Source organism: Ahaetulla prasina, chromosome 4 (genome assembly GCF_028640845.1).
Source record: "Ahaetulla prasina isolate Xishuangbanna chromosome 4, ASM2864084v1, whole genome shotgun sequence".
Classification (NCBI taxonomy): Eukaryota; Metazoa; Chordata; class Lepidosauria; order Squamata; family Colubridae; genus Ahaetulla; species Ahaetulla prasina.
In genome coordinates, this window is record NC_080542.1 from 71,852,668 (window position 1) to 71,924,756 (window position 72,089).

General features: G+C 39.9%; 1 protein-coding gene across 2 annotated transcripts; it reads left to right on the plus strand.

Moving 5' to 3' along the window:
• Positions 1-22,155: 22,155 nt before the first annotated feature.
• Positions 22,156-48,059, plus strand: HERPUD2 (HERPUD family member 2). Of its 2 annotated transcripts, XM_058180739.1 has the most exons (8): positions 22,159-22,658; positions 25,704-25,781; positions 27,548-27,661; positions 30,074-30,225; positions 43,422-43,541; positions 44,599-44,922; positions 46,898-47,012; positions 47,383-48,059. In XM_058180739.1, the coding sequence occupies exons 1-8, from the start codon at positions 22,512-22,514 to the stop codon at positions 47,539-47,541; spliced, it is 1,209 nt and encodes a 402-aa protein (XP_058036722.1). In that variant the 5' UTR covers positions 22,159-22,511; the 3' UTR covers positions 47,542-48,059. The 2 variants fall into 2 exon arrangements, with proteins under 2 accessions (XP_058036723.1, XP_058036722.1); XM_058180740.1 differs by lacking the exon at positions 43,422-43,541 and having other exon boundaries at positions 22,156-22,658.
• Positions 48,060-72,089: the final 24,030 nt, after the last annotated feature.

Here is a 72,089-nt window from a genome sequence, read left to right on the forward strand (position 1 = left end):
CCTGAGTCCCCCGGGAGATAGGGCGGTATAAAAATGCGATTAAATAAATAAATAAATAAATAAATAAATTGAATAATGTAACCTAATATAGATGTGTATTATTATGAGAACTTCATAAGTTGGTTGAATGCAGTAGTAGTAGTAGTAGTAGTAGTAGTAGTAGTAGTAGTAATAATAATAATAATTAATCTGATCAGTTTTGTTTTTACTAGAATGTATGATGTAGGGGATGCGATGACTCAGAGGCTAAGACATTGAGCTTGTTGATTGAAAGGTCAGCAGTTCAGCAGTTTGAATCCCTAGTGCCGCGTAATGGAGTGAGCTCCTGTTACTTGTCCCAGCTTCTGCCAACCTAGCAGTTCGAAAACACGTAAAAATGCAAGTAGAAAAATAGGAAGGTATTTGGTGGGAAGGTAACAGTGTTCTGTGCGCCTTTGGCATTTAGTCATGCCGGCCACATGACCATGGAGACATCTTCGGACAGCGCTGGCTCTTTGGCTTTGAAACGGAGATGAGCACCACCCCCTAGAGTCAGGAACGACTAGCACATATGTGCGAGGGGAACCTTTACCTTTACCTATGATGCCCAGGTGCCACACTGTTCATGCATTGATTTGACATTTTTATAAAAATAAAAAAATAAATAAAAAACTTTAGAAATAAAAAATAAAACAAACAATCTAAATGAGGCATTTTGGGTCAATGCTCTGAAATATATTTGGGTCAAACTGTAGTGTCAATTCTCTGCTTTTAGTAAAATGTGAATCAGATTCAGATTCCATTTAGATGAAAGCAAATTATCATTAAGTAAGTTAAAAACATTTACAAATGTAAGCAATATATTTCAAAATCATTTATTTTATATATGTTTAATTAAGCATTTTAAACCTCAAAAATTTCCAGAAAGAAAATTGTATTTGGAGCAGAAAAGAAAATATATCTGCATAGCTTTTATATGCAGATGAGAGAGACCAAAACAGTGAAAAGCAAGGCTGCACAAGCAGGTCACCCATTTGCCCCACTTTTCTCAGACAGACTTGTCAGAGAGAGGGTGGGGGAGAGAAAAAAAAGGGTTAAAATGAGCAGAAAAACCGCACTCCATCCTTTCCTCCCTCCCTCCCTCCCTCCCTCCCTCACTCACTCACTCACTTACTCTTCCAAGGCAAAAAATCGTTGAGTAAGAGAAAGAAAAGTGAACAACCAACGAGAACAGGAAATTTTTTTAAAAGACTTTAAAAGAAATCTCATCCCTTTTCTCCGCTCAGCATCCTCTCAATACATTCTCCAGGGGATCTTTCTAATTTCTTTTCCTTGCAAACACTTGCTATTGCCTTTCCCCTTACTTCACAACAACAAAAACCTTGCAACTTACTGTTTCTTTGTACAAAAGGGAATCAAAGTAAACTCACTCCAACTTTTACCATCAACATACTCAAATTTGCACTGGAATCAGACCTGCTTACGTAAACCAATTTCACATGCAAAAATTTCATGTTTTTTCCATGCAAAACAATCATTACAATTCTTTTTGACAGCTTTTTCACAAGCCAATGAGCTCCATTTTCTATTATTAGAGGATCTCATCCTCCCTCCAGGTTTGGAAAGGATTACACATATTTGCAGATCCCTCGCATCCTGGACATAAACTGTTTCAACTCCTACCCTCAAAACGACGCTATAGAGCACTGCACATCAGAACAACTAGACACAAGAACAGTTTTTTCCCGAAGGCCATCACTCTGCTAAACAAATAATTCCCTCAACACTGTCAGACTATTTACTGAATCTGCACTACTATTAATCGTTTCATAGTTCCCATCACCAATCTCTTTCCACTTATGACTGTATGACTATAACTTGTTGCTGGCAATCCTTATGATTTATATTGATATATTGATCATCAATTGTGTTGTAAATGTTGTACCTTGATGAACGTATCTTTTCTTTTATGTACACTGAGAGCATATGCACCAAGACAAATTCCTTGTGTGTCCAATCACACTTGGCCAATAAAATTCTATTCTATTCTATTCTATTCTAGACACAGACAAATACAGACACACACACAGCATTAAACAAAATTTCCAGACCTGGGGATGTTTTGTCCCTTTAAATATCCACTTTTTCTTTCCTTGGGCAACCTGTAGCTCATTCTGCAAGCAGTGAGAAAACTCAGAGAGTAGTTTCAATCATAAATGTGATTGTGGGTCCTAACCACTTCCCATTTCCCGTAACTTCAAGCCCAAACTGAGAAGCTTACTTAATTTGCTGGCTGGCCAAACATATCACAATCAATTCAATCCCGTTCAATTCTATTATAGATGCGTATTCAAGAATTTTAAACAGAAATCACATCAAATTGGTCAGGTCAAATTATCTGAGTCTTCCCATTTAGACAGGGTTTACTCTTTTATTACCTACTAAACCCCAGGTGGGAAGAACAATAAACCTTTTCTTCTTTACTCTTAGTTCTTTCAGAACTAGTTCTTTCAGAATTCCTAATAAATGATTTCTAGCAGTATATCATATCAGAAGCAAACAGCAAATATTGGTTTGATTACTATGCTCCTTCAGCTTTAATTCAAAAGCTGGCTATTATTTTACTGGTCTATATCTAATTGTTAATATGTTCTACAGTGATCAGTGTAATGGATAACTCCACTTTCATTTTGATACTTGCATTAAAAGTAATATTCTCTGAGAATGTTTTAAAGACTTTGGCAGACCCATTTTGGATGGTGAGATGGCTAAATAATCAGAATTCTCCCTGGGCTTTAGAACTCAAAAGGATGATCTGAAACTCCAGAGCTACAGACAGTCTGTGAAACCTGTGTTTGTAGCTCTTGAAGCCATTCAAAAAAAATTTTTTTTAGTGTAATAGTTCCATCTTCCATTAAACTGTGTGTCATCTGGGGACATGTATATTTGTGCGGTAATAATCAAAATTTACAACAGTATTCATTATATTAATATTACTTCTCTAATTTTACAATACTAATATTGAACATTATAAACATATTCTCTCCCTCAACGTATCTTCTAATAAGAATATATTAAACATAATAATCCTAATCCTAATCCTAATCCTCCTCCTCCTCCTCATAGTGTTTACGTCTCTTAACATTTTTTCTATATTTTGCTGATCTTCTTCTCCATAGTGTGGCGATGGGAGGCGCCATTTGGCTTATTCCAGTCTCTAGCTCTATGGTCTCTGAGTTGAAAGAAAAACTTCTGAGGATCCGCCTCCCTGGTGACGTTCCCCAGCTTTTTTCAACTCAGCCTCAGCTATGGTCGATTAATTTTTATCTCCAGAGCTTTAGAGTTGAATTATATTATTCCCTGGATATCCTTTTCTTATTTTGGAATTTGGTTCTCTTTCCGTTCCTTCCAGGTAAAGGTTGTTTCTTTTATCTTGATTTTTCTTGGAACTATGATTGTTGCTTGCAGCTAGGGAGGGCTCTCCATTGATATGGATTGGAGCTGTGGGGTTGCCCTTTCCGACGCCTCCCACCCTCCCCTTTCCCCTGTACCGGACTGGTAACTCTGGGGGGTGCTGCAGGGGTTTGCTTTCACCCCAAAGGTTGCAGCTGGACTCCATTGCCGCGCTAGCCTCTAGGAGCCTTGGCGGCTGCATTTTACTCAGGAGTTTTTTTCGGCACCAATCAGCTGTGGAGCATGTTTGTTGCTTGCAGCTGGGGGCTGTTTTCAAGTTTCTCGGCCACGCCAGCCTCTTGCAGCTTGGGCTTGAGCCGTTTTATTATTTCCTGGATTTTTGTCCCAGGAAAGAACTGTGGCAGAGCTGCTGGGCTGCCCTAGCCTTTCTTAGCTTAGTGCAGCCCTGGGAAGGAAGGAGTTAATTGAGCGCCTCTTTTTATCCCGCGCTTTACAAATGCGGCTTCCTGTCCGGGCGGTTTTGTTTCCCAGGCATTGCTTTGTGGCCACAGGGCTGGCAGGGCTATCTGCATTGGGGGATGGGAGCCCTGGTAATCTTCCAGCCCTTTGTTTTGTGCTTGCGGGCTAACTTTGCAGGAAGAGCCTGATATCTACAAAGTGATCTGCATCGTGGAGATCAGACTTGTATATTTTATTTTCTATCCTGTCTGTTTGCAAATAGAAAGAGAAACTGGACTTGGGAGTTGGTCATTTGGCAAATAGTTTGTCCTGCCTTTGTAGATTACAGAGGCTTCTGGCCTAATATCTAACTTACCATGGTAGACTCTGATAGGCAGGCTGCATTTTCTGCAGAGGGTTCTTGGTCACCTCAGCCAGATAGAGGGGGCAGAGCACCAGTCAAGCCTAGAACAGCCAGCCTTGCTGCAACTGCTAAGATTTGTACCAGGACCAATGTCCGTGCTGGCACATCCAAGGCTGAAGAAAAGACTGACCAGGCATGACAGAAAGCCATGGATAGAGAGTTTGCCAAGGCTTCAGCAGAGTTTTTACTTCAGGCCCCTTCAGACTCTGCCACTTCTGAACATCAGATGGCTTCTCCAACCCCAGATTTGCCTCCTCAGCAGGATCTGAACTTACCATTTCAACCTGCAGCTACCAGGCCCTGGTCACCTGATACCCTCACTGACCCTCTCCCTCGGCCTGGAACTTCTGGGGCACCACTTAGGGCCCCTGAGGCAACGTGGACTCCCACCACTGGGAGCTCCACCAAGGGGAAGTGGGAGAACAAGACATGCCACAGTTTATGAAGAGGTGGCTTGAGCAGGCCATTAAGCGAGGCATTGCCGAGGAAAGGCGCCAGCAGTCTCAACCAACTGCCCACTTGTATTGTTTGGGGCAGGGAGAGGCCTCTTGGAGATTTTTGTCTCCAGTGATGGAATACCAGGAACCTGTGTCTCCTGCTCCCTCTGAAATTAGTTATTACGATGGAGAGTGGCAAGGTGACGAAGATTTTTCTGTACCAGAGCAAGATGCCCGACCAAAACCTCTCTTCAAGGGTCTATTCAATCCTGCGTTTCTAAAACCTTTGTTAGCAAAGGCTCGGGCTACAGCACGTATGGATCAGGCACCTGCAGCTTCTGGGTCCACTTTAGATAGCGGGCAACAGGATGATTTCCTGTTCACTGAGCAGACGGTGGAGGCAGATACCATTCCTATCCCTAAGATGTTTTTGGACTTAATACAAAGGCAGTGGACCTCACCGGCTACGGCTTCCAGGCCCACTGGGTTGGAGAATCAACTTTTTGGAGTGGAGGCAGCCTTACTGAAGTTACTGGACATTCCCAAGGTGGATGCTCCGGTGGATGATCTGACCTCTTCTTCTGTTTTGCCACCTGATGCTGAGAACACCTTGAGGGCAGAGGAAAAGAGAGAGGAGATGGCCCTGCGCAGGGCTCACCTGGCAGATTCCTGGGCTATTAGAGCCTCTACAGTGGCTTCCTTCCTTACTAGAGTGTCAGTTCAATGGTTGCGACAACTTCAGTCTCACTTAGCGCCGGATGATATACGTGCTCATCAGGATCTCTCCAAGATTTTAGCTGCTGCAGAGTACACCGCGGACGCAACCTTGGCCTCTGCCAAATTTTCTGCCAGGGCCATGGCGGCATCTGTCACTGCTAGATGTCTGCTTTGGCTACGACACTGGCGCATGGACGCTAAGCATAAATGGAAACTGGCTTCTGCCCCATTTGAAGGGGAACATTTATTTGGCCAGTCTCTGGATCCTTTATTAATCAAAACCAGAGACAAGAGGAAGGTGCTTCCATCTCAGAGTAGGCGGGGCGATTTCCGTCAGTCACCCTACTATAGGTGGCCCTCCTTCCGTCAGTGGGGGGCTGGGCCTAGCTTTCCCTGACAACAACGGCCCTTTCAGTCACGGTCAGGTTACCAGACCGAGAGATCTTCCTTCGCCAGAGGTAGACAACTGCCATCAAGCCAGCCCTTCAGGAGCAACAGTGGGAGAGGAGCTCGTCGTTCCAAGTGACGACTGGCTCCAGGCTCCTATTGGGGGCAGGCTGGGTCTGTTTGCGGACCGTTGGGACGACCTAACAACAGATACCTGGGTCAGGGAGACAGTGCGAGCAGGGCTCTCCCTCGAATTTCTCTCCCCTCCTCCGAGGCTTTTCCTCTGTTGCCCACTTTCTCGAGACCCAGTCAAACAGGGACTCATGGAGTCGGCTATTCAGCATTTGCTGGATATTCGGGCCATTCAGCCGGTTCCGCTGGAGCAATGGGGGCGGGGGTTTTATTCAATATTGTTCATCGTTCCAAAGGCCTCGGGGTGGGTGGGTGGAGACCAATTCTCAATTTGAAGGGACTGAACATCAGGTACATCAGGTACAGGAGGTTCAAAATGCACTCCCTGCATTCTATCTTAGCGGGGATCAGGGAGGGGGACTTCCTAGCTTCCATAGATCTCACAGAAGCATACCTCTATGTACCTATCAGTCCAGACCATCGGCAGTACCTGAGGTTTTATTATGCCGGCCGGCCTTTCCAATACAGGGCCCTTCCGTTTGGATTGGCTTCGGCCCCCCGGACGTTTACCAAGATTTTATCTGTCCTGGCGGCATACCTCAGGTCCATCCCTATCAGGATCCAGTGTTACCTGAATGACCTTCTCATCCAGGCATCGTCCCAGCAGCTAGCAGAACAAGACTTAGCTACAACTTTAAGTGCTCTGAGGGATCATGGATTCTCCATGAATTTGAAAAAATGTCAGGTCATACCTTCTACGAGGTTAGTGCACCTGGGGGCCCTGATAGACATTCGGACGGGTCAGGTGTTCCTATCCCAGGAGCGGCAGGAGAGCATACGGACCTTAATTCAGCTGATTCGGCAGGACCAGATGGTACCAGTGGCCCGATTGTCACAACTGTTAGGGAAAATGATCTCCTGCTTGGCCATAGTTCCTTGGGCAAGGTTCCATGGTTGACCACTCCAGTGGTTCTTGCTTCCCTTTCAGAGGGCGGGCACCAGTTCCTCGAAGGCTCGGGTCAGGGTGCCTCCACGAGTGCTGCTCTCTCTCTCTTGGTGGGAGTCGGAAGCCATCAGGAGGGGATGTTTTTTCAGGGAACCTCACAGAGTAACGGTGACATTGGACGCCAGCCTCTTCGGCTGGGGAGGACATTGCAGGTCCCAGGTGGCCCAGGGACGTTGGACTCGGCTGGAGCTCAATCAACAGATCAACTGGCTGGAACTGTGGGCTGCACATCTGTCTCTTCAGGCTTTTCTGCCACTGGTGAGGGGGAGACATGTTCTTCTTCTCACAGACAATGCAACAACGAAGGCCCATGTGAACAGGCAAGGCGGGACTCGATCACGTTTACTGATGCTGGGCAGATGGGCAGAGACTCATCTGTTGTCCCTGACAGTGGACTATATTGCCGGGACGGACAGCATCAGGGCAGACTGGCTGAGTCGGGCCTCAGTGGATCCATCAGAGTGGAGGCTCCATCCCAGCCTATTCGCAGCCCTTGTCGACCGGTTCAGCCAGCCGGTAATCGATCTTTTCGCATCTCCAACGAACACTCACCTTCCCTGGTTCCTGTCACGATTCCCAGCCCTGGGAGCAGAGGGAGTGGATGCTCTGAGGACCCCATGGCCCAGAGGCCTCTTGTATGCTTTCCCTCCTCTACCATTGATCCCAGCTGTCATCAGGAAGGTGCTGTTGGAGAGGGCAGAGATACTATTGGTAGCTCCTCATTGGCCCAGGAGGCTGTGGTTTGCCGACCTGGTGGGCCTGTCAGTAGCCAAGCCCTGGAGGATTCCCCCGGACATTGTCTCCCTCAGTCAAGGACTGGTGCTTCATCCCGAGCCCCAGCGGCTCCAGTTGACCATTTGGCAATTGAGCGGAGGCTCTTGAAGCAGGAGGGGTTTTCTTCTAGGGCCATCCCTACAATGCAGGCGGCCAGGCGGCCTTCGACCACGCGCATTTACAACGCCACATGGACTACCTTTGCAGAGTGGTGTAGTTCAAGAAATTGGGATCCTACTTCGGCCTCAGTGGTGGAGGTGATAGAGTTTTTACAGGATGGCCTTGAGCGGGGGCTTTCTCCTAATACCTTGAGGAGGCAGGTGGCTGCACTGGGTTCTGTTTTGCCATCTGGGGACTGGGGCTCCCTCGCTCACCATCTGAGGGTGCACACCTTTCTGCCTGGGGCTTCTAATCTTCACCCTCCTACGCTGCACCGTTATCCAACTTGGGACCTTGCTAAGGTTTTGCAGGCATTGACCAAGGCCCCGTTTGAACCATTGAACCAGTCTCCGACTTCTATCATGTAAGGTTGTTTTCCTTGTGGCCATCACGTCTGCCCGACGGATATCAGAGTTGGCGGCTTTATCGGTGAGGAAGGACCTGTGTATCTTTCACTCCAACAGGGTGGTTCTGCGGCTGGACCCTGCCTTTCTACCAAAAGTCAACTCCTCGTTTCACCGAGCACAGGAGTTGGTCCTGCCGGACTTCTGTCCAAGGCCTCGCCATACCTTGGAGCAGACCTGGCATATGTTGGATGTTAGGCAGACCTGGCATATGTTGAATGTTAGGTATTTATATCTCACGGACCTCTTCATTTCGGAAGATTGAATCCCTGTTTGTTTCCTATCAACCGTCAACTCTTGGCCACAGGGTGACATTATCCACAGTGGGGTGTTGGCTTAGGTCATGTATAGCACGTGCTTACGAGCTTCAAGCTCTTCCGGTGCCTCAGGGGATAACGGCCCATTCTACTCGCAGTGCAGCTACAACGACAGCATGGGCTATCCAGGCTTCGGTTGAGGAAATTTGTAGGGCAGCTACATGGACTTCTCCATCTCCCTTCATATGGCACTATAGACTGGATGCGTATGCCTCGGCAGAGGCTGCCTTTGGGCGGAGGGTCTTGCAGAAAGTCCACGAAGAGTCAGGGTCGTCAGCCCAGAACAGTTCCCGCCTGTAGTGCTCATCAGTCTTTGGTATATCCCCAAATGGCGCCTCCCATCACCACACTATGGAGAAGGGACGTTGGTCTTACCATGATACGTCCTTTCTCATAGGGGTGATAGGAGGCGCCAGTGCCACCCTGTTTCAGTCAGGTCCGACTCCCGTGGGGGTGTGGGGGTGTTTCCTGTTTTTCTAATTTTCAGCTGGATCACTTCGGCTTCGTTGTCAAATGCTGGGGAACGTCACAAGGGAGGCGGATCCTCAGAAGTTTTTCTTTCAACTCAGAGACCATAGAGCTAGAGACTGGAATAACCCAAATGGCGCCTCCTATCGCCCCTATGAGAAAGGATGTATCATGGTAAGACCAACGTCCCTTTTGTTTCCAAATTTTTAACTTCCATTTTTATTCTCTAACCATCAATAAAATAGTTCCCATGTCTTGGAGCCATTTGTGATTATAATATATAAAACAAAGACATAATTTATAAAACCAAGAACAACCCTAGATCACTTCCAGGCCCCCATGAAAAATTGTTTGGACTTTGAATAATCTGTTCTCAGTTTCCCACAAATGTTAATGAAACAAGATTCCCCACTAAAGTTTTACAAATTATTCAGAATATAAAAAGTTTGGAATCAATTTCAAGAAGTTTGAGAAAAATATTGACAAAAGGCTCTAAAACATCTACTCTTCTTTCTTGATTTCATCACATATACTTGAACTGTCTGATTAAGATTCACTTAATTAGAAAAGACTATATCCTTCTAAACTCAAAATGTTAGTCAAGCCTTCGTCAGGCAGTTCTGTGAATGCAAGCAATGTTCAGATTGACAGCGAATGGCATCATGCAGTGAATATAAACACTGAGCAAATGAACATTGGGAACAGTTCTGTTTCCCTGAAAATATTGTCCTTGGTCAGGAGAGAACGAGAACGGATAAAATTCTCAACAGGCAGCCTAATGAGTTATACATGCATATCAGCTTTTATTTTTTAGTCTTTGGAAATTCTTTCATCCCCACATCTGGGCATACTGAGAGGCAGTTTTATTCTTCAAGAAATGTAGCAATAGCACTATCTAGTGACACTTCACTTAATTTTGTATATGGATAGATATACAATCTTCCCTTTGTGTCATTAGCTTCCTTCTTATGTCAGTAACTTGTCTTTGGAACAAACTATATTAATTATATGGTGATCAATTCACCTAAATATTGATAGTTGATGAGTATTTGGATGAATTGATAGATCACGATATAATTAATATAGTAATATATTCAAAGATATTGACAGACTTGAACAATGAGCCTATCCAACAACATGAAATTTAATAGAAATAGAAAAGCAAGATTTTACATTAGGCAGGAAAAAACAAAGGTACAAGTACAAATTAGGCAAAACTTGCTTCAAAAACAGTAACTGTGAGAGGGACCTTGGAATCCTAGTAGACAATCAATTAAATATGAGTAAGCAATGTGCAGCTGCTGCCAAAAAAGCTAATACAATCCTGGGTTGTATAAACAGAGACATAGAATCAAAATCACATTAAGCATTAATACCGCTTTATAAATCCTTAGTAAGACCATATCTGGAATACTGCGTCCAGTTTTGGTCATAATACAAAAAAGATGTTGAGACTTTGAAAAAAGTGCAGAGAAAAGCAATTAAGATGATTAAAGGCCAGGAGTAGAATGTCTGCAGGATTTAGGTATGGATAGTTTAGAGAAAAGAAGGACTAGAGGTGATATGAAAGCAGTATTCCCAATATTTGAGGGGCTATGCAGAGAAGAGGGAGTCAGCTTATTTTCCAAAGCACCAAACGACAAGACAAGAAACAAATTATGAAAACTAATCAAGGAAAGAAGCAACCTAAAATTAAGGAGAACTTCCTAACAGTGAGGACAATTAATCAGTGGAACAGCTTGCCTTCAGAAGTTGTGGATGCTTTATCACTAGAGGTTTTTAAGAAAAGACTAACCTATTTGAAATGGTATTGGGCAGTGATGGTGAACCTTTTTTTCCTTGGGTGCTGAAAGCGTGTGCGCATGCACGATAGCACACATGTGCCCACACCCATAATTCAATGCCCCCCACGTGCTCCGCCCCCTGCACAGGCATACATGACTCCCTACGCTGCCCCACCCCGCCACAACCTCCCTGCTTTCCCCTGCATGACCTCCTGCACCCCATTTAGGGCCTAGCAGGCCTCCCTGAAGCCTCCGAAGTCTATCAAGTCTATCCATTTCTGCAGTCTAATATTTTTTTAATTACATCTTCTCTCAGTGTTTCCTAACTTTTCCAGTACTGTGCAGATATGACCTGCTGACAAACATGTAGTATTAAATACAAATTCTCCTTATCATACTTTTTTGGTATTATACCTAACAAAAATGTTTCTGGCTTATATTTACATGCAGCTTTAATATTTTTTCTAACCATGTATGTATTTTTGCCCAATGTTTCTTTGCTTTCACACATGTCCATGTCTGATTACATTTCCAGCATTTGGTGGACATGTTTTTAAACATCTTTGCTAGTCTCGCTGGTGATAAGTGCCACCTATAAAACATCGTGTATAAGTTTTCTTTATATTCTGATTTTTATAATATTATTATTCCTTGTTTTCAGGGTAATCCTAGGGGATACATAGGACAAAAGACAAACATATTCAGGACCAGAATTCCAAGCAAGAAGTTCAAGCTTGGTACTCACCCCAATACTTATGCTTCTGGTTCAAAATAGAGGACAGAAACTTTTTTAAATTGAGAAAACTATGTAATTCAAACCAGAATGGAGCTTCCTATGTTATTGAACTCTAATTCCTAGTATTCTACCATTAGTCATATTGGTTGGGGATGATAGAAGCTATATCCTGTATTAGCAAGCTATACAGGATCCCAAGTTCCTACTCAATATTTAAACTGAAAAGCCAGTATAGAAATATCTAAGATGCTCCTTCAATCAGACTAAAGGACTGCATAATAAGAATTCCACATGCCCATAGTTGACATGTGATCCACAGAACTGGAAGGGTCATGAAGCATACAACTAACACTTCTCCAGATTCAAATATTTTATTAGTTTGTCAAAATATAAAATATAGAAGTACTAAGAAAAATGAAAATAATGGAAAAATAAGAGAGAAAAGGGGGAAGAGAAAAATGTGTAGGGTAAGGGGATAAAAATAAAGAAAACCATTGATTTCCAATTCCTTTTGATGCAGTAGAATAATGTAGTTACATAATACCTCAACTTTTTACTTTTATATACTAGCCATTAGTATATAAACAACAAAATATAAAATATAAACAACATATACATATATATGTATAAAATATGTATTTATAAAATATAAACAACAAAAATTTGTTGTTCAGTTTTAATGGGCTGCTTCTAATTGGGTTAGATTGGGCAGCAGGGTTTTTTTAGATGTGTGCTGCTTCTTTCTTTGATTATTGTGTTTCCTTTCATGTGTGACATGCCTCCATTTGTCTTCCTCCAAGGAAGGAAGCAAACCCTCCAAGAGTTTGCCAGCAGGGTCAAATCCTCTGGGAGTTATTTGTTCGTTATTTGGTTCAATTTGGACATAGCTTTCTTGTGTAGGTTGCAGTTTGGCTAGCACTGCCTCTAGATTTGTTACCTTTTCCTCTAATAGTTCACATAGCTTACCTTTAATATATGTGTAATTTGTATGTTCTTTGGGCATAAGCACAGTCATGGAATATATATTGCATACCACTTGCTTATGTAAGCAAGTTAAATAAATCACCTGTTCCTTGAGTTTGTTTCTTTTTGTTGGTTCTTTTAAGGGTAAAAAGTTTTGTACCTTTTTTTCCCCTATTTTTTATTCTGCCTTTTTGTGCTTGTTTTTCTACCTTATTTATTTAACTTGCTTACTATTATGTTAGTTTTATTTATTTTCTTCCCTTTACTTTTAAAAAGTTTTTAAGCTCCAGTTTCTCCATCTTATTATTTAAGATTTGCCTTATTTGATTGATCTTTATTAATCATATTCTTCTTTGATTTCTAATTTTCCACTCTTGTCCTTATTATTTGCCTATTTATTTATCTTTTATTTTCTGTTCTGTATTTATTTTTATTCTCTACTGGGGTTTTCTCTCCCTGCCTGTTGGAACCTCAGGCTTAGTTTGTTGCCTTCGCTTCTGTCGTTCGCAGCTCCGACTGCTGGTTGTTTTCTCTGCCAGCTCTATTCTGTCTTTTGCTGCTTGAGTCTTTTCAGCCTTGTCCCTGGTCAGCTTTCTCAGCCTGCTGTTCAGCTTTCCAACAGGCTCAACTGTGCTGTCTGGTCTGCTCCGCTCAGCCCTCCACCCACCTCCATCGTTGCTTTCCCCGTTGCTTTCTGTGCTGCTCTCTGGCTCAAGCTCAGTGCACTGCCCCTTGCTGCTGCTGGTTCTCCTCCCTCCTGCACTGCTGCTGCTTTTTTCTCTGTGGCTTCTATTTCTTGGTCTGTCATGCCAGGACACTGCTTCCACCAGCAAACAGGACTGCCTGGATGGTCCACAGCAAGATCGTGTCACCTCTCCTCTCCTCCTCCCTGCCCTGCTCTCTCACCAGCTCGCCTCTTTATTCCCCAAGATGGCGCCGACGAAGGCTGCCTCGGTGAAATGCTCTCTAATTGTTTCTTTATTTCTAATTGTTCTCTGTGACTCACTACGGATTTCCTACTCATGAGACCATCTGCTAAAAATTAAGGAACATTTCTTTAAGGAATGTTTCTTTGATCTCACCCCCACCTGTCTTTACAAACACGGAGGAGATTCTAATACAGGAGGAGGCAATTCCCACAGAGCCATGGATTACCAAAAAAACAAACAAACGACGAAAGCGACGGAAGAGAGGTAAATGAGCTGGGATCTTAAAACAGATTAAGAAGTCGCATTAAAACTCCTCTGCCTTCAATTTCCCTAACAAATATATGCTCACTTGCAACTAAGATGGATGAAATACTCCTCTTAAACAAATACTGTTCTGATTTTCGCAATTCAGCAGTCCTATGCTTCTCTGAAACCTGGTTAAATGAATCAATTGAAAATAGCAGCCTGAACATTCCAGGGTTTCAGATTGAACAATCAGACAGGATTACAGAAACATCTGGTAAAAAGAAAGGAGGAGGCTTATGCCTATATATTAGCAGAAACTGGTGTCAAGATTTTAAAATAATTTACAAATTCTGTGACAACAATTCAGAGACTCTAATTATCAACTGCAAACCTTACTATTCGCCTCGTGAATTTTCCTCATTTCTTCTAATTGCTGTTTATGTCCCACCACAAGCCTGTGTAAACAAGGCATTACGAACTCTAGCTGATCAAATCATGGAGGCTGAAGCCAAACACCCTGATTCACTGGCCATTGTTTTGGGAGATCTAAACAAGGCAAACTTAAGGAAAGAGCTACCAAAATACTTTCAGCATGTCAATTGTCCCACCAGAGGCAAAAATACTCTAGACCATTGCTACACAACACTAAAAGATGCTTATCGGTCTTTACCATGTGCAGCTGTGGGACACTCTGATCATTGCATGATTCACCTTGTACCTGCTTACAGGCAAAGACTTAAAGCCACAAAACCAATAATTAAATCAGTGAAGACCTGGACGGAGGAATCAAAATTAAAGCTACAGGCATGTTTTGACTGCACTGATTGGAATATTTTAAAGATACCTCTGCAGACCTGGATGAACTCACAGATACTGTAACATCATATGTCAGCTTCTGTGAAGACCTATGTACCTACAAGGAACTTGCGAATATACAGTAACAACAAACCTTGGTTTACACCTAAACTTAAGCAGCTACGACATTCCAAAGAGGAAGCCTACAGAAAAGGTGATAAAATGCTGTACAATCAGGCCAGAAATGCACTAACAAGGGAGATCAGAGCAGCAAAAAGAAGCTACTCTGAAAAGCTAAAGAATCAGTTTTCAGCAAATGAACCAGCAAACATGTGGAAAACTCTTAAAAATATCACCGGCTATGGCAAACCTCTTTCCCAGGCTGAAGGTGATCAACAACTGGCAGATGACCTGAATGAGTTTTACTGCAGGTTTGAAAGGAAACTACAGCCACCTATCTCCACAACCCCCATCTCAGACACACCAACAACAGCCAAGCCTCCTACAACTGACCCCATTTCATTGGGTTCACAACCCCTAGTGATCACAGAAAAAGAAGTGCAGGACCTATTTCACAGACAAAAGCCAGGAAAAGCTCCAGGCCCAGACAAGATAACTCCTTCTTGCTTAAAAGTCTGTGCTGACCAATTGGCCCCATCTTCACCAATATTTTCAATAAATCACTAGAGATGTGTTATGTTCCTTCTTGCTTCAAACGCCATCATCCCAGTGCCGAAGAAGCCCACCATCAAGGAACTGAATGACTACAGACCAGTTGCTCTAACATCTGTAGTCATGAAAACCTTTGAAAGGCTAGTGCTTTCCTACTGTCTATCTAGACCCGTTCCAGTCCGGTTTCCGGCCCGGTTACAGCACGGAGACGGCTTTGGTCGCGTTGGTGGATGATCTCTGGAGGGCCAGGGATAGGGGTTGTTCCTCTGCCCTGGTCCTATTAGACCTCTCAGCAGCTTTCGATACCATCGACCATGGTATTCTGCTGCGCCGGTTGGAGGGATTGGGAGTGGGAGGCACCGTTTATCGGTGGTTCTCCTCCTATCTCTCCGATCGGTCGCAGACGGTGTTGACAGGGGGGCAGAGGTCGGCTCCGAGGCGCCTCACTTGTGGGGTGCCGCAGGGGTCGATTCTCTCGCCCCTTCTGTTCAACATCTATATGAAGCCGCTGGGTGAGATCATCAGTGGCTTCGGTGTGAGGTACCAGCTGTACGCGGATGACACCCAGCTGTACTTTTCCACACCGGGCCACCCCAACGAAGCTATCGAAGTGCTGTCCCGGTGTCTGGAAGCCATACGGGTCTGGATGGGGAGAAACAGGCTCAAGCTCAATCCCTCCAAGACAGAGTGGCTGTGGATGCCGGCATCCCGGTACAGTCAGCTGAGTCCACGGCTGACTGTTGGAGGCGAGTCATTGGCCCCGATGGAGAGGGTGCGCAACTTGGGCGTCCTCCTGGATGAACGGCTGTCTCTGGAAGATCATTTGACGGCCGTCTCTAGGAGAGCGTTCTACCAGGTTCGCCTGGTGCGCCAGTTGCGCCCCTTTCTAGACCGGGATGCCCTATGCACGGTCACTCACGCCCTCGTGACGTCTCGCCTGGATTACTGGAATACCTCTCACCGACCCGTGCGCTCTCACAGAGAGGGACTCCTCAGGGTGCCGTCATCGAGGCAGTGTCATCTGGCGACGCCCAGGGGAAGGGCCTTCTCTGTGGGGGCTCCCACCCTCTGGAACGAACTACCCCCAGGACTTCGTCAACTTCCGGACCTCCGAACCTTCCGTCGCGAGCTTAAAACACACTTATTCATCTGCGCAGGACTGGATTAGATTTTAAATGTATTGGTTTTAAACGGGTTTTATTTTTTTATATTGTTTTTAAACATTTGGCCTTTTAGAATAAGTTTTTTAATTGTTATTTTAATCTGTATTTATGTGTTTTTATTTGCCTGTGAACCGCCCTGAGTTCTTTGGGAGATAGGGCGGTATAATAAATACGATTAATAAATAAATAAAATAAATAAATACTTGAAAACCATCACAGATCCGCTGTTAGACCCCTTGCAATTTGCATACCGAGCAAACAGATCAACAGATGATACTGTTAATATGGCTCTGCACTACATCCTACAGCATCTTGAGTCTCCAAAGACCTATGCAAGGGTCCTTTTTATAGACTTTAGTTCAGCATTCAATACCATCATTCCAGACATTCTTCTAACTAAGCTAAACCAGCTACAGGTACCGGAACAGACTTGTAAGTGGATCACAAGCTTCCTAACAAACAGGAAGCAGCAGGTGAAGCTAAGCAAGATCACATCAAATACCTGTACAATTAGCACAGGGGCCCCCCAAGGCTGTGTGCTCTCCCCACTTCTCTTCTCTCTGTATACCAATGACTGCATCTCCAATGATCCATCTGTTAAGCTACTGAAGTTCGCAGATGACACAACAGTGATTGGTCTCATTCGAGACAATGACGAATCCGCATATAGATGAGAGGTCGAACGACTAGCCTTGTGGTGCAACCAAAACAATCTGGAACTGAACACCCTCAAAACCGTAGAAATGGTGGTAGACTTTAGGAGAAACCCTTCCATACTTCCACCTCTCACAACACAGTATCAACAGTAGAAACCTTCAAATTTCTAGGTTCTATCATATCGCAAGATCTAAAATGGACAGCTAATATCAAAAACATCATTAAAAAAGGACAACAAAGAATGTTCTTTCTGTGCCAACTCAGTAAGCTCAAACTGCCCAAGGAGTGCTGATTCAGTTCTACAGAGGAATTATTGAGTCTGTCATTTGCACCTCTATAACTGTCTGGTTCAGTTCTGCAACCCAACAAGAAAAACACAGACTTCAGAGGATAATTAGAACTGCAGAAAAAATAATTGCTACCAACCTGCCTTCCATTGAGAACCTGTATACTGCACGAATCAAGAAGAGGGCCGTGAAAATATTTACAGACCCCTCGCATCCTGGACATAAACTGTTTCAACTCCTACTCTCAAAACGACGCTATAGAGCACTGCACACCAGAACAACTAGACACAAGAACAGTTTTTTCCCGAAGGCCATCACTCTGCTAAACAAATAACCAAAAGGTTTTGGTTACTACCTTTAAAGCGCTCCATGGCTTAGGGCCTGGGTACTTACAGGACTGCCTGCTGTTACCTCATGCCTCCCACCAACCCGTACGCTCACACAGAGAGGGGCTTCTCAGGGTGCCGTCCGCCAAGCAATGTCGGCTGGCGGCCCCCAGGGGAAGATCCTTCTCTGTGGGGGCTCTTACCCTCTGGAACGAGCTTCCCCCGGGCTTACGCCAAATACCTGACCTTCGGACCTTCCGCCGCGAATTGAAAACACATTTATTTATTCGTGCGGGGCTGGCTTAAATTTTATTGGTTTTAAATTTTTTAAATTTTTATTATTAATTTTTAATGGGTTTTAGTTTTTATGTTCCAAAGTTTTAGGCCAATTATGTAATAAGTTTTTTAATTCATATTTTAAATTGTGTATTACATTGTTCATTTTACCTTGGCTGTACACCGCCCTGAGTCCTTCGGGAGAAAGGCGGTATAAAAATTGAAATAATAATAATAATAATAATAATAATAATAATAATAATAATAATAATAATAATAATAATAATAATAATTCCATCAACACTGTCAAACTATTTACTGAATCTGCACTACTATTAATCTTCTCATAATTCCCATCACCAATCTCTTTCCATTTATGACTGTATGACTATAACTTGTTGCTGGCAATCCTTATGATTTATATTGATATATTGACCATCAATTGTGTTGTAAATGTTGTACCTTGATGAACGTACCTTTTCTTTTATGTACACTGAGAGCATATGCACCAAGACAAATTCCTTGTGTGTCCAATCACACTTGGCCAATAAAAATTCTATTCTATTCTATTCTATTCTATCTCTGTTGGTCGTTGCTCTGCCCTCAGTCTGCTGGCCTCTCTACCTAACAGCTGATTTTCCTCCCTGTTCCGCAGCTGGTCCTACTTTTCACCAGTTCGCCTCTTTATTCTCCACTGATTGCTGCCTGCAGTCAGTTTGCCTCTCTGCTTACCTCACTTCAATGGGCCTCTAGTCTCCTGGGCAGGCCTCTCAGGTGCAGCTGGGCTTCTCTTTCTTAATTTCTTCAATCTTCCTCTCCTTTTCCTTTCTCCAGTCTTTTTTCTTTTTCTATGACTTATCTTTCCCTCTCCACCCCTCCTCCTATAAAGGTTCCCCTCGCACATACGTGCTAGTCGTTCCCGACTCTAGGGGGTGGTGCTTATCTCCGTTTCAAAGCCGAAGAGCCAGCGCTGTCCGAAGACGTCTCCGTGGTCATGTGGCCGGCATGACTCAACGACAGGTTGTTGGGGAGGTTGAATGCCACCACATGTTTACTGGACCCGTGCCCCTCCTGGCTGGTACTGGCCACGCAGGAGGTGATACGAGGCTGGCTCCGGGGGATTATCAATGCTTCTTTGTTGGAAGGGGTTGTCCCTGCCGCCTTGAAAGAGGCGGTGGTAAGACCCCTCCTCAAGAAGTCTTCCCTGGACCCAACTGTTTTAGGAAATTATCGTCCGATCTCCAACCTTCGCTTTGGGGTGAAGGTTGTAGAGAGTGTGGTGGCATGTCAACTACCCCAATACCTGGATGACACTGTCTATCTGGACCCGTTCCAGTCCGGCTTTCGGCCCGGATACAGTACGGAGACGGCTTTGGTCGTGTTGGTTGATGATCTCTGGAGGGCCAGGGATAGGGGTTATTCCTCTGCCCTGGTCCTATTAGACCTCTCAGCGGCTTTTGATACCATCGACCATGGTATTCTGCTGCACCGGTTGGAGAGTTTGGGAGTTGGAGGCACCATTTATTGGTGGTTCTCCTCCTATCTCTCTGACCGGTCACAGACGGAGTTGGCAGGGGGGCAGAGATCGACCCCGAGACGCCTCACTTGTGGGTTGCCGCAGGGGTCGATTCTCTCGCCTCTCCTGTTCAACATCTATATGAAGCCGCTGGGTGAGATCATCAGTGGTTTTGGGGTGAGATACCAACTGTACGCTGATGATACACAGCTGTACTTTTCCACCCCAGGCCACCCCAACGAAGCTATCGAAGTACTGTCCGGGTGTCTGGAAGCTGTACGGGTCTGGATGGGGAGAAACAGGCTCAAGCTCAATCCCTCCAAGACAGAGTGGCTGTGGATGCCAGCACCCCGGTACAGTCAGCTGCAGCCGCGGCTGACTGTTAGGGGCGAATCACTGGCCCCGATGGAAAGGGTGCGCAACTTGGGCGTTCTCCTGGATGGGCAGCTGTCTTTTGAAGATCACCTGACGGCCGTCTCCAGGAGAGCTTTTTATCAGGTCCGCCTGATTCGCCAATTGTGCCCCTTCCTTGACCGGGATGCACAGTCACTCATGCTCTCGTTACCTCTCGCTTGGATTACTGCAATGCTCTCTACATGGGGCTCCCCTTGAAGAGCACCCGGAGGCTCCAATTGGTCCAGAATGCAGCTGCGCAAGTGATAGAGGGAGCCGCTCGTGGCTCCCATGTGACACCACTCCTGCGCAGGCTGCACTGGCTACCTGTGGTCTTTCGGGTGCGCTTCAAGGTGCTGGTTACTACCTTTAAAGCGCTCCATGGCATAGGGCCGGGTTATTTACGGGACAGCCTACTGTCACCGACTGCCTCCCACCGACCCGTGCGTTCTCACAGAGAGGGACTCCTTAGGGTGCCGTCCGCCAGGCAATGTCGGCTGGCGACCCCCAGGGGAAGGACCTTCTCTGTGGGGGCTCCCACTCTCTGGAATGAACTTCCCACAGGACTCCGCCAACTTCCTGACCTTCGAACCTTTCGCTGCGAGCTTAAGACATATCTATTTATTTGCGCAGGACTGGCGTAGGATTTTAGTTTTTAAATTGGGGTTTTATTGTTTTAATGATATTTTAATTTGGGCCAATTTAATCATTTTAAATATGATTTTTATCTTGTATTTATTCTTGTTCTATTTTACCTGGCTGTGAACCACCCTGAGTCCTTCAGGAGAAGGGCGGTATAAAAATCCAATTAAATAAATAAATAAATAAATAAACGCCAAAGGCACTTGGAATGCTGTTACCTTCCCACCAAGGTGGTCCCTATTTTTTCTACTTGCATTTTTACATGCTTTCGAAACTGCTAGGTTGGCAGAAGCTGGGACAAGTAACGGGAGCTCACCCCGCTACACTGCAGCATTAGGGATTCGAACTGCTGAGCTGCCGACCTTTAATTTAGTTTAATAGTAACTGTTTAAAGTTATTATTAAGTTTAAACTTATTAATTATTATTAAGTTTAAACTTATTATTAAGTTTAAACTTTTTATTAAACTTAGTTTGATAGTAACTGTTCTCTCCGTGATGTAACAATGGTTCCTTCTTTGCCAGCATCTTGGGATCATTGGCTTGTACTTTCCCTCCCCCATCGTTCAGTAACTTCTAAGCACCTCATAAAGACACAAAATGGACTTAAATATTTTAATAAAACAATAGAAGAATGAACTCAAATTTCAACCTTATATTTAAGGAATGAAAGGAGATTATTTGCTTATCTATTGTAACAGGTAGCTTTCTCTAGTTACTCAGACACAGATCCTACTAGCTGTCAAAAACAACTTTGGAACTGATGCTTAGAGTTAGGACAGATGCTCAAGCCACTGGTCTATGGTCCTCCCCTTCCAGTTAAAGGGTGTCCTTCCCCAATTTTTTTTTTTGTCACAACAGTATATGCAAACATTGATATAAAACAACAACACATCATAAAAACATATATATAAGCAAAAGTATGCAACAATTATGTTAATTTGATATAATGAAGGGAACAATAGGACAGGAATGGTAGGCACTTTTGTGCTCTGATGTACACCCCTTATAGTCCTCTTAGGAATGGGGTGAGGTCAATAGTAGACAGTTTTTGGTTGAAGTTTTTGGGATTTTGAGAAGAGACCACAGAGTCGGGTAGTGAGTTCCAAGCGTTAACAACTCTGTTACAGAAAACATATTTTCTGCAATCAAGATTGAAGCGGTTAACATTAAGTTTGAATCTATTGTTTGCTCTTGTATTATTGCGATTGAAGCTGAAGTAGTCTTTAACAGGAAGGACATTGCAATAGATGATTCTGTGTGTTAAACACAGGTCTTGTCAGAGTCGGTGGATTGGCATCTTCCTGATATATTGAGCTGTATTGCACCTCCCTGACTTTTTGCAGTGGGACGCCAACGATTCAAAGGGGACTCCAGAAAACTCGCTAAGTGTCCTTGGACAAACTATGCCCAAATATAAAATGACGTTTTCTCTCCTATAGTTTTGCTTGCTCGTTGCTTTTTCTCCTTTTCCGCTGTTTTTCGTTTTTTCATTTCGTTGGCTTCTGCAGCTCCAAATTCACGAGGCATACAACAATACTGGAAAGCTTTATTTCCCGAGCGCTTTCTTTGTCCCTGGGGGACTCGAACCGCACAAGCAGAAACTCACAGCTTCTCGCTGTTTTGCCTTCGTCTGTCAAGATGCGGCTGCCACCGCTGCCCCACAGTGCCCCCTGGTGCCCACGCGATAGAGCAGCAACAACCACCGCCTCTGCCGCTGCCGTGCTGAGCTCTGACCAGGCGGGGCGGTTGGTTGTTTTTCCGGACTCCATTTTAGGCTCGCTCTGGGCTGGGAAGGGTGTTGGATGAGCGACTGTTTGCGGGGCAGCGGCGGGCTACGTCAAGGCCAGGCCCGGGCTCTGGCCTTGTTGCGCGTGGCCACTGTATGACGCTACCCTTCTGCCTCTTGGGGCCTGGGCCGTGCTGAGCTGAGAAGGAAACAGCAGCTCCCAGCGGACAGAAATGGGCGCTGGGGGCCGCGCGGCCACTCCCGTTTCTGGAAGGCGCTCCTCTGGTTCTTGCTGCTCCTAAGCCTGATTGCCCGTCGGGCGCCTAGACAACCGCCGGCCCCGATGGAGACCCCGGTGGTGGGGGCACCCGTCACGCTCATCATCAAAGCGCCCAACCAGAAATACACGGATCAGACCATCAGCTGCTTCCTGGACTGGACCGTCGGGAGACTGAAATGCCACCTCTCCAAGGTGTACCCCAGTAAGCCGGTGAGCCCCTCGCCTTTCTTTTAGCTCCTCCTCCTCCTGAGTCCCCAGGCGGAACAGAGCAGCCGGTGGGGTTCAGGAGATGCTGACCAAGAAAGGCTGCTGCGTGGAAGCAGGACGCTTTATTTTTTGCTTTTGGGCTTGCTTTAATTATGCGTTTGAAAGGAGTATGGTGTTCTAAAATGGAGATTTTCACACCGTCTCTGTATTGGAGCAAGCTTTCTTTGCTACATTTCAGGGTTTTAAGTTATACAATAGTCAGAAATAAAAGATAGCATTCCTACTGGTATCCCATGGTATCTCAATGCCATTTTTAAGTTATCTGCTGTACCTGCTGTTTCCCAAGCAATGATGTGAGACTTTGCCATAGTCAATTAGGCCTTTCCCCCCTCATTCCCCAAACCAAAATCTCACTTTTCCGAATTGTGCTCCAGTAAGATTGTGTTTCTTCATTCAGTATTCAACAATGGGCTCACTTGTTGCTCATTTTCTCTTCCTTGAGCCCAAGTAGGCACTTCAGATGTTGGCCTCTTCTCATTTTCTTAATTACTAGATTACAGATACTTCAGATTTAAATGCATATTGTCTTCTAATAGTGCATAGTTTACATTATTAGGATTTCAAGGAAGCCATTTCTATCTAAAAAAATACATACTAAATCACACATATAATACAACTTTGTCCTATAAAGAAATAGCTACAACTTGACTACTATGTCTGCAGAAGTAAATCCATGTTTTCCAATAATTGTACAATCTGCAAAATAACCCCAAACTTCTAAATAGTTAATGTCTAAAAGAATTTGCTGTAATTCATTCTCTAAATGGTATTGGCTGAGCCACCAAAATCTCCTCTTGTAGTTTGTCATCCTACTTCTCTACATTATTGCAAACTTGTTGTTACTTTTCAGTTTGAAAATCTTATTTTGTTATAAAAAGAGCTTTAATTTGTGCAGTGGTATCATATTGTTACCCTGAGCTTTATGCTCAAATCGCATACATATCTCCAAAAGGTGATCATCATAGTTCTAGTTAATTACACTGTTGTTGTTATTGTTGTTATTATTACTGGCATCATGAGCTTTGTTCAGTCATGAACTCATCCATTTTTAGTCCATCCATGTGGTCTAAAAAATATGTTTTTGCTTTCCTGCAATTAGAGCTGTGCAAAATTTTGAGATTGGATCTCCAAAAGGATGTCTTAATAAACAGCTCTGCCTCTTTCTGGGATTGCATAACCACTAGTCACTAGTCACTGTTTAAATGTTGTACTAAGGAACTATGCTTGCACGTGTGTTTGTCTGAAATAACTTTTGGAGATTGAATCCAACTATTGCACAATCCTACTTCCACCACCTGCTTTTTTGGGGGGGGGGGAAATGGCAAATAAATAGCCACTTTCTTTTAAAGATGAGTCTCTTCCTTTTCATAATTCCGGGGTGAAACAATTGTCCCATCACTCTCTTTATCTCTTGATTCATTTTATTCAAGATACTATATAACTCAGTCAAATACAAGATGTTCTTAATTTATCTGCAACTGTTTTTTGCATCAACTAGTAGACAATAGATTGTTACATTTCTGCTGTAGGCCTTTACAGACTGTTTGAGCAAACCAATATGTTTTTGCTACATAATTTGTTTTCTAACATTTTAAATAGATGAAAACTCATTTCCAAGACTTCACGTGCACTTTCTTGTAGTTCTACAAGCAGTTCAAAGAAATCATGCCTGCTCTTACAGAGTGTATTGATACCTTGAAATTATTTGTGAAAATGAAGCCTGATTTATCTCTCCTAGGTTATTATGTCTTATGCATTATGATTATTTTAATCATTCTTTAGTAGTAACAAATATGCTTTCTAAAATAAACTGAATTATAACATAACAAGAAGATTGAGAATGGTTTGCTTTAACAGACGGTAAACCAAAGAAAAGTAATAAAAATAGTTTTTTTGGGGGAGGGGGGGTTGTGTGTGTGCCTTCAAGTCAGTATTGACTCCTGGCATCTACTAGTTTGTGCAGTTTTCTTGGCAAAATTTTTGGAAGTGATTTGCCATTTTCTTGTTCCGTGAGACTGAGAGAGAGTGATTGACAAAGATCAATCTGAGTATCTGTTTGTGATTTGCCATTTTCTTGTTCCTTGAGACTGAGAGAGAGTGATTGACAAAGATCAATCTGAGTATCTGTTTAAGATAAGACTAGAATTTATATTCCTCCATTTTCCAGCCTGGTACCTTATTAGGATATGCCTCCTCATTTTTGTTTAGAATTTATATATAGCACCCAGTATATGGTTTATGGGTCCTGGATTTTGTACACATTCTTTAAATGGATTTGAGGTAGATTAATTCAAAAATTGTTATATTATATGCACTGTTTAGGCTAATCAAAGGTTACAAATTGAGAAACAGGTGAGTTTTCGTAGTCTATAGATAAATATATTCCCTTTGAGGTATGCTATTTAGAGAAATTCAGTAGTTCTGAGTAAGACTAATCAAATATCATTTATTTCAGCAATAAATTTCAATCCCTCCTTATCACATACACACTGAATGATAGTGAAACTCACATTTGGAAGTTCTGAATCATATTAATATTCTTCACTAAAGGAGCTATGTGTATCAAAATAAGAACATTAGTTTAAAAAAGCACTGATTAAAAACTGGTTAAAACATAATGATAATGTTATGAGACAAAGCAATTAGTTGTGATATTTTGTTATCTTATTTCCTTCAAATTTAGCAAGATCAATATCTTGCTAAATAAATGACAATAGTTAGTCAAGAGATATCATACTTGTCAAATAAATTACTTTATTTATTAAAGCTGATTGGACAAACTATTCCATGGCTCGAAGTCATAAAAGCATCTTTGTGTATCTGTATTCTCAGTGGGTATGTAGATTGAAGCTATAGACTTCATTTACACATATTTCAAATGTTATATATAAGATAGTTTAAATTAAACTATTAATCTACAAATATTGTTTGCGGGTCTAATATAATGCTTCTAAAAAGGATTAATTTTTCCTTTGTCACATCTCTTAGTCTACAAAGGATCAGAGATTGGTTTATTCTGGCAGGTTGCTTCCTGATCACCTGCAACTGAAAGATATTCTCAGAAAAGTAAGCCTTAGTCAATTACTGTATTTTAAATAAATCTTTTACTTAAATTGTGAATGCTAACTACTGTTAAACTATGTAGAAATTGTCACTAATGTAAAATGGAGCAATTCCAATGTTGTATGATGAACTACAGTATATGCTGACTTTTTTTACAACATGAATTGATTATCTGTTTTAGAAAATTATTACTGTGATAATTACTGTATATTTCTAAGTGTACATGGGATTATCTATTTTATATATCATAAATATGAGTGTTAAATTTGTCATACTTCCTAACTATTTTATTGCATTGATTAGATCTATTGCTTTTCTAATTCTGAACAATTACAGCCTTTTCTAATAATCTCTCCCTGTAATTATTTATTGATAAAGAGGAGATTAAAATTGATGACTGTTGCCAACAGAACTATACATTTAGGAGGAACAGCAGTGATTAATGATGGTTCATTGGAACTGATAGAAGAAGAGAGAACCTGTTAACTGCCTGCTCTCCAGAGTGTAGGTGGAGTCAATGGGTGGAGCCAAGGGGATTAGCGTTCTACTTACTTCTCTATTTCAGAGATACTAGAACAATCCATATGGGAAATAATATTTCTCATCTTACTGAGAGTCTCATATGCAATTTGGTAGAACAACACAAGGTCATTTGAAGTGAAGAGCAAAATCTAAACACTATTTTTCATTTTAAAAATTGCTCAGAAGAAAGTCTTAAGCAAATTCCAGACATTTATTTAAAATATAGTTTAGGTACATAGATAGGTAGATAAAATGTTTGGATTTTGCTTAAGTCTTTTTTGCCAGGACTAGCAAGTTATAAAATGACACTATTCTCAAATAAAAAGCCTAATTTAATTATGGTGGGAGAGAAGTATTTGGAAATCTACATTCCTGTACTCCCTATAATAGAAATCATTGTAGATAAATAGCAGTTTGTTATTTTTTAAATTACTCTGAATATTTATTTGAAACTGGATAAAGCAATTGAATGATGGAGTATAAATTTAGGAAATAGGGTGATCCTGATATTAATATCAATTCTTTTTCATATGTTTTTTTGACCTGGAGATTGAAGAACCTCCAAGCCTCATTGTATAGACAAGTAAGCTGAGATGTTCCTTGGTATAAATGTGAGAGTGGAGTCATAGTCATAAACAGATCACTAGATCTATTTTTCTTGAACATTCAGGAAAATAAAATAGGGAATTATGATTTACATAAACACGCATCCACAGAATCTTTTCTTCTTTCCTTTTTTTCCTTCCTTCCTTCTCCTGCTTTTGCTTCCTTGTTCTGTGTTTTCTCTTTCTCATAAGGAGGAGAGCCAGTCAGCCAAAAGAGTACTATGTGTACTGGCCTACCCATTGCAGTGTGTGCTGGGCTTTTCTTTGAAAACGAAGATACAGTAATACAGATACTTTAATACAGATACTATAGCTAGAACAATCATTATAAACCTGTCTACATTTGGTACTCATTGGCTGAATTAACTAGATCAAGTTAAGACCTAGAAATTGTATTTGCATAATTTACAAGCTTGGGCTTATTTTTTAAATCATAGTTCAATTTGTTCTGCAAATCCAACATATTTTCTTATAGTCTATACAAATGTAGAAAATGGGTTAATTCAGTAATCTGTTCGGTGTGTTGTGCAAACATACCTACTGTACTAATTATATGAACACTTATACTATGATTGATATTGCTAGGCAACATGAATTTAATGTGAAAGTAGACAGCACTAAAAATATTCCATTTTATTTTAGCAAGATGAATATCATATGGTTCATTTAGTATGTTCTTCACGGACACCCCCAAATTCCCCAAAACCTGATACTATTAGAGAAAGTCATGAGTCTTCAGCATCTAGCAACAGCTTGGTAAGTTATCTTTGTGTGAGATGTAATCATTTAAGTTCTATCAATAAATAAATGCTATTTTAATATATTCATTCCTATTTATAATAGCGATAGTATAATAGCACTGTTGTCAGGAAGACATTATATCAACTACCGTATATACTCGAATATAAGCCGATCCGAGTATAAGCCGAGGTCCCCAATTTTACCCCAAAAAACTGGGGTAAACTGGGGACTCGAGTATAAGCCGAGGGAGGGAAATGAGGCAGCTACTGGTCAGGGAAAGCCTCCCTCCCTCAGCCGAGAAGGCTGGCGGCTCCCCCGCCCCGCCCTCTCACTGCACCGGCAGGGCTTCCCCGCGCTAATGCAAAAGCCCGCCAAGTTTGCACCATCCGGTATAATGTGAAAAAAAAAAAAAAAAAACTCGAGTATAAGCCGTATATACTCGAGTATAAGCCGAGGGGACGTTTTTCAGCACAAAAAACATGCTGAAAAACTCGGCTTATACTCGAGTATATACGGTAATTTGGCCAATTTAGAGTATTAGTTTACTGATAAATTAAATGAGGTATAATAAAAGGTTTTTAGACAGTATCTTTTAGAACTGCTTTCTAAAAATCAGAACAAAAATGTGCAAGTACTATTCCCCATCCTTCTAAGAATATACACAAATTGGGAATTATATTATAGTGCAGCAACACTAGTTTGGTTAAAAGACTGGATCAATTTAAAGAATAAAAGAATACTAACTATAGAAGGCCATGACCTACAGAGAGGGTGGCATGCCTTTCTGTGGGAAACAGGCCATACGAAACAAAAGTATTTCCACAGACATTTGATTAGAGATTCCCTAATAAACAATTGGATTAAAGTTAAAAAGAAACACTATATAAAAATCCCAATCTGGCTATCCACAATGGAAGCAATGATTCACCCAAATAATTTAGATTTGAATAAAATGCTAAAATATAAAGATCTATTAGATATTCATGGAAAATTAAAAACACTACAGGACCTCCAAGAACAAGGACTACGGGTTGACTGGTGGGCCTATCTTCAGTTACAAAATCGATACAAACAAGATATAAAAGAATATGGAATATATCTTAAACCACAGCAATTAGATAAAATTTTACTAGGGCCAGACAAAAAAAATATTACCCAAATTTATAAATATTTGCTAGAAGTAGAATTGGAAGAAGAAGTAGTGAAAGGATGTATGATCGCATGGGGTCAAAATATTGGACATAATATAAATTTATCAGATTGGGAGAAAATATGGAACAGAAATTATAAACTAACCAAATCAGCAGCATACAAAGAAAATGCATATAAAATGTTCTATAGGTGGCACCTGCCCCCTTCGAGATTAGCGAAAATGTATCCCAAAATGTCTCCCATATGCTGGAAATGTAAAAATAAAGAGGGAACATATTACCATATGTGGTGGTCTTGCCCCGAAGCACGTAAATATTGGTTAAAAATTAAAAGTGGCTACAAGAAATCACGAATGAACAATTGGATCTAGAACCCGAACTTTTTTTATTGGGGATCTTTAAAAAAAAATACGTGAAGAGTATAAAATATTTAATACTACATATATTAACTGCTGCTAGGATGGCCTTCGCTCAATGTTGGAAACAGCCATGTGTGCCCACAGAGAGACTTATTGTACAAAAGATTATGAATTGCGCAGAAATGGACAAACTAACTTGGAGTCTGAAGGATAAGGAGACATCAGTATTTTATGGTATATGGGAACGGTGGTATGGATGGATGGAAAGGAGATAGGAATATTTAGTTACTAAACATAATCAATAGATAAAATAAGAACACAAATATGTATAATTTAATGTTTGTCATTATTGCATGGATTATTATTAGATGAAAAACACCACAAATAAGCTGTTAAATGATATAAGCCTTTCCCCCCGCCTTTTTTTATGCTTTTAATGTAAAAAAGTTTAATAAAGTATTTTTTAAAAAAAAGAATATACACAATTTTTGGAGATTTTTAATAGATGATAGCAAATCTCTTACAAAGCATTTACAGATGTCTTGGTCTGCATATAGATAGGCTGTCATTCATATGGCAATTATATTGTGAGTTCTGGATTCATGATGACGTTTTCCAATTCATATTCTGCTTACCTTTTATTCTTGATGGTGTTGGTGGAAAAGAAAAAAACAATAATGTGTACTATTTTAGCCAGCAAAATATTCTGTTAATTTTTTTAAAAAACATGTGAGATGCATAAAGATGTTCTGGAGCATAGTATAAAACTGCTATAAGGTATAAAAATTGGATTACTAATAGGAAAGAATAGGAAGAAGCTAACATCCAATATAGAATATTAAACTAGTTTTCATAGTATTTTAAAGAACCAGCACTGAAGGCTTTAATCTAATTCAAAATATTATCTGCATTTTAAGAGTTCAGAACGTTTGGAATCAACATCTCGTTCCCCATCTCAAGAAACTGTATATACAGCTGTCACTAATTCTGAAGGTGTGCGACATCGCAACCTTACACAGACACAAAATAATCAAACGCAAAGCCATCCATTCTCATATATGCTGCAGGGGTAAGTAGCATATAAATGATTTGAATCTTAAAAGTTCTATTCAACATTTATAGTGTAAGCAATACAATTCATAGAACGTTGAAAATGTGTTAAAATAGTAAAGAAAATAAAAGGATAAAAAAAATACTTAACTAAAACTAATATACAATAACAGCAGTCACTGTATCTCTGCCTGCCATGCTATCCTTGCAAACTATTCTTCCTTAATGTCTACATCAGGGGTGTCAAACTCGGTTTCATTGAGCGCTGCATCAGGGTTATGTTTGACCTTGATGTGTGTGTCTGGGGTGGGCATGGCTAGTTTGAAGTTACTCGTGTCGGAAGACCTGTGGTGGCCCAGGCAGGACTGGGGGGATCCATTGTCTTCAGCAGAGGAAGGCAAGATCAGGGAGAAGACCAAACCCTCGCCATCCCCCTCAAGCCATGCGGAGGACCCTCAGATGGTGGTGCAGGCTGTCCAGAGCTCTAGGCAGCAGAAGGCAAACATCCAACCTGACCAGTGAGCTCCCTGGACACTGGGATCCCACAGCCCAGCCCAGCCCCGTTTCCCTGAGGAGATGCCTGCTGCACTTACCTCTTCAAGGTTGCTGCTGCTGTTCTCACTCTCCTTGGCCAGGTTGGTCATGGTGTGGCAAAGTGTGTGGGTCAGAGGGAGGCCCACTCACTCGCCACACAAGGAGATCCGGCTTTATAACCAAAGCATCCAAGTGATAAAATGGGAGACCAGGATAGATTAGGAGGAGGAGACAAGGGGATGGTGAAAGGGAAGCAGGGCTGCTGATGGCCAAGTGCTAAGGCAGGACTTCCCTCAGACCATCCCTCCCTTTCATTATAACATACTACCTACCTACCTTCCTTCCTTCCTTCCTTCCTTCCTTCCTTCCTTCCTTCCTTCCTTCCTTCCTTCCTTCCTTCCTTCCTTCCTTCCTTCCTTCCTTCTTCATTCTCCTTCCTTCTTCCTTCCCCTCATTCCTTCTTTTCCCTTCCTTGCTCTCTTCCCAACTTTCCTTCTTCATCTTTCCCTTTCTCCTTTCCTGTCCTTTCTTGGATGCTCAAATGCAAAAGGGGAAACATTTCTCTGTTTGTTTTGCTTTGCTTTTAGTTTGTTTTGCTAGCCCTCTGCAAGAGAAAACGGAGCTGCAGGAGGCTCTAGCAGCCGAAAATGGGGCCCCGGGGGGCACGCATGGCCCCTCTGAGTTCTGTTTTCAGCGGCAGAAGGCTGCAGGAGGCCATCATGGCCAAAAATGGAGCCTGATATGGCTACATGTGGCCTCCCAAACTCCATTTTCATTAGCAGAGGCACTGAGGGCTAGTCTTTTGCTGTTTCCTGGGCAGCCCTGGGGGCCAGATTTAAGCACTCCGGGGCCTGGATCTGGCCTTGAGTTTGACACCTCTGGTTTACATCATGCAGTGTCTTTTGTACCAATAAACAGAGTATTTGTAGCTCAGGTTTAAATTGTGGAGTCCTTGGTGCTGTCTGAACTTGATGGTTTTCTTGCAGATGTTTTTCAGACTTCTCTCCTCCCTTACTTTAACCACAACTTTGTTTCCTTTTACCATGTGCATTTTTCTTTTATATGATTTGTTTTACTGCTTGATCCTCCTCTTTTCTATCAATAAGATCAAACTCTTTTAAGCACAGATCATTTTCAATCACATTCCTTCAAAATTAATTAGTTCTATATATTATCTCTTGTCATTCATACCCACTTCCATTTCCATTGCACACAAATTCTGTGTTTCTCCTGACATACCCAGCTTTCATTTCTATGTAACAACGTGAGGAAAACATAGTTCCACATACATTTTGCCATTCATAATTGACCATATATAAATCATAATCTTTCTCCCTGGATGTGTAACTTTATATTTTCACTTCATTTTTCTTGTTGCATGCAATTATCTTAAGCTTTGACATTTAATTTTCTAGTTGCGTCATACTGCAAAATCTTCAGATTTTCAGCCAGTGCATAAAATCATACAAAAAGTACATTCATATTTCTAACCAATATAGTTCTAATGTTAGCATAACTACTCCATATATGTTTATTTATATGCAGACAATCCTCAACCTATGACTACAACTGAAACAAAATTTCTATTGCTAAGCAAGACAGTTATTAAATAAATTTTGCCCTGTTTTACAACCTTTCTTGCCATAATTGTTAGGTGAATAACTTCATTTCTTAATTTAGTAACATGGTTGTTAAATGAATTTAGCTTCCCCATTGACCTTGCCTGTCAGAAAGTCGCAAAAGATGATCACATGATCCCAGGACATTGCAACCGTCATAAATACATGCCAGTTGTCAAGCATCCAAATTTTGATCATGTAACCAGGGGGATGTTGCAGTAGTCGTAAGTGTGAAAAATGTTCATAAATCACTTTTCATTGTTGTAAATTTAAATGGTCACTAAATGACTGGATGTCGAAAATTACCTGTATTATATGATTTCTATAAATCTCTATAAATGTACAGTATGCTTTCTTTTAATTGTTATACATTTTTAGAGATTAAAAAAATCTCATTGTACATCCTATGACTTGTATAAAGCTATACTGATCTTCCCAAATTTTGTTCATTGTCACATTTTGTACTTTCAGTCAGAATTTTGCCAGATTCCTTCTCAGTCTCATTACTGAATTAATCACCTTATAAGTTTTTCACTCACATATTTACTTTGTATTACAGAACAATAATGGTATTGTTCCAGTAATCAGGAACAGATACCATATTTCTTATTTAACACATTAAATAAACTACATTGCCACTCCTTAAACTAATAAATGTATGAGTATTTTAACATTTGGATTCTTTTGGAGATGAAAATGTAGTAAGTGGTGTTTTCTCTGCCCTGAACTAGGAAGCAGAAACAATTGCGAAACTCATATTTAATCCTGTATATTTTGGTTTGTAATTGTAAGTATTTATTAAAGAATGCTGCGTAGCTTAGAAGCTCTCAGCAAAAATAACAGCAGCTTTTGTTTGTGGCTGAAGCTATCCCAGGCTGTTATTTACACCTATTTTTATTTCACTTTACCTGGGTCCTTGGGAAAGGCATCTTTTCCTCATCTCCATCTTTAATAATCAGGACTTTGTACCGGTGCGAGATTTAAGCATACATTTTGTGGAGCGTCTCCCCTCTCCCCACTCAGAAAAAAAACAGGATTCAGAAATGTGAACCAGGGAACCTGAGGGGGAGTCCCCTGTGGACTTGGGGAAGCGGAGAGAGCGAGAGAGGGTCAGTCTGAGACCTTGGTGCAATCTGGAGCTGCTGAGTTTTATGCCCATTGCCTCCAACCAAGGCCCTTCGCTTCCCCATGAAAAATCCTCCACAACAGGTGGGGAGGCAACGAGCCGGTCGATAAAATGGAGGGGGTTCTCTATCCTCTCCCCCTTGCAGCCTTTCAGTTACTATTGTCCCACCTTGCTTTCGCTCCCCTTAAAAAAGGCTAGGGAAGATAGCCGGGAGGGGGAAATGTAAGGGAGAGGGAAAAAGAGACCCAGGCAGATCCCTCTCTGAATAGCCTCCCACTAGATTTTGACTGATTTCCTTTCTGATCTTCCAATGAACAGACCCCATCCTCCTTTTTTGACTCTGGACCACTTATTCCCCCCATTTATTGGAGGAAAATAGATTTTTATTGGATCTTCCCCCACCCCACATCAAAAGGAAAAACAGCCAGGCTTTTCCTAGAAGCCCCCTACATTCTTCCCCCTGCTCTCTGCGCCCTTCCCCCCAACTCCCCCACTCAGTCCCACAGAGGAGTGCATGCTGGAAATGCGTGTTGGGACATCGGAACACACTTTCTGACCCTCTGGCACTCAGCCAGCAACTCTCTGCGCTCCTCCAGGCCCAGCTTGCTAAGGAGGGGAGGGGAGCAGCCCTGATGCCTCTGCTGCCCACCCCCATGGGTAGCTGCCCAGCTTCCTCAAAGGCACAACATGTTTCAAAGGTGGCAGCTCGCATCTGGAGGTGCCAAACAGTGTTCCACTGTGAGAGCCAGGCCAGGCCAGTCCAACTCGCCAATGGGGATGCTTCTGCTGGGCCAGCCACCCCCCATCTTGCTGGGCTTTTGTGCTTTGCACTCTGTCAAGGAAGGGGAGTGCTTCCCCATGCCGCCCCCTTCTTTCTCTTGTCCCCGCCGACAAGGGAGGAGGAAGGCCAGGCTTGGGAGATGGCCCCCATCCTGTAAGATCTGCCCCTGCCATTCTCTCCCAGCCCTCTTTGCTGGCAGCAACAGGAAATGTACCATGATGAAGGCAGAATCCTGTTGCCGTGCAAAGGCAAGTACAGGGGCGCTTTGCTCCCACACTAAGGCTCCGGCCATTGCCACCACCGTGACAGGGCAACAAGTCTTTCATTCCTCTACCGTGACAGAATGACAGGGAGCCACAGTAGAGAGATGAAAAGGCCACATGTGGCTCCGAAGCCACGGGTTGCTGACACCCGATCTAGATAATTCATATTCTCTAGAATGCATTTTGGTTATTTCATAAATCCTACACCATCACCTCTCTGTGTGCATTTATCTATTGCACTTCACAAGATCAGACAGTTTTTATTCCAATCTGTTACTTTCTTTTTTTTAGTTTTGCAAATTCACTGTCAATTTTTCTTTCATTCTTTTCAGATGATAATTTATACTTTTTATCATTTACTTCTCTGTCATTCCAAGTTACACTCTTCTATATATTGTGACTAGATAGGTTGATAGATTTTGACCTGTGCTACCAGTGTTTCAATCACTGAAAAGTTTGTATTAATTCTTTTTAATAAACTACAAAAAGCACAGACTAGAGTACCAGCCATCTTTATGTCAGTATATAAGGAACAGACATAGTAACAGGTAAGCCAATGGGGTCTGTTTGGGACCCAGATGGCTTGGAGCCTGGTCGTGGCTTAGATTCACTGATCTGAATATATATAAGTGTTTCTGTGATTCTATAGCTTCTGTGATTATTGATTCTGTACTTCAGGATTCTTAGTTCTGATTCTGGCTTCTGCTGTATGGTATTGTATATAAAGAAGTTTCTTATATAAATTAACCCTGCTGAATTATTTACTTGTGTGCTGGTTGGATTGCTGCAAACTCTAACAGATTATGAGCCCAGATCACACCAGACACAGTAAGACTGAACTGTAATTAAGCTGAAGGACTGCCTATGTTAAAAAAGTAAAAAGAACAAGGCAGAGAAGGCTTGCAGGATGGCTGTTGAATTCAAGGAGAGCGCTCTGCCTTGATTGGAACAGAAGAATTATATTATTTGGGCTGCAAAAATGGAATGCTTCCTGAAGGCTAAGGAGCTCTGGCATATTTTTGTTAATCCACCCCAGGCACCATTAGCAGCTGCTGATCAAAGGCAGCATGGCCTATATCATCTTAAGTTTAGAAGATGAACAATTCTTGAATGTAGCTGATTTAAAGACTGCAAAGGAGATCTGGCTGAAATTAAGAAGTATGCATATTGTTCAGTTATCAAAACAATTGTACAGAGCCCAGCTGCAGCCACATGAGAATGTGGAGAAGCATTTGGTGCAAATGCAAACTTCATTTATTGGTGTAAGGATTGCCTCTCCTCCTAACTTAGGAAAGTAAAAACTCTTGAAATAGAATATTTCAAAAGGAACCTTTTATTAAGCAGAAGTGATAACAATGGATTCAAAGCAACGTCTGAATACCCTTAGGCAAGACAAGTAGGATTAAAGCAGTAGAGACCCCTCCCTTTAGCCAGAATGCAGATTTTAGCCAATACACAAGTGTGAAGATGTTTTCTTTACCAGTTGCCCTGAGAACTGGATAAGCATGTATTCCCATTGCTATCCTCTATTATCCTTTAAAGTGAAACAGCCCACATGGCTGTCATAAACATTCCCCAAAGTTAAGGAGATCTCAGGGCATTTTGGTGCCAGGATATAGGTTGTAAAATATCTGTTGACACAGGCAATGCTAATAAATGGAATCCAACCCCCCCCCCCCCATTGAATGACAGTATCACTTTTAGGGATCTGACAATTGGATTGTAACAGCGTGGAATGAAGATTCCTGAACCTCAGACGGTGCTGTTGGTGTTAAATAGTATTGATGAAATGTGGGACATTGTTTCAGCCGTTTTTGAGTGCAAACCAGAACAGGACTTAAGAATGGAAGCCATTAAAGCCTGTTTGCTTTCTGAAGAAAACAAACACCATTTTAGAAAAAGCCATGAGGAGAAATTCCTGCGGTGGGGGCCCAAGGAGCAGAGAGAGAGAAAAGCAATGGACAAGATGTCTCAAAGACCAGAGAGCCCAGCAAAGATTTTCTACAAAGAAAGACTGTTTGCAAGGAAGAAAAACAGATGGACAAGCTGCTGTTGCAAAAGTTAGATATTGTAATAGCACAGACAAATGGTTAATTAACAGTGGGACTAGTCAGACAATTATTAATAATTCAAAATTGTTTTACAGAATGGATCCAGCTGGAGGTGATGCAGTAGCCTTAGCAAATGGCCAGAAGGCTAAAGTCACTGGAAAAGGCAGTATGCTGATTCCATGTCTGCAAGAAAAGTTTAATAACATATTATGTGTGCCTGAAATGGAGCATAATTTACTGAGTATGTCTAGTCTATATCAAAAGGGGTTTGAGACCACATTTGTAAATGGGTAGCATCTCATAAAGAGAAACGGGAGTGTATGTGCACAGGTTATAAAACAGGATAACCTTTATGTGTTGCAGGGACAAAAGGTTCAATCTGCCCAAACATTTGGAAATGTGGCACAATATGATTCATGAGTTCATCTCTTGCACAGAAAGCCTGGCCATGCCAGCTTCAGAGTTTTGCAAAAGATGCAACAGTTTGGAGAAGGGTTACATTTAATAGGGTGTAAATCATCAAAGTCTAAGATATTTCCTGTAAGCAAGAGTAGCACTAGGCAGACAACAAGAGCTCTAGAGCTGGTACATGCAGATTTTGGTTGGGCCAAAGCAAGTTTGGGAGGAGCAAAGTATGCACTGGTCATTGTAGATGACTACAGCAGGTTTGTGTTCTACTATTTACTAAAGACTAAAATAGAGGTGCTACAGAAATTTAAGCAATGGGTAAGATTTGTAGAAAGGAGATAAAACAACAGATATGTCAGCTCCAAGCTGACAGGTTCAGAATTCATGTCAACAAGTTTTCAATAGTGGTTGGGACAGTTAGGAATAAAACATGAGATTCATAAATCTGTATATAGCAGTTAAGAATGGTGTTATTGAGAGACGGAATGGTGTGTTACAAACAATGAAGGACCCACTGCTGGAGGATTCTGGTCTGAGCAGGTAATATTGGGATGAAGCCATGTTGACTGCTAATTATTTAATCAATAGGCTGTGGAGTTCCTCAATTAATGATACTCCATATGCAGTGCTATATGGAAGAAAGCCATCTCTGGCACATTTAAGGGTGTTTGGAAGCAATGCATGGGTGCTTATTCCAAAAGCAGTCAAAAACGGTCAAACAAAGGCTAGAAAGCTCAGGTTTACAGGCTATAAGCCTGGCTCAAAGAGCTATTGTTTTAGCAATGGGAGTAAAAGAATAGTCATTTCCAGGGCTGGTACTTTGTAGAGCAAAATTGGAACCGAATTTTTAGAGTGACCCACTTAATGATGGCAGTTCATTTAGTGACGATGTCAGCATTCATGGAGGAGAAACTGAAGGAGAACAAGAAAAGGAGAAGATGATGACTTGGATATGAAGCAAGAGAGGGTTGAAACATAAGAGCAGCCAATGCCATGCAGGTCAGAGCGATGGAACAAGGGGATTCCACCTGACAGGTATTTTGTTGGTGAGGTTAAGGTGTGTAATGTGTATGTTGTGCCTCGCCCGCCCTCCTCTCCTCAGCTGGACCCCTCCCATCTCCTGCTATCTGAGCCAGAGACTGATAGTGAAGAAGAATGGCCTGGCATGCCTCCAGCCCCCAGGCCTGGCACCATGCCCGGACAAACTGAGCAAACAAACCTCCCTACAGTGTGTGAGCACGAAGCCAGCCACGAGCTAGAATTGCTGGCAGCTGAGCAGGAGGACGAAAAGACACAGTGGACAGATCCCCGCTTCCGGAGAATGGAGAGGCGACGTCAGCAAAAGGAAGGGAGGGGCAGGCCTGGATAAGTGCTGAGTCATGGAGCCACACCCCATGGCCTATATAAAGGATCTGCTTTGGCATTCCTTGAGTCAGGCAAAGTCTCATCTGGTTGCTGAAGTCACACCTTGGATTCCTGCCTGCCCTGAGAACTCTGACAGGAATTTGGCAAAGCTGCAGAGGCTTCGTGGCCATGCTTGATACAGACTTCCCAGACCCGGCCATCAGAGGAGGAGTGGGACACGACAGTGTGGTATGAGCCAAGAAACTATCAGGAAATGTTGGCGTTACCCAAAATTGAACAAGTAAAATGGAACGAAGCCATGGACAAAGAAATGAAATCCGTGGGTTAACATAAAATGTTCACATCTATGACTTTGCCACAATGGGTGTACAAAAATAAAGTATTGTCCAACAATAAGGTACAATTTAAAGCAAGGTTAGTGGCACAAGGTTTTTCACAAAGGAAAAACTTGCACTATAATGACGTATTTATGCCAACTGTAAAGAGTGAAAGCATAAGATTGGCAGTAGCATTGACAGCGGCATATGGACATAAAATTTGGCATTTTGATATAACCACAGCATTCCTCAATGCAGAATTAGAGAAAGAAATTTACATACTTCAAGCACCAGCATATGAAAGCAAAAAGCCTAACACTGTATATAAATGGAACAAGGCCATTTATGGGCTGAAGCAATCAGCCAGGAATTGGAATATCTGTTTAGATACTGCAAACTCTTGAGTTCAAGAGTTGCAAGGTTGATGGTTGCATATATACTGAAAAGTTACAAGATGGGGATTGTCAATTGTTAGCATTTGTGGATTATCTTTATTTCATTGCAAAAGATGCGTCACAGAAAAAGGAATTTGCTAATCAATTAGAGAAAAAAAATTGAATTAAAGGATTTGGGTGAAATACAAAACTATCTTGGTGTAGAGATACAAAAAACTGAGAAAGGTGGTTATGTTCTCAGTCAAAGAAGGAAAATTGAACAGCTGTTGAGAGATACAACATGAAGGATTGTAATTCTGCTCCAACACAGATGAGCACAGATTTTCATAACAATTTGGGTGAGGACAAAATTGAAGCCTGTGATCAAGAGATATATCAGTCTGCAATAGGGAGCTTGTTATATCTGTCACAGTGGTCCAAGCCAGACATAGCTTGTGTAGTAAGCATCTTAAGTCGCCTTACTGCTGCACCAACGCAATTGCATTGGATGGGTATAAAAAGGATTCTCAGGTATTTGAAGGGAACTGTGAACTTGGATCTTCAAATACAGGTCTCTGAAGAATTGAAATTGAAATGTTATGTTGCCAGTGATTATGCCAATGATGTAAAAACCAAAAAGTCTAATTCTGGGAGTGTGGTATTGTTTGGAGGTACTTTAATTGGTCGGAAGTCCAGAAAACAAACAACTGTAGCCATTTCTACGGCAGAGGCAGAATTTATTGCTTTGTCTGAGCTTTACTCCTAGGTAACTTGGTATGTACAGTGTTAAAAGATTTAAACGTAAAAGTAACTGAAGCTGTAACGATGTTTGAGGAAAATGCTGCTTGCATTAAAATGGTTACAGGTGACAGAGTAAAGAATAGAAGCAAGCATGTGGATATTAAATACTGTAATGTAAGAGAAGCCATCAAATGTAAATTAATTAGCTTGCTTCACTGTTCTTCAGAGGACAATTTGGCAGTTATAATGACCAAACCATTGGGTGGAGTACATCAAGGGAAGAATATTATTCGGTTTTATGTATATTCCAGTCATGAAGTGTTGAAGGTCAGTATATAAGGGTTCATGAATTGGAATAGATAAAGTAACAGATCAGCCAATGGGAACTGTTTGGTAACCCAGATGGCTCGGAGCCTGGGCATGGCTTAGGTTCACTGATCTGTATATATATATATGAGTGCTTCTGTGATTCTATGGTTTCTGTGATTACTGATTCTGTACTTCTGGATTCTGAGGTCTGGTTCTGGTTTCTGCTGCATGGCATTGTATGTAAAGAAGTTTCTTACATAAATGAATCCTGCTGAATTGTTTACTTGTGTGCTGGTTGGATTGCTGCAAACTCTTAACACTTTATATCTACGCCAGAGGTCCCCAACCTATGGGCCATAGCCCACCACTGGGCTGTGGCCATTTGCAACCAGCCTGTGGGAGTGGGGGGCGGCACCAAGCATGCATGCAGCCCAACTCATTTGAGTGGCGGGCTCCCTTACTCTCAGCCTCACACACATGAGCAGCAAACACTGGTACTTGCAGCCCTACTCGCGCGAGCGCATGTGCCCACTGCTCACACAAAAGATGTATGGGTGAGTGTGCATGTGTACCTGCCCCTCACTCAAAACCATCCCCTCTTCACCCCCTCCTCTCCCCATGCCGGGCCAGCAACCCAGAAAGGTTGGAGAATGTTAATTTATGCTACATTCAGTCTTCTCTGCTATTAATAAGAATAGTACCAGGCAATTTGGGACATTTGGGGCAATATGCAACAAGTACAATCAAAGCCTAATTTTACTCCACGGATTTTCATGGTATTCCATGCAAGTTAGCATCCTCTAATTTAGCAAATAATTTGTATGTATTCCACCGATTAAGAGGTATGTTCAATATTCTGATATATGCTCAGGTTGGAGGTCACATTAAAACATCTTACTACGTAAAACAGGCCATTTTAAAGAAAGGAGAAATATAACAATCAGATATTGTAACAATTGGCACAATATGTAATTATTTGAGGAAATTATTTCTTTATCTTTCATCTTACAGAGAATCAGTCTTTTAATAACAACTAAACATATTTTCTTATGGAAAGTATATTTAACTTTCAATTAAACAGAGAAAACCAAACAGAGGTCTTTAATTTTTCTGCATGTCTTTAAACAGAAAAATTTATGTGGTCCAGAAGGTCCAAATGTAGCTATAGATATTCCTTATGGAATAGAAAAGTTAAAACTGCATGCCAGAAGATAATGGATTAAAACATAACCTCTTTAAGAATTAAGAAGAATGCAAGAAAATTTGATCTGCTACATTGAAGGTCCCTGAAGTATATTAAAAACTGAGACTGTTATAAAATCTAGTATTTTGACAATAAAAATAAACAGCTACAATTTTAATGTTTTCTTTGCAAAAAAAAAAAAATCGGTTTGTCTCCTTATACCATATATTCTTCTACTTCTACGCAGGATCTAAGGAGGCCAAATAGATTTTTAGGGATAATATTTTTTCTCCCTATTTTTAAATAACTACTATTGGTTCTCTCTTCTTATTACTAATATTTTTACATCTTCTGACTCTGAGTACACAGAGATTACCAAGGTCTCCTGTGACACTTTGCAACCACTTTCTTCTAAGATACAATTCTGGTATGATGCAATATGATTTATATTGCAGTGAATCCTGTTGTTGCCCTTAAAAAGAATGTATAACATTGTCATTGTAATCTTTTAAAAATATATATAAGTTGTTAGATTTATATGCTTGCTATTTCTGTGCAGAACATCAACCTACATAAATTGAAGTAATGAATAAATAAATATAACCCAAGTAACAGTAGTGATAATAACTGTTACTGTTTTAGCAGTTTCCCTTGCTAACTAAATCATGCTCTTTGCTAGTAAGTCATTATATGCAAGCCTTATTACATTTTTAAATAATGGAACACAATTTTTTGCTAAATTATTCTGTTAAGATATTTTATTTTCTTGAAAGCATAATATAATTATGTTATAGATACTTTTTGGGATAAAGTATTATAATAAAAACCTGTTTCCAGGTTACTTACATTATAGCCATTTTACTTATTTATTTAACATAAATATTCCAGAGTAGCTTTCAAATATCAGAAAGTTTGCCTCTTAGCTTTCAAATTAAAAAGATGACACTCCTAGAAAAAGTTGAGGAAGAACGGAATAACAGCAGGGGTGAAATCCAGCAGGTTCTAACAGGTTCAAAGAACCGGTAGCAAAAATTTTGAGTAATTCAGAGAACCAGCAAATACCACCTCTGGCTGGTGGTGGGAATGGAGTGGGAATGGAGATTTTGAAATATCCTTCCCCAGGAGTGGGGAGGGAATGGGGATTTTGCAGTATCCTTCCCTTGGAGTGGGGAGGGAATGGGGATTTTGCAGTATCCTTCCCCTGGAGTGGGGAGGGAATGGGGATTTTGCAATATCCTTTCTGTGCCATGCCTACCAGGCCATGACCACAGAACCAGTAGTAAAAAATATTGGATTTCACCATTGAGTAACAGGTATAGCCATTGGTGGGATTCAGCCAGTTCACACCACTTCGGGAGAACCGGTTGTTAACTTTCTGAACAGTTTGGCAAACTGGTTGTTGGAAGAAATCATTAGGGCAGAGAACCGGTTGTTAAATTACTTGAATCTCACCACTGGGTATAGCCATCACTTCTTAAAGAAACAGTTGAAGCCTTTGGTGGGAAGGGAGTTAGTGAATGTGCCAGCATTTTATCTTCCACTATTTATATTGACTTTTCTATAGAAAGAAATGGGTAAATCGCCTTTTTTGTTGGATATTGGTTTAGCACACATTCAATTTTGTGATAGTATTAAGTTCTTTTGAACTCATTGCAGTCTTTTATATATTTGCTAAATACTTGGTATTAATTTTTTAAAATTATAAACCATGGGGGATGATGAAATTATATTATTTTTAATATCTCTTTGTTCTTGTTCATTCTTTTCTATGTAAGAATTATCCTAAAATAAGATAATTATACTTATATAATTATAAATAAATATATAAATAAATATATTTATTATATTTATTTTTGGAGGAAATGTAATAATTATTGCTCTGTTTTTATTGTATGTTTTATTAGTTATAAACTACCTTAAATCCTTTGATAGAACCATATACATTTTTAAAAAATAAATACTTTAACTTTATGCCTATCCAAATCTGGGCTTCAAAAATCCCAACTACAAGAGAGAAGCAAAGAGATATAGACATGCTTATTCTTTGTGCTACCTGAATTTCTGCAGCTCATAAATTTTATCTATATGTACCTCTGTTATATAAAGCAGAGATATATAATTAAACTTCAGTGTGTTTCTAACAGTGTAGATAATCAGTTTCCTGGGCAAGGAATATCAACTGGGTTTCCAGTATATCCTACTTTCAGCCCTCTACAGATGTTATGGTGGCAACAGATGTATGCACGTCAGTATTATATGCAATAGTAAGTATAAATAGAACATGATTTTAATTAGCACTCAGATGGAAGATTGGTAATTAAAGACTAGATAGTTTTTTTGTAGATTAGTTTTAACAAACAAATTCTGAAATAAAAATACAGATTTGTTAAAGCATTTACTAGAATTACTGAGTTATAAAACTTGATTATTTAAGAGTAGTTTATTTTTATTTTGGTGGCTGATTCAGAGATATGCTTTATTATGTAGAAAAGTTGTTACAAAGTGAAAATTTCCATCCCTTAGACTGTATTTTGAGAATAATTTTATTAGAAAAGCAGAAGATTACCATGTTAAGACACAATCCCATATTTCCAGTTTCTTTTTATGTTAAAGTTTATCTTAACTGCACATTTGTGTCAAAGGGGAAATCACATTACTATACATGCTTGAAATTTGTCATATATAGTGGCATGATTAATCTTATTCATGATAATTCAATAAGATAGAAGACAAAATAAGCATTGCTGTACCTCCTCCTTTACACCTTCATATTCCTTCCCTGACCTTTATTATGTTTCTTTCATGAGTTGTACACCCTCCACAATTCTTGCTGTGTCTCCCCTGGTATTCACCACCATCCAAAATTCTCACTGCAACTCCCTCATACACTCCCTTATACCCTCTGCGCCCTCCTGAATCTTATTCTATCCTTATATACCCTCCCTGAGCTTGTCTATACCTCCCTGGCACCCCCATGCACACTCCCTGATCCTTGCTGTGCGCCCTGATCCAAATATATCTTCATTACTTAATAGTGGGAATTCTGCTCCCAATTGCCATTATAAGTTGAGGATTGTATAATTGAGAAGAGTTATCTGTCCATAATTTCAGTATTTCAGACTGATTCTTATTTTTAAAATGCCTATTTCAGCTATCAGTGCAAGATAATCTTTTTTCCCTTCCTTAGTTCATTCAGGGGAGATGGGTGCCCTTCTCACAGAAGCTGATTTAAATGCCATGATGATATTCTTTTGCTGTATATTATAGGTGGCTAACTAATATACCTTTCTTTTGAGAAGCTGTTCATTATTTCTGTTATAGTCAAGCTGCAGTTTCAGCACAGACAACCCTCAGTCCTGAGTCTACCAGACCTCCAGTTCCGGAGCCCTCAAGTTCTGATCATGTTCCTGCAAATGAAGCCCCAGCAGCTCCAAACATAGCTCCACAGGAGAACAGACCTTTAAATCAAAATGTGCAGATGAATGCTCAAGGAGGCCCAATCATAAATGAAGAGGACTTCAATAGAGATTGGCTGGACTGGATATACACATTCTCCAGAGCAGCTATTCTTCTTAGTATTGTATATTTCTATTCATCCTTCAGTCGCTTTGTTATGGTGATGGGAGCTATGTTATTAGTTTACTTGTAAGTAAATATGATATATTTATATTGTACATAATTTTGAGAATTTAAATTTGAGAAACTGGAAAAGTTTGTACATTATATATTTTGTTGTGAACTTCATCAATTTACACTCCCTAACGCTCACTTTGAAAACAGATACATGGTTTAGTCTGCAGGTTTTTTTTAACTTTTCTGTTACACAATTAAACAACTTACTATTTTATGAACATGGTGTAAATGCTACAGTTATTTTTTTTTATATGGTCTTACTATTTGGAGTACTTACCAGTATAGCACCGTCATCTGCATTTAAAACACCCCTAAGATTACTTTAGGAAAATCAGTACATCTTAATGCATCTTCCCTTCCCTTCCTGGATAATTGTATATTTAAAAAGATGGCTGTCCTTTTAGCAAGAGATATATTTTTTTCCTAATACAATTATCTAGAAAAGATGGTATACTTTTGTTATTGTATCTGAGTCATTTCAACTTGTGATTATTCTGCATAGCAGATGAATCCTTTCTAACTATTCTATAATACTAGAATCTGTAAAAATAATTGTGAATTTAAATATGAAAAGGAACCCTAAAAAGACTGTATGAACATGTAAGTTTACAATGCATTTCTAAAATTTGAAGAAGCTAATTGGAATATCTATCTTAAAACAGAAATGGATCATGAACAGAATAAAAACTATTGTATCCCTCATTATATAAACTAATTCTTCCAGTAACTTACTAGTAGAAAGGCAAACCATGAGAGTCTGAGGGATGAATAGTTTGCCTATGTTTATCCATTGAATTCATAATAAAGGTGATGCTATATATTAGAAAATCCATAGACTGAATTCAGAAGGATCTCCTTGAACTTAATCCCAAATAATTGTCAAGCATCGTTTATTATATAACTCTTTTAAAGTTTATTTCTATTTGATATCAAATGCTTATTTTAAAAATATATAAAATTTATGTGATGGAATGTACATTTGCAGGAGCAATGGTAGATAGTTTTGGCAATACAGTTTTTTTCAGATTAAAAGGATTAAAAGGTTGTGCAGTCCCAAGATGGATGGGTAATGGTGATGGTGGTGGTGGAAGAAGTTCAGGATAGCCATAGCCTAGTATTTCTGAAGATACTCCCAGTAGGTTAGAAAGTTATAGCTTTATTTGGCTTTATTTAGAAGTCAGCTATTAAAAGATTGAACTCAATTGGATTTTACTCTAGCACTGAATCCTGACGATTCAGTGTATTTTTACATATTTATATGTTACTAGACAATCTCTTGACCCATTAGGTTGGCATTTCAGAGATATTTCCTTACCTAAACAGAGAATCAGAATGACCACCAGTGGTCAAAAATCAGTTTCAGAGCAAAATCTTACTTCCTCTTGGCTTCCCCATTGAATTTTCTTGTGGGAAACTGCCAGTGAGTGTTGGACATCTTCCTCTCCTCCCCTCCCCTCCCCTCCCCTCCCCTCCCCTCCCCTCCCCCTCTCTTTATAGTGTTTTTATACAAATTTAATTATTTAGATTCACTGAAATCTACTGAACTTTTTAGTTTACAGTAAAATTTAATCCATTGTTCAGTAAATATAAATATTTTTCATTCCTGAAAGCTGATCAATTAGTAACATTCAAAATATTTACAGTGAATTGTCATGGGCTCTTCTAAATTAAAACAGAATATGTTAGTGCTTCTACATGTTCATTTTATTTACATGTACTCAAAAATATATAACTGAATGATTTCAACTTTACATCATGAAATTATATCTAATACATTTAATTACATTCAAAAATATATATGTATCTGCCTGAGGAATTCTACAAGTTGTACTCCTAACACTCTGGAAAGCAAAACGATGGGGAAGAATGAGTTACATGATATTAGTCTTAATTGATTTATTATCATTTGTTGCTTTATATTATTTGCTGAACTAAATATTTTATTTCATCTTAATTGACATTAATTTTGTCAATGTCTTTTATAAAGGCACCAAGCTGGGTGGTTCCCATTCAGACAAGAAGGAATCCAACAGCCTGCAGCAAACAATGCAGATATAAACCATGATGGTCAAAATGTAAATAATGCTGGTCTTGAAGAAATGGTAAGGAGATGAACTGAGCAACACCACTAATTTTAAATTTAAGAATTACTGTTTTATGAAAGCTCAACTCTAAATTTAAGAAATAAAAATAAGATGATTTCATCCATGCTTAATAGGGAATAACTTTTACTAAAATCAGAACTGAATAAATTTATATTACGTTGCAATGTCTGATTATTCTTTACGATTTATAAGCATAGTATTGATTTGTCTGTAATTTATCAAATTTGCAAAGAGGAATACATTGTATTTTGGTATCTAGATAGGAAGAAGGACACATGTTTTCCAAGAAACTGTAGTTTACATTAGTTCTGTTAATACAAATTACATTAAAATAATTAATGCAGGTTTTTTTTTAATATATATAAAGGAACGTCTCATGGATGAAGGTATTGAAGAAGATAGTGGCGAAGACATTGGTGATGTCAATGCAGAACAGCATCCTGGATTTATGGCTTCCGCATGGTCTTTCATTACCACTTTCTTTACATCCCTCATTCCTGAAGGACCTCCACAAGTTGGCAACTAAGCAAAGGAGGAATTAGTAATAGAGCATGGAAGTTGACTCTGGGAGAGTGGTATTTTAAATATGCAGTTGATGTGCGCGCGCGCGCACACACACACACACACACACACACACACACACACACACACACACGTATGTGTGTCTATACATACATACATACATACATACATAAATATATATATATATATAAATATATATATAAAATACATATATACAAGCAGACACAGAGTATAAATATACTGATCGTGCTGTACAAAAATGTGTTTTTTTCTTTCAGCTTTCTCATGCTAATGAATATTTTAAGCAGAAATGGACTAGTAAATTCTTTAGAAATATTTTTCTGTAAAGAAGAAAAATGTAAAAATTGGTCTTTCATGTTTTTGTTTTAATTGTATTAACTGAGGGTAGGAATCTGTAACTGGTGTGAAATGCCTTTTCTTCAAAGAGTTATTAAATTACCAATCTTACCAATAATAGTAGAAATAAGCTCCTTTAGAGTAAAAAAAAAACTTGTGTTGGAATCTTTGTCATTTCTTTTTTTAAAAAATTGTGTATCAAAAATGTATATTGTGCTTACAGTTTTTAACAATAGCCCTGCCAGCGGCATGTTCTCTAGGTTTTTCCACTCGCCTCATGATACTAATAATAAAACAGCATTTTGAGGATAATACATAATAACTGAGTGCATTACAAACATTTAATTGATAAGAAAACGCTTGGCTTCTGTCTCCACCCAACGAGAACGTGAGTCTTAGGTAAGACCAACGCCCCTTCCAGGACTCACGGATGATGTAAATAGTTTTTAAATTAAGTTGTAGTATTGATGAAACTAATCTGCAAGTCTTCGGTATTAATTTGCATGAGAAAGGCTCAATATTTCTGATAAAAATCATAGAAACTGTTGTATACATATTAACTTATATTATTTATAGCAGCATAATCTAAATTACTGTTCTTGTGTGTTGTGATATTTGGGAGTGGGACAGACATAATATATCCAGAGGCTACATATATCAAAATGAACAGTATCAATAAAAGAGAAAATTTGTAGCTCAGGGTTAAAATGAGGAGATCTCTGTGCACTCTGAGCTTGGTTGTTAGTCAGACTAGGACTAGTGATATTGCCTAGTTTAGGTAATGAAATGTTTGCAAGAAAACAAACCCAGAGAGCACCAAGGATACCTCAAAACGAATAATGCTAGGTGGCACAGAAATTTGTTTAAAAATCAATGCATGTAATAATCTAGAAATACAAATAAATAATGTATTATGGCAGATTCCATGAACTTTCAATAATTGGCCTACCCAGGGGTCTGCAACCTAAACATTCAAAGAGCCATTTGGACCTGTTTCCCATAGAAAGGAGCACCAGGAGCCACAAAACCTGGGTGGGCATGGCCAACTTGATGTCACTTAATCCCACCCAGTCACATGATTCCCTAGCCATGCCTACTTAGCCGGTCATTACAGGAGACAACCAGTTGTTAAAAAACACTGGGAGCCACAAAACCCTTTTGACATCTAAACTGATGTCAAATGATGTTGCCCTCCCTCTCCCTCTCTCTGTATCTCACTCCTCTGTATTTCTCTCTCTTCCCCCTCTCTGTCTCTTTCTCTCCCCCTCCCTCTTTCTGTATCTCTCCCCATTTCTCCCCCTCTCTCCATGTATCTCCCCCCTCCTCTTCATTCTGTATCTCTATCTCTGTGTCTATCTGTCGCTCTCTCCCCCCTCCTCGTCTCTCTCTTTCCCTACCTCTCTCTCTACCTGCATATCTCCCCCCTTTATCTCCCCCCTCCATGTATCTCTCTCCCCTCCCTCTCTGTATCTGTGTCTGACTCCCCATCTCCCCTTCTCTAAGTATCCCTCCTTCTTTCCTCCTCTCTCCCCCTCCCCTTCCTCTCCCCCTCTATATCTTTCACCCTCCCTCTCTCCTCCCGTCTCTCTCTCTCTCTCTCTTTCTTTCTCCACCTCCCTCTCCCCCTCTATATCTCTCACCTTCCCTCCCTCCTCTCCTCTCCCCTCTCTGTATCTCTCTCACACTGTATCTCTTCCCCCCCACTCCTCATCTCTCCCTCTCTCTGATTCTGATTCTCTGGAGTCTCATTCAGGGGTCTCGCTGCCTGACAGACAAGCAGGAAATGGCAGGCGGCTATTTCCAGCCTTTGTTGGTGCTGGGAGCACCTCTGACGCTTGGGGAGATGTACTAAATTTCACTGTGCTGCACAAGGTGTGAGAACTGTGGGCAGGCCATGAGGCATCGGGCAGGCCATGAGGCATCATGCAGGCCATGAGGTGCTCTTGCAACACCTGATGCAGCGCAGCAAAATTTAATGCGCTTCACAATGGGGGAGACTGGTCCCCTCCTCCTAGGACCCATTATGATGTGGAGCCACGAGTCTCTTCTCAGGTCAGGCGAGTACTGACTGGGAGGAGAGGGGTGATGGGCGGGGCCAGCCAGTGGTGAGATCAGCCAGAAATGGTGAAAAAAAAAAACTACCGGCATGTGACGGAGCCGCAGGAGAGGGGCGAAAGCCACATGTGGCTCGGGAGTCACGTGTTGCCGACATCCAGACTATACAAAAAAAGTAATTTATTATAAAGGTCCCCAATTGAATTGTTATGGTGTGTCATCAAGTAATCAGTTCTTAGCAACTACAAATTTATACAAACATGTTTGAAGTAGGACAATTTAAGCCTGGTGGTTTACATCTTAAATAAAATTCATTTAGATTTTTTTTTAAATTGCTAATATTCCTTAAAATGTTAATTCTAGAAGACATTTTAATCTATTAGGCTATAGCTACAAATATCAAGACTCATTAAGTTGGCCCTAGAGCTGCAGATGTCATTAGATTCTTGATTTTTTTAAATTTTTTTAACTGCCTACTGAAGACGAATTTGAGTGCCTACTAAGAGCCAATTCAATCCTTTCCTGGCATACATTTTGGGTTATCTGGGGAAAAAATAGTTAATGGCCATAATGATCACTATTTTGACATTGCACAGAAACTTTGTAGAAGAGGAGGCTTTGGTTCTTCCGCCCCTTAGGAACTATGACTGTATTATTGATTTGGTACCAGGGAGTAAATTCCAGCTAAGAGGCAATATCCAATGTCAGAAAAGGAATTGGGGATCTTAAAGCAACATATAGATTCCAATTTGGAAAAAGGATTTATTAGATTTTCAAAGTCACCAGCTACAGCACCTCCTTTTTTGTTCCTAAGAAAAAAGAGATGGGTTTTCTGAACCCCAAAAGTGAGGTCCACATGTGCAGTCCTCAATTACAAAGACAATGCAATTCAAACCTTTATTGTCAATGCACAACGTGTACAATGAGATTGGATGAGCCTCCTTTAGTGCAACCCCCCAACACAAAATATATCTCAATGACTCATAAGTGAAAGAAGAAGAAAAAAACCCTAACCCAATAGATCATACTAACAGACCCACAATCTTATATACATATATGTGCATAACATTATATTACATCAGTGTAGACATATTGCACGTTGTGCTGGCCTTGCAAGTCTATCATACTAAGTAGTTACAGTGTTATTTAGCATTCAGAAGTCTGACAGCCCACGGATAGAAGCTATTTTTCAGCCAGTATTTTTCTACTGGCTATGCTTTTATATCTCCTGCCTGATGGTAGGAGAGTAAAGAAGTGCTGACCAGGGTGTGAATTGTCCCTAAGTATTTTCCTCTCCCTAAGACATGGAGTCCTAGCGATTTCATCTAGTGAGGTCAGGAGACAGCCCATGATATTTTGTGCTGTTCTCATCACCGATTGTAATGTCTTTTTATACGCATCTGTCAAGCTAGCATACTATACTGTAATGCAATATGTGAGGACGCTTTCTATCGTAGATTGGTAGAAGGAGGTCATCAGTCATTGTTTCACCTTGTTTTTCCGCAAAATCCTAAGGAAATGGAGTCTCTGTTGAGCCTTCTGGACCATCTGGATCGTATTATTTTTCCAGATGAGATCTTCACTAAAATGGACTTCCAGGAATCCCAAACAGCCCCCTTGATGTAAAGTGGGGCAGGTTTCTTTCTCCTGGAAGTCTAGCACCATCTCCTTGGTCTTGCTGATGTTTAGGTGCAAGTTGTTTCCTGAGCATCATGTAGTTAACTTCTGGACCTCTTCCCTTTGTGCAATACAATAACCAGATCACAGTGAGGGACCATTACCTACTAGTCACCATATAAGATATAGTGGGCAGATTGAAAAATCTGAGCATATTTATTAATCTGGACCTCTGCAAATATGCAAAATTACTTGACCTTTCATTTGCAATTGCCCACATCTATGAAGAGCCATTCAGTTTTCCATTGTTGCAGGTCAGAGAGGCTCTACCAAGACTTTTACAATTGCAACAGCCATTGGTCCCTCAAATGATTGTTCAAGATGAAGAGGAATTCAAAATTGAAGAAATATCGGACTGGAGGAAATGGGGTAAAGACAAAAAACATCAAAAAACATTTGAATCTATAGAAAAAACTTACCTGAGTTGGAAGAATCATTTGCATTTTGGGATTCAGGAATTGAACATTGCACATCACCAAAGCTGACACTATCTAGAGCATAGAAAAACTCAAACAATTAGTATAAAATCTGAAGATGTGCCCTGTAGAATTGCCAAGAATCAAACATGACTGAATGGATAACATCATCATCATGATTTTGCAAATATAAGTGAGTCTTTATTTTTTCAGAATGAAACACAACATGAGGAAAACATTGGGGAAAGTATCTACAATGGATACTAGCAAGTAATGTGTAGAACTCCACAAGAGAAATAACTTGAAATTTAATTTATACCCTGCCTTTATTATTTTATATAAATAACTCAATCTAATACTCTTCCTTCTCCTATTTTCTTGAAAATGTTTCTTCTTCTTTCTCCCCCTCGCCCTCCCCCTCCTCATTAATTATGATAGAGCAATGGGAAGCAAATACTGAATTTATTTGAATTCTGGACTAACAGTATATTTGAAGGTACATATTTGAATAGTGACAGTGGAAATGGAAAGTACTGTCGGAGTTTGTTACAGAAATCAAATACAGAAAGCACACAGAGACAGACTGATGCAGCAGGATTCATTAACTTCTTTATATACATAACATATGAAGATAATTGTACAATACCAATAGCAGATTCTTTCAACGTAGCAGTTACAAGTAAAACACAAGCAGAGTATAGCAGACAAGTTTGCAGCTTCAGAGCTCAGAGTTTAACGCACACTAATTTCAGTTTTCTTTATGCATGGACTCGAGCTGAGCCATGCCCAGCCTCCAAAACTGTTTCAGCTCCCATTGGCTGATCAGTTGCCATGCCTATTTTTTTAAAAAGTTTTTTTTTATTTTTAAACAAACAATTCATCATCAATCAATCAGTGTAACATCTGAGTACAATTTTTTGGTGTCGTCATATTCAACATTTATCATTTTCTTAGTACATATTTATCTTTCTTCTTACATTTAAACTTAATGTATTACAACATGTTTTCCCCATGTTTCTTATTTTTACATTTGTCTATTGTCTATATTCAATCTCTATCCATTGATAAAATTTCCCCCATATGTTATAATACTCTGATTCTTCCTTCCCACTAATTACTAATGTTAATCTACTCATTTCTGCACATTCTAATATTTTCTTAATTAGCTCTCCCTTCGTAGGAATTTTTTCTGCTTTCCAATTTTGTGCAAATACCATTCTTACATGTTATTACATGTATACTTATTACATGTATAATCAAATATGTATTTTTTTACTAAATTTCTCTGGTAAGATACCCAATAGGAACAGCTCTGGTTTAAGATCAATGTGTTGCTGTATCATTTTTCTCAAACCAAATTCAATTTTTTGCCCAATAATTTCTCATTTCTGGACATGTCCACCGCATGTGATAATACGATCTTGATGTCTGGTGGCATTTCCAACTTTTTGTTGATTTATCTTTGAACATTTTTGACAATCTTTCTGGTGACATGTGCCCTCTATAAAACATTTTATACAAATTCTCTTTATATGCTCTAGTCTAGTCATTGTTAATTTGTAATTTCTTTCCCATAATTGCTGCCATTTATCTAATTCAATCTATTTGGTTTGGAATTATCTAATTTGAATTTATCATATCCAAAAAAATTTGCCCATGCTATCATGCTATCATTGTAACTCCCGAGGACCTGGACAGGTTACTGGGTAGGTTGAATGTCACCACATGTTTACTGGATCCGTGCCCCTCCTGGTTGGTGCTGGCCACGCAGGAGGTGACACGAGGCTGGCTCCGGGGGATTACAAATGCTTCTTTGCGGGAGAGGGTCTTTCCCGCTGCCTTGAAAGAGGCGGTGGTGAGACCTCTCCTCAAGAAGCCTTCCTTGGACCCAGCTGTTTTAGGGAATTACCGTCCAGTCTCCAATCTTCACTTCACAGCGAAGGTTGTAGAGAGTGTGGTGGCATGTCAGCTACCCCAGTACCTGGATGAAACTGTCTATCTAGACCCGTTCCAGTCCAGCTTTCGGCCCGGATACAGTACAGAGACGGCTTTGGTCGCGTTGGTGGATGATCTCTGGAGGGCCAGGGATAAGGGTTATTCCTCTGCCTATTAGACCTCTCAGCGGCTTTTGATACCATCGACCATGGTAATCTGCTGCGCCGGCTGGAGGGGTTGGGAGTGGGAGGCACCGTTTATCAGTGGTTCTCCTCCTACCTCTCTGACCGGACGCGGACGGTGTTGACAGGAGGGCAGAGATCGACTCCGAGGTGCCTCATGTGTGGGGTGCTGCAGGGGTCGATTCTCTCACCCCTCCTGTTCAACATCTATATGAAGCCGCTGGGTGAGATCATCAGTGATTTTGGGGTGAGATACCAACTGTACGCTGATGACACTCAGCTGTACTTTTCCACCCCAGGCCACCCCAGCGAAGCTGTTGAAGTGCTGTCCTGGTGTTTGGAAGCCGTACGGGTCTGGATGGGGAGGAACAGGCTCAAACTTAATCCCTCCAAGACGGAGTGGCTGTGGATGCCGGCTCCCTGGTACAGTCAGCTGCAGATGCGGCTGTCTGTTGGGGGCGAGTCATTGGCCCCAATGGAGAAGGTGCGCAACTTGGGCGTGCTCCTGGATGGGCGGTTGTCTTTTGAAGAACACTTGACGACCGTCTCCAGGAGAGCTTTTTATCAGGTTCGCCTGATCTGCCAGTTGCGTCCCTTCCTGGACCGGGATGCCTTATGCACGGTCACTCATGCTCTCGTTACTTCTCGCTTGGACTATTACAATGCTCTCTACATGGGGCTCCCCTTGAAGAGCACTCGGAGACTCCAGTTAGTCCAGAATGCGGCTGCGCGGGTTATTGAGGGAGCGGGTCGGAGCTCCCACGTAACACCGATCCTGCACAGACTGCACTGGCTACCTGTTGTCTTCCGGGTGCGCTTCAAGGTATTGGTTACCACCTTCAAAGCACTCCATGGCTTAGGACCGGGTTACTTACGGGACCATCTACTGCCGTCTTCTATCTCCCAGAGACCAGTGCGTTCCCATAGAGAGGGACTCCTTAGGGTGCCGTCAGCCAAACAATGTCGACTGGCGGCCCCCAGGGGGAGGGCCTTCTCTGTGGGGGCTCCTACTCTGTGGAACGAGCTTCCCCCTGTACTCCGACAATGGCCTGACCTTAGGACCTTTCGCCGCGAACTTAAAACCTATTTATTTTGTATGGCTGGACTGGTGTGATTTTAAAATGTTAAAATTTAATTGGGTTTTAAATTTCTGTATTTTTATGGGTGTAATTTGTATTTTAAATTTTTTCGACAAATTGAATAAGTTTTTTTAAGGGCTGTTTTTAATATTGTATCGGTCTGTGTTTGTATTTTATTTGGTTGTTCACCGCCCTGAGTCCTTCGGGAGAAGGGCGGTATACAAATTAAAATATTATTTTTATTATTATTATTATTATTATTGTTGTTGTTGTTATTATTATTTTACTTTTTCTTCTAATTTAACTCCAAGTAAATAACTATAGAATTTTTTAATCTTTTTCTGATCTGTTGCTTTGAGTATCTCATCCAATTCTGTCATCTCCAAGTAAAAACCATAGAACTTTGCATCTTTTTCATATCTCGATTGTATTTGCAGTTCTATATACCACTCCATAACAATTCCTTGTTCTACTAGTACTTATTTCGTTTTCAGTTCCCCCTTTTCTGATAAAATAACTTTATATCTGATAATATTCCCCATATTAATAATATTTGAATGTACTAATTCTTCCATTGTTGAAAGCCATGTTGGTAATTTCAAATAATGTTTTTCTCTAACCTTCTCCCATATTATTAATAAAGCATTCCTTGCACAATGTCTTTGAAAATAGCTATCCATCTTATTTTTCCCATACCATAAAAAAAGCATGTTGTCACGCCTATTACCTTGTTAACATGTCTTCTCAGTTATGAATATTCTGTTCTGTTTAAGCAATGTGACTTCCACCACTTCTGACCTATTTTTAATTTCTTAACATATTTGTATTCTCTTCAAATCCCACTAGATGGTGCAATTGTCACATAGATTGCTTACTGTAAAAACTACACAAGAACTCTACTTGGAAGATTCCTTTTGTGGATAATCCTTATAAAAATTGGGAAAATTGTCATGGAATTATTGAGGTATTAGGAAAGACATGTTGCTCAGTGTCTAGATTTCCATCTTAGATTTTAAATTGCTGATTTTTGTTTCATTTTCTGGACTTAAACAAGTTAGTAGAAATAAATCAAATATGTTTTTGCTTGTTAAATGAGAAAATTATTAAATGTTGAGAAATGGAGCTTTGTATCATTTACTTGTGTTAGTGAAATGAATGTGTATCTGAAAACAAAGAATTTTCCTTCTTTCATTCATCGTAGCAAGTATCTATGAGTTAATCCTGATCAATGTGGGTTGAACCATCTATGAAATATTTTTGTGTAACTGTTTGGTTCCTTTGAATTCCTGAAATCATAGATGCTTTCTATTATTAATACTATAACATTTATATCAATCGATTGCTATATATTGATTATCATTGATATCTGAAATCAGTGTAATCTTTTTAAAAAATTGTATGAAAAATTAGTGGAAAAATATAGAGGAGACTAATAAGCATGATTGAAAACCAAAAATATCTGCAAATTTCCAATGTAGAGAAATATGATTGTATAGAAAAATAAAACACAAAACTGATATAATGGCTTCAAATAGCCTGGATAGAGATTAAAAAAAACCATAGATCTCTATCAGAATAACTTATAACTATTTTGTAACTTTGTTTTAGCTTAATACAAAGACTAAATTATAAAATACTTGTAATATGACTTGTAACGAATTCCAGAGAGACTGACACCAGCAAAGGTTGTTGAGGTCACAGAAATCCAGATGTTTAAAGATCTCTGCTTCTATATGACTGTTGTGTGTGATGATAAATGAAGGATATTATTAACTTTTTAAATGGCGACCCCCAGGGGGAGGGCCTTCTCTGTGGCGGCACCAGCCCTGTGGAACGAGCTTCCTCCGGGATTACGACAACTCCCCGACCTCCGGACCTTCAGACGTGAACTGAAGACTTTATTGTTTCAGCGCGCTGGACTAGCCTAAGAATAAAATGTTTTAACTAAATTTTAAGGGTTTTTTAATGGTTTGTATCAATTTTAGTGATTTGGCCATGATAATATTTAGTTTTAATTGGGTTTTTAATGCTTATTTATTATATTGTTTTTAATATGCCTGTAAACCGCCCTGAGTCCTACGGGAGATGGTGCGGTATAAAAGTATGATTAAAAAATAAATAAATAAATAAATAAATAAATAAAATTGATATGTTTTCATTCATGCTTAGGTTGTTCAATGATCTGATCCTGTTTAGGTGAGGACATTCTGTTAAATAAAACTGTGACTCCCTTCTTCACTTTCTTTTTTAATCAGTGTCTCTTTCTATCCCCAAAAATTGGTGTTCTTTCTAGGGATAAGGAATTTATATATCCCTTCTCATTCAGTGCATTGAGAATGTAAACAGTGTGAAAGTTAAACATGTCATTACAGTATAGTGTTACAGCTTTGAAAAAATAAATGCAAAACAGCATTTCGTTCTGAATACTATATGTGTTTGGTGTTCTGCAGGAGAGTATCAAAAATTCATATGATCTTTAGAAGCATCAGTGCAAAGAAATCTGTAGGTGCTAATCTGACTCCGTACCAGATTTGGTCACTTTAATTGTAATACAGGCAAAGCGAGGGCTGATTTTCCATTGCAAACATTCCTTTTGCATTTTCCACTATTTTAAATAGTTCAGTCTTCTATTAGGAAGAATAAATGGGTACTTTTGTTTGATCAAATTCTCTCTAGCTTTAGTTATTTCAATAAGTTCTGAAGTGTTAAAATATTCATTAGAAAACCTAACTTGCTGGAATATTTATTACATTTTTGTATTTTGAATAGCATTCAATAATACTTCACCACTGATTGTTTTCTTTACTGAGTAGTTTATATAAAAACATATGCATTTACAAAATGTTCAATTTCCCTTCATGATGACAAGAGGGGACATCATTATCATTTTATTGCATCCAAAGTGTGGTAACAATGATCAACATTCTCTTATTTTGCATTTTCCTTTTGATTTTTTTTTTGTGTTTATACATTGTTAGTAAAGAAACTAAAAATTTCAATTTTATTTCAATTTTGCCAAAAAAATACAAAGCAAATTTGTAGGGTGTTTTTGAGTACACAAGATCTCTCAGCAATTTCCAGGAGTGTTATCAATTTAGTCTTTGTTTAGAAACAGTCTCTCTTCTTTTCCTTGAGGGAATCAGTCATTCTCCTGATACTTGATTTACAAGCATTTGGTTATTTACAGCTATATTTCCAAACCAGAATGTTATTGTGTCTGGGATATTTGCAATAAATAATACCAAATATATGGTGGTATTATTTTTTTGCTTTAAATAATGATGGCATATTTTCATGTTTATACTGATTGGCGGTTATGGAATCTCTAGTTTTAAAAAGTGCAGCTATTTTTGGCAGGGGAGGACTATGTTTTAATTAAACATCAATTACTATAGACATCCAAGGTAGGCAGTGCAAATGACTTAGGGTAATTGAGAAATGATGGAAATCTTAATTATGGACATGAGAAAGAATAGATAAAGAAACGTAAGAGAAAAGATAGATACAGAAATGCCATCACAAACTCCTGAGTCTTGAGAGAACCTCTAATCTAATGAAAATAGATTTTGCTTGAGGGATCATGCAAATACAATTAATTATTCATGGCAGCAACATCATTAAGATTTCATTTTGTTTAAAGGCCTCTAAATTACTTAGAAAATTGGGTTAAATTGAAGAAGAGTTTCAGGGGAAAGGATGGACAAGCTTTTCAGTATATTGACTTGGTGTAGCACTTTCTAATATAAGAAAATGTACATTATTATTCTGGATGTAAATTTGATTAAAAGAGTCAGGCAAACTGAACTAAATGGTGGACAGATTGGGACTAATTAAAATTAAATGACTGTAAAATTGGTGATAGGTATTTTCCTTATTTAATAAAAGTAGATGTTTATGAATTTACTCTGTTGAAATAGAAAGCATTTGGGTCATATCTCAAAGGTTACATAGCCCAAAAATTCTAACATGTCAGCCTTAAAACAGAATCTTCTCTAGTACTTGTATCACTTATGTTTTTTGATTCATTTGAAAATGGGCACTTGAAGAAGTAGTCAGAGATAACAAATATGCAAAATTTCTCTATTTTATTTATCTTGACCCTGATTTTCCTAACTTATGAAAGCTTACTGGAAAAAAAACCAAGGTAGTAATGAATATTCACAAGATAGTAATAAAACCTGATTAACTCTTTTGCATTTTATGCAACGTGCAACAGATCGTGGCTTTGCAACCATATTGGCTGAGAATTCTGGGAACTGCAATCCCATTTACCTGAAGAGATGGGCCAAGATACAAGATAATTTATTCAGGATTTCTTGACTTCTATCTAGGATCACTGTAGACAAGTGCTTATTTTAAATAAGACACTTGTTCTAAATATTGGAAGATATCCTACACCTATCCAGCATGTAAAAGGAACAGAATCAGTAATTTTATACATGTGGCCCAAGGAAGGAAAATTAATTCTACTAGAGCAGCATTTTTTAAAGTTGGCAACTTTTAACATGTGGACTTCAACACTCAAAATCCTCTGCACTCAGCATCTTTGGTTTGAAATTTGGAAATGTTATAATAGAGAAATCCATTAAGAAGAAATGGTAAAGAATATTTAAGGGGATAATTCAAAAAACTTTTTTTTTTGAGAGTAGGAGAAATGGGGAATTAGAAAAAAAATGACATCCCTGAAATGGTTTTAGAAAATACCCATTCTTTACCATTTCTCTAAGAAATGTGTGGTGTCTAGTATATACCTGTAGTAATTGACTTTATATCAAGCTATTATATCACTGCAAAATTTAGGCTATTTTTGTTTAGTTAATGCAGGCAGTCTTTGACTTACAACAGTACATTTAATGAGTATCTGAAACTACAACAGCTACGAAGAAAGTAACTTATTACCATTTTTTACATTTATGATTGTTACAGCACCCCTGTGGTCATGTGATCAAAATTCAGATGTTTGGCAACTGATTCATATTTATGATGATTGCAGTGCCTAAAGTCATGTGATCATCTTTTGCAACCTTCTGACAAGCAAAGTCAATGGGAAAGCCAGATTCACTTAACAACTGCAGTGATCCACTTAATAACTGTATAGCAAGGTGATAAAATTGGGCAAATTTCACTTAATAAATTTCTCACTTAACAACAGAAATTTTGGGCTCAATTATGGTTTTAAGTTGAGGACTACCTATACTTGCTTTCCCTTTTTTCAAGTGGCATAATTACTCAATCTGGAAAAGTTGAGCAGATTGGAGTTAACTACTATTTCAGGAGTGTCAAACTTATGTCAGCATGGCGGCATCAAGTTTTTTTTTATATATATATATATATATATATATATATATATATATATATATATATATATATATATATATATATATATATATAGCATTGCACATCAGAACAACGAGACACAAGAACAGTTTTTTCCTGAAGGCCATCACTCTGCTAAACAAATAATTCCCTCAATACTGTCAAACTATTTACTAAATCTACACTATTATTAATCTTCTCATCGTTTTTATCACCAATCTCTTTCCACTTATGACTGTATGACTGTAACTTTTTGTTGCTATCATTAAGGGTTAAATTGCAACCTATGACCATCATTTGTGTTGTAAATGTTGTTACCTTTGATGTATTTTTTTCTTTTTTCTTTTTTTCTTTTTCTTTTATGTACACTGAGAACATATGCACCAAAACAAATTCCTTGTGTGTCCAATCACACTTGGCCAATAAAATTCTATTCTATTCTATTCTATTCTATTCTATTCTATTCTATTCTATTCTATTCTATTCTATTCTATTCTATTCTATTCTATTCTATTCTATGTATCAGGATTCCCCCCCTCGCTAAACCAGGTATTATTATTATTATTATTATTTATTATATTTGTATACCGCCCATCTCCCGAAGGACTCAGGGCGGTTCACAGTCAAAAAAAAAAAAACAACCAACAGAAAACATATAATACATAAAAAACAGCTAAAAGAATAGATAATTAAATTCAATTGATGCTCTAACTTTTAAATACAAATTTAAAACCTCATTTAAACCCCCTTTTTAAAAATCCCAATTTAAAACTACATTCAAGCTAGTCCTGCTCTTCGAAACAGCAACGTCTTCAGCTCGCGGCGGAAAGACTTGAGATCGTATGGCCAGCAAATATGCCCTGTACTATCTGAATTGACTTGACTGATACATTAAAGTCTCCAACCTTTCTCAAATAAAATTTATTGGCAAGATCTACTAAGATCATTTTTATTTTGACTTCCTGTCAACTAATGCTGCCCAGTGGTGGAATTCAATTTTTTTTTTACTATTGGTTCTGTGGGCGTGGCTTGGTAGGCGTGGTGTGGTGTGGCTTGGTGGGCACAGCTTGATGGGCATGGCAGGGGAAGGATACTGCAAAATCCCCATTCCCTTCCCACTCCTGGGGGAAGGATATTGTAAAATCTCAATTCCCACCCCCACTCTGGGGCCACCCAGAAGTAGTATTTGCCGGTTCTCCAAACTACTCAAAATGTTCACTACCGGTTCTCCAGAACCTGTCAGAACCTGCTGAATAGCACCCCTGATGTATATTTTATCTTCTTTACTTTCAGGGATCATTTTTCAATCACTTTCTGCAGAATTTAATTTTCATCTTTTTTATTCTATATTTGTCACTGAGGTAAGGATGGTCCTACCTCTCTCAGACATCAATGATTAAGATGGAGGATGCTAGATAAGGACATCCACCCAAGAAGGTAGTATAGGCAGCAATAACTACCAAATGGCTACAACAAGACAGGAAGATGGGACAGGGGGAAAGTTGGTATGGTTGCAAAATACAATAATGAAATGTCAGTAGTTTGCCACTGCAATAATAGTTTCCATATCATGGAAATGAATAATGACATTATTCTCTTTGGCTGACATTTGCCAAAAGTGGCTATAGAGTAAGTCAGACATGACAGCCATAAGGGTCAAGGGCCACTGCCTGTTTCTTATGTGTTGCCATTTTGATTTTTTTTAACCATATCCTGCAGACACCCCTGCCTCCAGCATAATTATTCTGACTATTTTGGAGCATCATACTTGAAGAAGGATTCAGAAATTTGGAATAAATGCAAAGAATATTAATGAGGATAAGTAAGCAAATTAAATTAGGCTGCAGAGTTCATTGGAGTTATATACTAATACATTCAAATAAATACTGTACATAAACAAAATGCACTCCTCTACATCACCATAATTTCTTTGCAGCTTCCGCAGATATTCCTTTCACCCTACCACCTTATCTTTCCAATGTCTTCCTGCTACTACTGTCAGGTTTTTCAGCTGGCCCATCAATCTTCAACTGCATGTTTTGCTTAACAATATATATAATATAATATAGTATATTTTATTTAATTTGTTGTTGAATGACAACAAAAGATGAGATGTCCTTTGGAAAAAAAATTAAGAACATTTTCATGTGACCAGGGCTGAACCAGCTAGATAACAATCCCTATAAAAAAGAGGAAGTTCAAACCATCTAGAGGTCACCAAGTTGGAGAAGACTATATTTTTTACTCCTAAACATTTGACACTCAGAAATAATTCTCTCCTTCAAAGCTAAATGCTTCACTTTCATCACCATTTCCTTCATACCAGGAGGAGGGTGAGATTCCCAGTCTTAGTCTGATTTCACAGCTCTCAACTGAAATGAAATACAATGTCCAGGGACAAAACCCATCTTCTGTAAATACCCTGAGGAAATATTTTCTATGTTAGCTCAGTTTGTAGCCACAGTGGGATAATTGGTTTTTATATCAAGCAGATGAATGATTTCCCAGTTTGGGGGAGGAAAATCTGTGACTGATGGTTAAGATAGAAAACTCTGCCTTGGTGAATGTTCCAATCAAGGATACTGATGTTGAAATAAATATTTGTGTCTCTGCTTTGTCCAAAGTGATTGGTGGATTTCCTTTACCTTCCCATCCTTCAGCCAGAAGTGTCAGTCAGGTTCTCTTCTATGGACATTTATTTTGAGAACAGATAAAAAATTTCACTTGTGAGCTGGGCTTGAAGGAAAACTTGACCAAACTATTATTAATGTTAAAGAGAATAAGAAATGGTCAACATTTTACTACCTACAAAACAAAACGAAAAAAGGGACAGACTTTCATAGCAGGCTGCCCAGCACAAAAAGGTAATCAAAGGCAAAGGGTGGAATCTGTGAGAAGGGACTTTCAAAGCAAATCTCAGAAGGTTTAGAAATACAAGTAGTTCTTGACTTACAACCACAACTAAGCCCAGAATTTTGGTTGTAAGTCATGGAGAGGCCTTGGGAAGTCTAGTGCCCACTGGAATGCATAAATCTGCTATGAGTTGGAAAGCTTCAGCCAAGTACGCCAGGGATAAGGTCTTGCCTCTCCAAATCTTCTCAAGAAAGCAGGACTCTTGAAACGGAAGTTGTTCCAAAAGGAGCTTTTATTGAAAGGCTTCTGATAGCAAGAGGTCTAGGCAGGAACTAAATCTTCCCACTTAAAAATCAGCAATTTAAAGCTGTGAAAACAAAACCCCTCCCACATTACAGCAATGCAGGAAACAGAAACTCACAGCACAGCACAGCAATGCAGGAAACAGAAACTTCATATAGAGATCCCTCCAATCCTCTCCCTCCCACTAGAATGCCAGCATCCCAATAGCAATATATGGGACCTGACATGCCACCCCCCTAGAAAAATGGGAAGTCCACCTGAAAGAAAACAAAAAGAAGGAAGGGGAGACAAAGAAAATAAAATAGTTCAGTCCAGTTGTCCTGCTGATAGTTAATAAAACAATGCATGTACTGTTCCGGAACTGAGTTCATTTGTTCCGTGGCCCCGTTAGTTTGCGGATGATGATTAGAACTAAGTCCTGTTCAGTTCTAAGTAGGTCCAAAAAGGCTTTCCAGAGCTTGGATGTGAATTGGGCTCCTCTGTCTGAAATAATATGTCATGGGGCCCATGCAAGCGGTATATGTGGACCAAAAACAGCTTAGCCAAGGCTTTAGCCGTAGGGATCTTTTGGCATGGGTCAAAGTAAACCTGCTTTGAGAAAAGGTTATAAAGCTTAGTTATCACCCAAGCTAACCCATCTTTTATTATGCAAGTATGTCTAGGGCAGTGATGGCTAACCTTTTCCAGACCAAGTGCCCAAAGCACCTGAACCCTCAAAATGCAATATGCATGTGCTCCCCCTGCCCCCCTTGTGCATGCACGCACTGCTGCATGTGCCCTGCCTCCCATGCATGCACACACGCCCCCTGCATGCACATGCCCCCGTGCATCTTTGCCCCCCACATGCACCCTGCCCCCCTGCACATGCGTGCGCAGCCCCTGCATACACATACCCATACAGTCGGGCTTATTAGGCTTCTTGTACACCCCAAATCCAGTAATGCTTTAAATCTCACTTTTCTCCCCATTAATAGAATTAACAGTTCTGTAGGAGTAAGGCAGTGGTGAAATCCAATTTTTTTTCTTACCGGTTCTGTGGGCATGGCTTGGTGGGCATGGTGCGGCTTGATGGGCATGGCTTGGTGGATGTGGCAGGGGAAGGATACTGCAAAATCTCTATTCCCACCCCACTCCAGGGGAAGAATATTGAAAAATCCCCATTCCCACCCCCCTCTGGGGCCAGCCAGAGGTACTGGTTTTCCGAACTACTCAAAATTTGTGCTACCAGTTCTCTGAACTACTCAAAATTTCCACTACCTGTTCTCCAGAACCTGTCAGAACCTGCTGGATTTTACCCCTGGAGTAAGGGGGTTCAACAACCCCACATACCAAAGGTCTTCATAGTTGCTTTCTGACTAATCGAGTTCCTCTACCAGAGGGGTGGGAATTCCACACACCATAATTAATTCCAGTGGGAACTCAATGACTGCATTTAGGATGGTGTCTCTGGAACGTAGTTGTGGCTTTGAGGGTTTCCTTCTAATCTGTTTCTCTCCTTTCTGAGTGGGCATCCTTGCATGGCACTCAGCTGCATGGTGGCCTTCCTTCCCGCAGTTGAAGCAGGTGGCTGAGCATGGTGGGAGAGATTGAGGTTTGGTTCCCTCCCTTCTCCCTTCCAGTGAGGATCTCTTCCAGGAGCGGCTTGAGCAGTACTGGTTTTGAGTTTGGTCAGTTTCAGCTTCCTCAGCCAAGACACATCAGCTGTGTAGGCAGACTGGGGCTCTATAGGCAATGAAGGCATTGTACAGGTCATCATTTAAGCCATCTTTGAATGAACTTATGAGTATTTCCTCTGGCCAATCTACATAGCAAGTCAGATCATGAAATTCTTTGATATACTTGGTGATTGAGTGGCGCCCCTATGTGGCATGCTTTATGCAGTCTTTAGCCTTGCAGTCGACTAGGGGCTCCTCCATCTTAAGGCTGTCATGAAGCAGTTAAAGTTGCTGAGCTCTGGTGCATCTGTATTATGGAGGCTCACCTGTTGTGTCTCGTCCGATCTCACCACCACATCCGGGGTCTGCTTATCTGCTTCCGAACGCTGAAGAATGTCCTAGCATGCCTCCCGGCCCCAGCCCTGGCTCCGTGCCCAGACAGGCTGAGGAGGGGGCATCTCCCGGCCCCAGCCCTGGCTCCATGCCCAGACAGGCTGAAGAAGAGCAAGTATCTCCAGCCCCCAGCTCTGGCTCCATGCCCAGGCAAACGGAGCAACTAGACCCCTCCCCCTCGTCCACAGCATGTGAGCCTGAGGAAGGTCAATTACCAACAGCTGCCAATTGGAGTGACCCTCTCTTCAGAAGACTTGATAGGCGGAGGCAACAGAAGGAAGGGAGGGGCAGGCCTGGATAAGTGCTGAGTCATGGAGCCACACCCCATGGCCTATATAAAGGATCTGCTTTCTGGCAGTCTCTGAGTCAGGCAAAGTCTAAACATATCTTGCTGAAGTCACTTTCTGGTCTCCTGCCTGCCCTGAGGACTTTTCTAGGACTTTGGCAGAGCTGCAGAGGCACACCTGATTCGGATTTCCCTGACCCGGCCGTCAGCGGAGGAGTGGGACACGACATCACCATCCAACTTGCAGTTAACCCTTCTAGAGCCAGTGTGGCAACCCTGACTTTGGCCCCTTCTGTAGGGAGGTCCCTCCCATACTCCTGCATGTAAGTCAGTACATGTGCAAAGAAAAATCCCAGTTGCTGGGGATTCCCTTCAAATTTGATGGCAAGAGGGGTGCTTTCCATTCTAAGGGTAGAAGCCTCCTCCCATCAAGTTGCTGGCCTTGCTTTGCATCGAGATATTTCCTGAGTCTTCCAGGAGTGGGAGTGGGTTCGCCAGTAGCCTCTGTGATTTCAGTAGATACCTCTGGGGTTGGGGATCCCCTTCGTTCATTGGTAGCCTCCTTTTTTGCTCCTACCTCACCCACAGTGCATCCTGGATTCGCATGCCATGTAGGGCCTTCCCTCAGGAGTTGGTTGGACTGGTCTGGGGCTTCTTCCAGTTTATCGTTGTCATAAAGGTCTCCCATCTCCTGCTTCCAGCCAGGTCGGTGGCTCCCATGGGTGAGGGTGACATCCTTGGTCCTGCCGCCCCAGCCTTCCTTTTTCCCAACACTAATGGACTACCTCAGCTTGGCAGTGGTGCTTGAGGCAATGTTGTCTTTGATCCAGGCATTGAGAGACCCTCTGCTTGGGTCTTGGGTAGGGGGTTCTCCCCCAGCATTCAGCCTCTTCGTGGTCGCTGCCTGGGCAGACATGGTGTGCACGGTCCCCACAATAGGAGGGATTACCTCTCCAGGTTGATCAGTTTGCAGTTCTGGCCTAATGCAAGGCCTTGCCTCTCTAGATCTTCGCAAGAAAGCAGGACTCTTGAAGCTGGAGCTTTTATTGAAAGATTTGTGATAGCAAGGGGTCTATGCAGGAACTAAACCAGCGATTTAAAGCAGTGCAAACAAAAGCCTTCTCACAGCACAGCATGAGCCTGTTACCATGCTTTTTTTAAAATCAATTTTTTTTTTTTCAAACACCCACCCACATATTTTATGAACAGAGTATTGGCCATATCGTATCTTATACAACTTAACATATCAAATAAATCTCACTTAGTTACAATTTCTGCCAAACTATTCTTTTTCCATATTTTTAATCATATCTTAATATTTCTATGCTTGTTTATATAAACCACATCTTCTTTCACCCTCAAATTCTAATTTTTCCATTTTTACTGATATATATTCTCTTTTATTATTTTTTAGATAATTCAGTTTTTATCCTGATATGTTCAAACATGTTTTACAGTTGCCTTTCTTCCATTTCATCTTTTTTATTTTACAGCAATCTTTCTTCTCTTTCTCTTTTCGTTCCCTTCCTTCTTTTATCCTTCCTACTTTCTTTCCTCCTCTCCTACTCCTTCTCTACTTTCCCTTCCTTTCTCCCCTCCTCCTTTCTTCCTCCCTATCTAACCTTCTTTCCAGTCTTATTTTCCCTCCCTTTCTTCCTCCCCTCTTCCCTTTCTTCTTTCTCTCTCCTTCTCTCTTTCTTCCATCTCTCTACTGCTTCTTATCTCTCTCTATTGCTGTATTCATTTTCAATTCAGTATTTTTCACTATGGTGTCCAGACAACCCTAGCTTTCCTCCATTTATTGAGTGTATTTCTCAGAATTCCCCTCCTATATTTTTTAATTATTAACAATGTCTTTCAACTTATTCAATTTTTCCCTTACAACCTTTTAGTTAGTTCAACCTTCCAACTCTTATTTTCTTTAAATTCTTATTCCCAGTTCAATAATTATTTTTCTCTTTCTTCCCCCCCCCTTTTTTTTTTAATAAAAAAGTTTTATTTTTACAATCATGTCAAACAATTCATTCAATGTACAGTTATATACATTTAGTCAGGCCTGCCCAGTCACCACCCCCCTTTTTAACACTCCCCTCTTCTACCTTCTTTTACTATCCAAACCTTCCTCTCCTTCTCTTATCTACATCCTCTCCTCCCTCCACCCTACACCTTCCTTCTCCCTCTTCTCCCTCTCTTCCTTCCTCTTCTCCTCTTTCCTACCTCCTACTCTCTCTTTTCTCCCTCCCACTGTTCTAAAATGGTAACAAAAACAACGTACTATAGAAAAAATAGAATACAAAGGCAAAGAGAGATATCAACAGGATAAAATTAAAAAAGCTTTTTTAGAATATTATACAAATTTATATCTTAAAGATAATATATTGAATAGGGATATTGATAATTATTTGAAGGAATATAAGGTTAAAAATTTAACTTTAGAACAAACGGATGAACTGAATCGGCCTATAACCTCTGAAGAAATTATTTTGGTAATTAAACAATTAAAAATGGGGAAATCTCCTGGTACGGATGGGCTCACAGTTAGTTATTATAGGAATTTACAGGATGAGATGTTAGGTCCACTTAAGGAATTATTTAATCAGATACAACTAGGAGGGGGAATTCCCCCCTCATGGAGAACCTCTTTTATCTCATTGATACCAAAAGAGGAACAGGATTGTTCTAAACCTGGGAACTATAGGCCAATCTCACTTTTAAATAATGATTATAAGATTTTTGTTAAAATAATAGCTAATAGATTAATGTTGATTCTGCAGCGAAGAATTCATAATGATCAATCTGGATTTATAAAAGGGAGACAGATGAGGAATAATGTTAGGCAGATTGTTAATTTACTGGAGTACTTAGAAAAGAAAAATTTTATTCCAGCAGCATTTATTTTTCTCGATGCAGAGAAAGCTTTTGATCGATTGCATTGGGATTTTTTATTTAAATTAATAGAAAAGATGCAATTTGGAGATGGTTTTTTAAGAATAATTAGGGCAATTTATGGAGAGCAAACAGCACAGATTATAATCAATGGTAGCTTAACAGAACCTTTTAAGATTGCGAAAGGAACAAGACAGGGATGTCCTTTATCACCATTATTGTTTATTTTAACTCTAGAACCATTATTGGATAAAATACGAGAAGTAAAGGAGATAGAGGGAATTAGAGTTAGACAATATGAATATAAGCTAAGAGCTTTTGCAGATGATTTGGTGATTATTTTAAAAACCCTATAAATTCTAGTAAATCTTTGTTGGAAATAATTGATCAATATGGGAATGTTTCAGGGTTTAAGGTAAATCAGAAAAAGACAAAAGTGATAATAAAAAATATGGCCAGACAACAGAAAGAAAGACTAGAGGAAATAACAGGATTTGAAATTGTAAAGAAGGTTAAGTGCTTAGGGGTTTATATTACATCGTCAAATGTGAAATTGTATAAGAATAACTATGAGGTTTTATGGCAAAAAGTTCAGAAGGAGCTGATTGTTTGGAAAAAATTGCAATTATCTTTGCTGGGGAGAATTGTTGCTATTAAAATGAATGTTTTACCTAGATTTTTATTCCTCTTTCAGATGATACCAATAATTAAGAAAGATAAGAATCTTGAGGAATGGCAGAAGGGAATTAACAAATTCATATGGGAAGGTAAAAAAGCTAGGGTTAAAATGAAAATAATTCAAGATTCTCGGGAAAGGGGAGGTTTAAAAATGCCTAATTTTAAATTATATTATGAAGCAGCTGCTCTCTCTGCAATAAGTGATTGGTTTAATTTAACAGAGGACAGAATTTTGAATATAGAAGGTTATGATTTGCTATATGGATGGCATGCATATTTAATTTATGACAAAAAAGTGGATAAGGCCTTTAAAAATCATGTGCTAAGAAATGCCCTTCTGCGTGTTTGGAAAAAATACTCTTATAAACTAAATTATAAGGTTCCTATATGGGCAAGTCCTAGACATACAATAGAAAATATAAATATAGAACAGAATCAGGAAATGATTACATATAAAGATCTTTTGTATACTGAAAGAGGTAATTTGCAGTTAAAATCTCTGCAAGTATTAAGAGAGGAAGGGAAAAATTATACTTGGTTTCAATATGAGCAACTACGTGCTAGATGGAAGGAAGATCAGAAAATTGGTATAGAGCAGAACGAGGGAAATTTGGTAAAGCAAATTAGAAATCAGTCTCAGGAGCATATAAAGAGATTGTATAATGTGTTACTTGAAATAGATTCCTAAAGGGACTTGGTAAAGGACTGTATGATAAAGTGGGCACAAAATTTTCAGGAGCCAATATTATTGGAAACTTGGGAAAAAATTTGGGTTAGAAATGTTAAATTCACGCAGGCACAGAATCTGAGGGAAAATTTTTATAAAATGTTTTATAGATGGCATCTAGATCCTAAAAAATTATCGTGTATGTATCCAGATATGCAAGCAAAATGTTGGAGATGTAATTGTGATGATGCTACATATTTTCACATTTGGTGGACTTGTAAGGACATAAAGGCCTTTTGGATAAAAATTTGGTGGATTTTACAAAATGTTTTGAAAAAGAAGATAAAGTTCCTGCCGCAATTTTTCTTGTTGGGAATTATTACGGATTGTACAGTAATTGAGACTAAATTGATTTTAAACCTAATAACAGCAGCAAGATTACTAATAGGACAATACTGGAAGAAAAAAGAAGTACCTACAATAGAAGAATGGATATTGAAGGTTGCCAATTTGGCTGAGATGGCGAAGATATCAGTCTTTTTGAAAGACAATACGCAAGAAAGATACTTAAAGGAATGGAAAAAATGGATTGACTATATTCAACGTAGATATCAGATTAAGAGTTATCAGACTGTTTTTGAATGATTATGATGTATTATTCTTGATTGTTTTTGGGGGAAGTTAGGAATTGATGATTGTAGGGGTATAATTAAGTTGGGATGAAAATTCTTTAGCATATGTTTGTTTTATTTTTAACTATACCTTGTGCCCGTTCCGGGAAGTTGGAGGGGGGAGGGGGGTTGTGAAGGGAGGGGAGAGGAGGGGGGGAAAGGGGAAAAAATTTTTGTAAAACTTTTTGAATAAAAAAATAAAAATAAAAAAAATAAAATGGTAACTGGGCAGACCCGACCCTACATTAATTATATTTATACATCTTCAATAATCCCTGTACATTCACCATCACTCCATCTCTAGCCTTTACGATCACCAATCTCTGGATTATGTGGAATCGCTAGGACAGCTTAAATCTGCTGTCCAGCGGTTCGAAAAACCCCTTCTTCGGGAGTAGAAGAAGTGGTGAGCTGAGGGCAGAAGTAGAACTTCCCTAAAGCCCCTGAGAAAAAAGGGGTTTGAAGGGTTAAGTTCCCTCCAGCAACCCAAAGTGCTCCAGATCCGAGGATTTTTCTGCTTTGGCAGAACCAATCACCACGACCAAACGGCGAGATTTATTTTGGACAATAAAGGATTATACCGGACAGAACGAAAGTGGGAGAACTTTATGCAAGTAGCCAAGCCAATTCCCCGTTACTTTGTAACAAGCTTGAAAATAGCAAGAAAATGGAGGCGAATTGTTAACAAGCTAACAAGTGGAAAGCGAAAGTGATACTTTTAGTCCTTGCCGTCGGCTGCTGGTAAATTGCATGTTATTTGCTACTTTAACTCTTTAACTCTTTGCTGCCTGCTGATAGAATCTAGGGGAGATTTTTAAATATTGCTTTAAAAGACTGTGTTTCTCAGAGGTTAAGAAGATTTAAAGTGAATATTAAGTTGGAAATAAATAAATAGATAAATAATTTTATAGAAGATGGCAGCCAAACAATTAAAGTCTACTGTAACAAAGCGGTCTGGAATTTCATCAGCTGGTGCCTCTCCAGCTCATACAGCAGAGACTAGAACATTGAACTTAGAGGCGGTACAAGAGAATTTAAAAGACTTTATGCAAGAAAAATTTAAAGTAATAACTGATGAGATGTCTGAAATGAAAGAGCAGATATTAGAAATTCAAGTGGGAAATAAAGAAGTTAAAGAACGAT

Bases quoted from the DNA above. Each gene is read 5' to 3' on its own strand.
- HERPUD2 (XM_058180739.1), top strand. From the start codon at position 22,512: ATGGAGACCCCGGTGGTGGGGGCACCCGTCACGCTCATCATCAAAGCG. The intron at 43,542-44,598 runs GTAAGTATAAAT...TTTCTGTTATAG, and splicing joins CGTCAGTATTATATGCAATA to TCAAGCTGCAGTTTCAGCAC. The intron at 44,923-46,897 runs GTAAGTAAATAT...TCTTTTATAAAG, and splicing joins GCTATGTTATTAGTTTACTT to GCACCAAGCTGGGTGGTTCC.